Genomic DNA, 71,824 nt, shown 5'->3' on the forward strand with positions numbered 1-71,824 from the left:
GACAACACTTATACGGACAACATTTAATTGGGGCTGGCTTACAAGTTTGGAGATGCAGTCCATTATCATCAAGCCATGGCAGCATCCAGGCAGGCATGGTGCAGGAGGAGGGGAGAGCTCTACATGCTCATCTGCAAACTGCTAGGAAAAGACTGTCTTGCATGGAGCTAGGAGGAGGGTCTCAAAGTTCACCCCTACAGTGACACACATCTTCCAACAAAGCCACACTTCCCAATAGTGCCACTCCCTGGGTCAAGCATATACAAACCACCATAGAGTCCATGCCTACTTCCTCATAATCTTTCTCCAGGACAGCCACATCCTCTCCAGCCTCAGAGAGCTCCCTCTACTCCATGCCCTCACCCACATACAGGTATACAAAAGCCCTCTTAGCCTACATTAAGTTAAGTTTGTGGGCAAGAACAGGGTTCATCGATGTCAATTGTGTTGCTCAGCATGCTCACTGCAGGCTGCACCTTGGGGAGATCACCCACAGGCACCACAGTGGGTGTATAGTAATTGACACCAATCTTGAAGCCTCTGGCACAATGTATTGTGTGTTTCATCTTGATGGCAGCGATGGCAGCATTCACATCCTTGGGTACCACATCTCCATAGCACAGCAGGCTGCAGGCTATGTACCTGCCATTCTATGGATCACACATCACCATCAGGTTGGCAGGTTCAAACCAGGCATTGGTGAACTCTGCCATTGACTGCTGCTCATGGTAGGCTTTGTCTGCAGAGATGATGGAGCATAGGAGGCCAAGGAGATGAGGGGGGTAGGGCACCATGTTGCTATGGAACTCTGTCACATCCACGTGGAATGGCCCACCAGAACACAAGGAAACAGAGATGCAGAAGTTGATCTGGCTGATGAGGTTAGTATAGGTTGAGTCGTCAATATCTCCATTGTGGTGATAGATGTCACAGATGGACTCCTTCTCCACTATGAAGGCAGAGTTTGTCATACCAGAGTGGTATGTGTGGTCAGGATGGAGTTGTAGGGCTCCACTGCAGCTGTGAACACTTGCGGGGCTGGGTAGATAGGGAACTCTTTTTTTGGACTTCTGGTTATAGTCAGTAGAAAGCCACTCTCATCAGTTGACAGGTGAAGCAGGAGCTGGTGCCCCCTCCAAAACTGTGGGATACCAGGAAGCCCTGAAGTGTCCTGCACACTGACAAGGCAGCTTATGGGTCTGATCCTGTCCTGGGTCGATGATATCATAGCCAGTGATGGAGTAGCCATGGGCATTGTTGAGGGCTGCATCTTCTTTCCAAGTGATAAACTGCTCTGGGTGAAGGAGCCAGATTTCATGTGATTTCAGAACTCAGCAAATACACTAGCCTCCAGATCTACAAAGATGGCCCAAGGCACATGTTTCCAGCTGCAGTATCACAGAAGAAGGTGGTGAAGGAGTCGTTTCCCCACCCACCCCACACACACAAACACACCAGTGGTCTTGTCACTGTGCATGTGCCCATAAGGCTGAATCCCAGGTTCTGGACAATAGAGCTCCCAGCAGGCATTGGCCATCTGCACACAAGCCTGCCCCACATGGAATGGATCTCATTCACGCATGAGGAGTCTTTACTGTACATCTTACCTAGAGTTGTGGTCACAGGTCTCAAGGAAGACCTCACAACTAATTTTCTATTGCTATGTTAAAACACTTTGGCCAAGTGTATCTGTGTGGACTGCCAATCATTACCTAGCTGTGCAACTATGGCCTCTGTGGTGACAGCTTGTGTTTGATCTGAGCAGCAAAACATGGTAGTTTCCATGACCAACAGTGGAACAAGACTGCCTTGGGTTAAATCATATCCCAGATTCTGCACTCAGGCCAGTGGTTGGATCACAATGTTTGAAAGCCACCAAAATTAACAAAGTTTACCAAATGTAACATGGAGGTGTTCTTAACACCAATTCCACGTGCTGTTGCAAGCTAAATAGTTTGATGATCCTTTGTCTGCCTCCCCTTTGAGGGTCTGTATCTGCGGGAGACAGACACAGAGAGTGTATTTGTAGATTCAGAAATTGACTCCAAAGGGAATTCACATGTATCACACTTCCAGATGACCATGGGAGAAGAAAAAGGATGAGGTACAAAGTGCTCAGAGAACTCATCTCCTTTATGCCTTCTGGACAAACCAGGTATAGAGGACGTGGAAAGGTTCTTCCTCTTGACTTCATGAGACCTTACCACACTGTGTGGTTGAGTAAAGGTCCTGTCTGTGAGGCAGACAGGAATGAGAATTACACAAGGACTATTGTGTGCACACTTTAGTAAGCCAGGAATTGCTGCTTTATAACATTAAACTTTGGTAATATTGTCCCAGCAAGGACATGGCAGCATCAGAAGGCACCCAGTACATTTGCACAGCAGCAAAGCATCTCGGTTTGTGAAGTGTGTCCAGATGTGTCCCAGGAAGAGTCTGAAACTAGAGACAGAAAACACTCCTGACTCAGGCACAATTTTGTTGAGCAAGCTTCACACCTCTTGAGAGGGTAGAAGTGCAAGGCTTCCTATGCTAATTTGCAAATACCTTGAACCCCCAGGGGGGAAAAAAATCAATGGATCCTAATGTTGCTCTGATTGGGAGAAGGCCTACAAAGGGAGTAGGCCAAGTGGGTTAGGGGCAGAGAATCAGGCAGTAGCCTGGAGTGAAAAGTGGCCTTTACCAAGGACTGAAGCCAGGAGGTCAGACTCCCTCTGTTCTGACACTTTGATCTTAGTCAGAGGGAAACATCCAGGCAGCCTAGGGTACCAGAAAGAAAAGTTCATCTGGCTTCAAGAACCAGATGAACAAGCCAGCCTCAGGACAGAGGGAGATGGGATTAATAAGGAGTCTATTGTATAGGCATTGAATGCCTGCCAGGCACTGGTGGAAAACATTGGCCATTCGTGACCACTTTTGATGAATGTCCCCTTGTACAGCCCAGGACTCCAAAGGTAAGGAAGAGCAAGGAACATACGGTAATATGTCCAAGGTAAGCAGCACTCCTGAGCCTTGGCCTTGGCTGCATCCTAGGTACACTGTTATGTGATCACTCCTGGAAACTGCCTGCGATTCTGACACACAGGGGCAGGGAAACCTAGAACCACGTAATGGACGGTGAATTAATTGGTTAAGGGGAAAGAAGAAGATGAGCAAGCTGTGATGTAACCTCTCACTGTGATCACTCTGTGCTGTTGCTTTCAAGGAAGGATTAGGGCAAAGGGAGCATCCTGAAGGAACCTGCCAGGATCCTCCAGGAGAGGTTCAAACAGTCCAACTTCCAGCAGAAACAAAAGCATAGAGTGGTTACATGTTAGTCTCTAAGATTTGGCCTCTAAACCAGTTTTGTTCCAAGGTTCATCTTCTAAGAGCTCTGAGGTAGCAGATGGCCAGCAGTGCTTGAGAGCTATCAGAACGATGTGTGCATCTTTTCTTCTGCCCAACCTGAGGCCAGTACCATCTCTTTTGAGGGCTGTGGCTCCTCAGGCAGCCCCAAGGACTAAAATTCAAAGGGACTCCTAACTTCAGGGAGAGGGCAGAGCTAGGAACAAGGCAAGAGAGCATGGTGAGAGGAAGGGATAGAGTTAGGATAGACCAAGAACTTACTTCTTCTTGTCTTTAGACACACCCAGAAGAGACCTAGGGTTCTCTCTATGAAGAACAACACAGGGGACTGAATGACGATGGTGGTAGCACTTTCGTCATATGTCTTTTATATGTATTGAATCCATGCATCACACCACAGACTCATGTTTCATTCTGGAAAGATACTGTGGTCTCGTGGGGGGATGGCTATCATGTGACAGGGGCATTTGCCTTTGCAGAGGACCGAACACCTGGGACTTAAAAACACACAACGTGCTGTTCTTGTTCTGTGCTGATGACGGTGCATGAGCATGTGTTTTGAGAACAACTGTAACAATCTAAGTCAGAAATGTGGAGCATGTGATTTGCAAACAACTGTTAAAATGTATCGACTCCTTTGAAAAGATTCAGAAATTACAAGAAGGGGAAGCCCTCAGGAAGACTAGAACCCAGAGCAGAGAGGAGTGTCATGGAATTATCAGAGAGCTCCAGTTGGCCAGGGTCTATAGAGGACTGAAGGAGGTCATTTGGCAAGAGCTAATCATAGTACAGCCATGACAAAAAGTTTGCATTTGAGTCAGAGTGAAAGAGGCAGCCACTCTGACAATTTAAGGACAGGCCATGGGTGGAATGATTCGCCTTTCAGATGAGTCTGGCCACTGAGTGGAGCTGGGAGTGTGGAGGGATGAAGGGAGCAAGGGAGGAAGGGAGGGGGCAAGGGAGGAAGGGAGGGAGGGAGGGAGGGGGAGGGAGGCAGGCAGGCAGGCAGGCAGGCAGGGAGGGAGGGAGGGAGGGATTAGACTCTGGGAATGCAGGGGTAGGATGGCAGTAGAGTTGAAGAGCTTCTGCTGGCATTTGATAGTCAGTGGCCACAGAGACAGCCTGCAGGCAGAATGGTGTCTCCAGGTACACAGGGAGGACATGGGGATGTCCCTTTGACAGGGTTTGGCTATCATCCTTGGGTGGGTGCTACTTGTACTGGCTAGTTTTGTGTCAACTTGACACAGCTGGAGTTATCACAGAGAAAGGACCTTCAGTTGAGGAAATGCCTCCATGAGATACAACTGTAAGGCATTTTCTCAATTAGTGATCAAGGGGGAAAGGCCCCTTGTGGGTGGGACCATCTCTGGGCTACTAGTCTTGGTTCTATAAGAGAGCAGGCTGAGCAAGCCAGGGGAAGCAAGCAAGCCAGTAAAGAACATCCCTCCATGGCCTCTGCATCAGCTCCTGCTTTCTGACCTGCTTGATTTCCAGTCCTGACTTCCTTTAGGGAAGAACAGCAATGTGGAAGTATAAGCCAAATAAACCCTTTCCTCCCCAACTTGTTTCTTTGTCATGATGTTTGTGCAGGAATAGAAACCCTGACTAAGACACTACTTATCCATTATCATTTGGAGAAGACTGCTGGAGGAGGCATAGAGGCAAGGAACTGTTGCACCTCATATATATCACTCACTCATTCATAAACTGTATGGCGTTTCAGATGGTTGGTTGGTCAATGATTCCCTTAAAGGAACCCGTGAATGCCATCTTCTTATTTTACATTATTTTGAGAATCCATGCATGTGACCACAGACTCATGTTTCAGTCTGGAAAGTCACTGTGGTCTCATGCGGGAATGGCTATCATGTGACAGGGGCATAGCACCTTGTCTTTCTGCTTATGTCTGTACCCTTCTCACATCAGCAATACTTCCCATACAGAGAAGTGATCAGAGAGAGAAATGAGTGTATGTAGATCTGGGCCCTCCCTAGCCTTAGGGCTCTTCCTGATTTCCCACAAAATCTGAACGAGTCCACACCTTTATCTGGACAGCTGCCCTCCCACCCTTCCTCCTCCCAAGTTACTTCCTTCTTCCCTCTGTTAAAATAAGCTCCAGGCTCCAGTGATGTCAGGCAGCACCTAGGATCCACTAGCACCCGGGGCTCTTGCCCTAGTGACTCGATACACTGAAGCTCTGTCTTCTAGGCAGGTTTTCCAGAAAAGACTGGCAGTTCATCATCATCTCTAGCAAGGATTTCCCTAGGCTCCATGGTCCTCCTTTGCTGCCTCCTGGATTCTAGAAAAGTGTGCTCCCAATCATGTATTCATAAAGTACTTAGAGTACCAAGCTCTGAATACTTTGTTTTCTTTATGTCCCAGAGAGTGTTGTCTCAACCTCTACCTGCTTTCAGGTTTTCTGACAAGTCTGTCTTCAGATTCTCAGGGGAAAGTAAGCTCAGTACAGGGACAGTCTGGCTGTGTGAAGTCATGGTATCCTTCACGGCACTCAAGGAATCCTTCTGAATCATTAAATGAGGGTCATCACTGGCACTCCCTCCCATTTGACCGGGCCCCCTCCCTCCAGGGGTGCTGGACAGTCTTTTGACCTCTGTCATAGGGCTTAGTACTCTGAATACATTTGCTTACACATGGGATAAACTCACCACAAACTAACTGTAACAATGGATATAGCACCTTCATGGAGGCTGCAGAGAAAGGACTTGGGCAGTCTCCAGCTGGTGTCCAAGTCACTGTACTGGTCTCATTACTGTGACCAGTTACCAGGACAGATTTGTAGACATAGGACATGTTCCCCTGCACCTATGTCTCCAGCCATGCCGCTGATGTCCATGGAGTCAGTGGGCATATCTACTAAGGCAGAGTGGACTCTTGTTGAGCCCTGACCCTGGAGACACCCTCCAGTTGGTTTCCCCGATCATTTGTCTGCTGTTCCTGCCATAGAAACTCCTCTTTTGTAGTCACATGACATTTCTCCTATCTTCCAGCCCCACACAGATGTCATGTCTTCCTCCTTGCCCTCCACCTTGGATAGACACCTGACATGGTGAGGCACAGTTCACCTGTCCCCTCTATCTGCAGGCATCCCATCCTAGACCACTAGGGGATGACAGTTAGGCCCCAAGCCCTACTAGCTCCTTGCCCCCTGCCTCTGCTGGCACAAGCTCTTCCTAGGTCCAGAGAGCTGGGTTTTTGCAGATGCTGAGGTTCCTATCTGTGTACCAGCTACTCAGGGAGAGATGGAAAGTCATGCCTCCTCAAGGCACACAAGGGTCATGCTCTTGATTTCATGTTGTCCTATCCTGAGCAGCTTCTCATTAGAGAAGTCAGTGTCACTTATATAAACAGGATGGACTCGGGTGCCGTGACAGGTACACGTGCTGGCTTGTGAAATTCCATGGACCCCATAGTCTGGTCACACAGAGCTGATGAGACACTGTGTTCAAACGGCCAATAAACACTTGGGACAGTGCACAACCTCTCAGCTATGAGGAAATCACATACAAAACTCGCTGCAGTTCGTCCAACCCAAGTCAGACTTGTCACTGTGAAGGAAGCAGAGCCCAACACATCTCCAGGAGGTCACAGGGAGAGTGGGACTCTTCTGGGTTTAGTGTGAACTGGCCCAGCCATGATGGGAGTGAGTAGAGTGATTCTTCACCGGCTAGAAACAGAACCAGCCTATGGCCCAGTTTTGCCACCATTGGTCACAAGGGGCTATAAGCCCAGAGAACAAAAACCCAGTTGTGCATCCATGGGTTGGCTGTGCTGTGAACAATAGCCAGGAAAGTGAAAGAGCCCAGGTGAGCCTCTGGAGATGGGGACTTGAAGAAAACAGGGTGCACACCCAGATGGGATTTTAAAGAGTGTAGGGATTAACTGGAGGGGATATGTTGAGTAGAACTGGGCATGGTAGACAGCAGCGGTCATGATGAAAGAACAAACTAGAATGACACCTGTTATGAAAAAGTCAAGATGAAACACACACTTACTCTTTTCCATGAAATTTCACTGGAAAAAAAGAAAAAAAACCAAGACAACAACAACAACAACAACAACAACAAACTACACAACTCAGTCTTCTGGGGGCAGGGCAATTTGTTAAGTAAACAGGCAGCCTGGGCTATTATAGTGGAGTCAGTCAAGAAGTCTTGAGGTAAGGCACCACAATTTGGGTATTTTTATTTGGTTTCTTCATAAATCCTGTGCACCAAGTCCCTGGGTAAAGGTCAGACCCTATTCCTGCAATGGCCGTGCAGACAGAGGGAAAGTTTGGTCTGACTCCTTTGGAGCTAGTTCAGTCTGACAGTTTTCTTTATGTTCTGCCACAGATTTGTCTGTGTCTGTCTGTGTGTGTGTGGGGGGGGGGGGGCTTGGGGGGCTGCCACACTTGTACGCACGCTGATGTTCAAATCACTTTCTGCTACTTTGACCATATGGCCCCTGTCCTCACAGATGCGGAATTGTGACATGGCCATTGCTATAGAGCCCTAGCTCTCTTCCAACCTGTGGTCCTGGGGATTTTGTCTACACCACTGGGTGCTTGGGCATTTTCTCTTCAGCACAGCTGCCCTTGATTCCTAGCAGAATGCTCAGCATCTGGTCCTCCTTTCTGAAGGACAAGGGACAAGAGTCTGTTTTTGCTCTATACTCTGGAGGATATCAGCTCGACTGTCCCCTGACATTCAGTTCTGTTTGCCCTGCCCCCTGGTTGCTCTCTCCACACCAGCACTGAGTAGGTATATGCTGTCTCCTGACCACACTGGGGTTTTACACCCCTTCCCACAGAGCCAGAAGCACTAGCTTGTGACTGGGGACCCTGCATTTCATCCCAAAGTGCGATTTCAGCTCCTGTTCTCATTTGCTTTCTGGGCAGGGATGTGCACTTCTTGGTCCAGGTCAGGAACCTCAGAACCTCAAGGGCATCCAGCCAAGAGTTAACAAGCACCTGGCTCTGGACCTGGCCTTTCTGAGCCCTTGCCCAACCCACCCAGCCCAGGTTTGGCTGTCTTTAACTTACCATTGGGGGCTGCCCTGGAGGCTGGGGGCTCTTGATTTTCACTTCCCACCTGGCAGTGGGAGTTGAGGCTGTGTAGAACCCTAGGTTTACAGCAGCCCCTGTGCTGTGGCAGAGTCTTGGAGAGGCTGAGGATGGAGTGGGGTTCAGTTTGCAGTAGAGGTTCTCTGCTCCTCAGAGAAGCTCAAAGGCAGCCCACCTTCCTCTGTCTTCCAGACCTGTGCATCCACAGGGCCTAGCCCAGGCTGTATGTACAGTACTTGTGGGAGGGCCTTATGAATGAGCAAGCATTCTTTATTCTCTCCTCCAGAAGTGTTACTGGGGGGAGAGGAGGGGCAGGCGAGCAGGAAGGGGGAGCAGGCTCACAAAATGGCTCAGCAGGTTGCTTAGGGAGCTGGGAAGACTCCTGCTTTCCTGGGTGGCAGTGGTGGTGGTGGAGGCAGGGATGTGCTGTGTGTGTGTGTGTGTGTGTGTGTGTGTGTGTGTGTGTGTGTGTGTGTGTGTGTGACAGAGAGTGAGACAGAGACAGAGACACAGACATAGAGAATTAGATTGACAGCAATGCTCTAGTGCCTCTGCCAGTTTGAGAGACAGAGGCAGCGCAGTGGACACACAGAAACATACAGAATGAGAGAGTGTGGCAGGGGAGGGAGAGAGAGCATGCTCTTGTTCCACTGTGAGTGTGTGTGTGTGTCACAGAGAGAGCATGCTCATGCTGTTCTAGCTTCTGTGTGTGTGTGTGTGTGTGTGTGTGTGTGTGTGTGTGTGTGTGTGTGTCTGTGTGTCTGTGTGTGTCTTTCCCGCGGGAAGCCCCCCTTCCTCTGGATGCTGGAACACTGCTTCTAGGCTCCTTCAGGCAGGGCTAGCCTATCTTCAAGGCCACCCCACCCACTGTAGCTCACTTGCAAGGTTCCCACTGGAATCACGGCAAGCTTCCCTTATGGGGGAAGGGACAGAGCCCCCACCCCTCTCGCCGGCCCAAGACACAGAACCCGAAGCCCTCCCTCCGGTCCAGCGCACAGCCGGGTCCCTGGCACCGTCTTCCCCAGCGCGTGGGCGCCCCAGAGGCTGCGCACTGGTACCCCAACCCGGGCTCAGCCCGCCCCCGCGCTGCCTGCCCGCAGCCCCGCAGCCCCGCAGCCCCGCAGCAGCCACAGGGGGAACCAAAGAGACAGAAGCCTTCCCAGCTGCCCGGACCACAGACGCCAACACCCCCCGCCCCCCACCCCACGCCGCCCTCGCGCCCGCGCCCCGCACGCCAGCAGCCCACGACCGAGCGGCGGCGGCGGCAGGGGCAGGGGCAGGGGCAGGCTGCGGGCTGCGGAGACGGAGTCGGCTCTGCGCGCTAGCAGCCGGCGCTCGCCACCCCGGGTGACTCGCTCGCTCCGCCACAGCGGGGTCCCTGTCCGCGGCCGCCGCGCGAGCCCCCGGCCCGCGTTCCGGCACCCACCGGCCCTCGCCGCCTCTCCGCCCCCTCAGTTCCCGGGAAGGGAGGTCGCGGCAGCGGCCCGGCGGCAGCGGTGACCGTGGCGTCCGCGGCGGCAGTGGCGGCGGAGGTCGCCGCAGCGGCGGCGGCAGCGGCGGCGGCGGCAGCGGCGGAGGCGGCCGCGGCGACCGTGGCGGAGGCGGTGGCGGAGGCCTCCGTGGCGGAGGCGGAAGCAGAGGTGGAGGCTGAGGTGGAGGCCGAGGTCCCGGCGAAGGCCAGCCTGGGGGAGGCGGCGGCCCTGGCCGGGGAGAAGGCAGAGGCCGGCGGCGCGGCCGCGGCCGCGGCGGTGGCAGCCACGGAGGCCAGCCTGGCGGAGGCCAGCCTTGAGGAGGCCAGCCTGGCGGAGGCGGCTGCGTCGCCTTCCTATGGGAGGGTGGATATGGACGAAGAGCTGGCAGCAGCCTTGGCTGCAGAGGAGGAAGAGGCGGCGGCCGGGGGCTCGGACGATGGGAACCCAGACTTTCCCACGGCCTCGCTGTACGTGGGCGACCTGCACCCCGAGGTGACCGAGTCCATGCTGTATGAGAAGTTCAGCCCTGCCGGGCCCATCCTGTCCATCCGCATCTGCAGGGACAAGGTCACCCGGCGCTCTCTGGGCTACGCATATGTCAACTACCAGCAACCGGTGGACGCCAAGCGGGCCCTGGAGACCATGAACTTTGACGTTATCAATGGCCGGCCAGTGCGCATCATGTGGTCCCAGAGGGACCCGTCGCTCCGCAAGAGCGGGGTGGGCAACGTCTTCATCAAGAACCTGGGCAAGACCATCGACAACAAGGCGCTGTACAACATCTTCTCGGCCTTTGGCAACATCCTGTCCTGCAAGGTGGCCTGTGACGAAAAGGGGCCCAAGGGCTATGGGTTCGTGCACTTCCAGAAGCAGGAGTCGGCCGAGCGGGCCATAGATGCGCTGAATGGCATGTTCCTGAACTACCGCAAGATTTTCGTGGGGAGATTCAAGTCCCACAAGGAGAGAGAGGCCGAAAGGGGAGCCTGGGCGCGCCAGTCCACCAGCGCTGACTTCAAGGATTTCGACGACGACTCCGATGACGAGGCCACCTTTCGATGAAGACTTCCCAGGACCCAGCCAGTAGAGCCACATCTTGGCTCCCACCCCGTTTACAGCCCCCCACCCCCCAACCCACCAGCAGTGTATTGTATTGGGAGTGCAGGTTTCTCTCTCCCCCCTCTTCCCCCTCCCTCTCTTCCCCTCATCCTTCTCCTTCCTCTCCCCCTTCACCCCTCCCCGCTCCTCTTTTCCTCTTTCCTTCCCTCCCTCTCTTGCCCTCTCTCCCTCTCTCTTCCCTCCCCTCTCCTCTCCCCCACCCCCCCCAACCTCAGAGCTAGCTAGCTAGCTTCCCCATCCCCTCTCTGCTCTCAGCCCCTCTCTTCTAATGCCCTCTCCTTCCCTCCCTTTCTCCCCAACCCCAGCAAGGGCCCCTTGTAGAGGATAATCCCACTAATCTGTGCCATTGGAGAGGTTAAAGGCTGCCTCTTCTCCCGGTGGTGGTCGGTCTGATTCTTAAAAGCATTTTTTTCTGTCTCTTTGTTTACTGCACAGGTGATGCAATTCATGGTAGAAATGTCTGGAAGGAGAAGGAAGTCTGATGTGGGAGAAAGAAGCAAGAGTCTAATTGCTTCCCACCATCCTAATACCCAGAGAGAAGCCCTTTTATCTTCTTTGGTGTGCTGTTTTTCCAGGCTCTCTGCTCCCCTTCTCTCTGCCTCTCACCCCAGACCCACCTTCCCTATTAACATTCTTGTAGAGTGGTTCATGTATGTGGTGTTTCTTAACCTGCTTTTTTCAGCGACTAAAACCAAACAGAAATCAACGCGTTGAACTTCTTTCCATGCTATTCAACAGGCTTATGATAAGACCGTCATCTTCAGTGCCTGCAGAGTGCTCCTGTGTATCTATCCATGGACCTTAACATTTCTGTAATCATTCCTGCATTGTTGGACATTCAGGTGGTGCCTAGTTCTTTCCCTGTGTTTAAAACCAACACTGTGTGCCCTGAGGAGTGAATCCTTCCTTGTCAAGCCAAATCTAGGCTAGCATCCTGGATGCTCTCTCCTTAACTGTGGACTTGCAGGATCCACATATAGACACTTCAAAGACTTTCCCTGTGTGTTGCCAAAAGGCTCCCTTTCATAAGCATTGTACCAGTTTGTATTTGTGCCAGCCAGCCAGTGCAGCTAGTAAAAAGAAAAAAAATGGGTATGCTCATGTCTCCTGCACAGCCTCATGGTCCGCTCTAACTCTCTCTCTCTCTTTCTCCTCTCCTCTCCTCTCCTCTCCTCTCCTCTCCTCTCCTCTCCTCTCCTCTCCTCTCCTCTCCTCTCCTCTCCTCTCCTCTCCTCTTTCTCTCTCCCTCTCTGTCTCTGTCTCTCTCTCTCTCTCTGCTTGTGTGTATGTCTCTGTATGCGTGTGTGCGCAAGCGCGTGCAGTCAATCTCATGAGCTGCAAATGGCATCTTCACTGTTGTGGTTATTTCACTGGAATTGAATGCTGTTTACCACCCCTTTCCTGCATTCCTGCTTTCTGTCCTTTTCCCTCTTGCCATAAAAATAAATCAGCTATGTTGCAGGAAAAAACAAAATCACTAAGCAGATGATTTAACAGAAGAAATGGAATGCTAGAATGCTATCAGCAATCAATCCTAATGACTCCCATGCCTTCTCCAACTGTACTCATCTCTATGTGCCCAGTGTTTTTTCAGTAACCTCTGAGACATCTTCTTGTTTCTCTAGTATTGTTCTTATGCATTGTCATATATGTATATTATAATGTACATACTGTTTTTATATCTGCTTTTCACGTGTGTGTATGTGTGTATATGCGCATAGACTGCTGAGCTTCATTCCTGTCATTAAAGATACTTTTAAAATATTTCCTTTGGCTGTTGGTACTTGATTTTTGTGTTGGTTAATGTAAACAATATGTAAAATGAAGTAGATAGATTGATTCATAAATGTGTGTACATATTCATGTCTATATCCATCTGTTTTGTATTTGTGTACATTTTATTAACAATCCATTTTTATAATCAACCTTAGTAACATTCAAGTTTATTTCCTCAGTAAATGCTTAGAAGAAATTTCAGGTGTTAAAATATGTGTTCCCTGTCTTTTTGGGCAAGAAAAGTGCATTATTTAATTGCTATACTCAAAGATAGTGTATTTTTACCTCCTTGAGCTGGTCCAGGCTTATGAGCGTTCCAGATGTACTATTATATTTATCTTGTGTTTCTGTATATGGTTTATCTTTTAATAGATCTAAACACTTTGTAATTTTATATATTTTCACATTTGTTTTATATAAATTACACATAACTATGACTGGAAATATATATTTAAAATTTTCAATATAAAAAGGGCCAGTAAAAAAGACCCTACAACATTTCTGAATATCACTACTTGCAAAACATGAAATAGATCTCTGACAATTTATTTATAATATAATATACATTGTTTCATTGATGTACATTTTTACCATCACAGTTCTTTAAGAATCATCATCTTGTAAATCGCTCAATATATTCGTTCATTTCAGTTACAAATTCATCACTGTGAGATTCAGTCATATCTACAACAAAATCATCTGAAGACATGTTCAAAATATTTCTCCATAGAAGATCAATTCTAAGAACACTTCTTTTTTCTCCCTTTCAAGTGCATTTCAGACTAAGTGATATAGATATGTCAAATATTTTGGACTTATTAAGTTCTTTACTTAGAAATCCCCACCTGTAGTGCAGGAGAGTGTACATACCACTACTCAGCTCAGTTCTTTCAGTTGCTCATTGTGCTTTTCTTCGTAAAACTTCATTTAAAAAGTGAAGTTCTAGCACAGTGGTTCTCAACCTGTGGGTCAAGGCCCTTTGGGGAGGGGTCACATATTAGATATCCTGCTCATCAGATATTTACATTACAATTCAGAGAAGTAGCAACATTATAGTTATGAAATAGCAACAATATAATTCTGTAGTTTAGGGTCACTATACCAGACGGACTGTATCAAAGTGGTCACAGCATTAAGAAGGTTGAGTGCCACTGGTCTAGCACATTAAAAGACAGAAGAAAAACTTCATTTTAGTTTCTCTACTTTTTCCATATCTCTATAAGAATTTTCAAACAAACGTAGACATAACTGTGTAGAAGTTAGGTTTTAAAATACTTCCCCCTATTTGGTTTATTAAAGTAGCCCTTCATGCTTATTTCTCTTATTTCCACGATCCTGGTTAATTGTTTTGAAGTTGTATTGCCCCTCCTCCCTTATCCCAGGGAAAACTAACAGTTGTTTTCCTCATTCTAGCTGTTAAGTAACACTTAAAATTCAAGATAACTGTCAGAAATGTTTATTAGAAAGAAGAAAAAAGTATGTTTAATATATCACTTGAAATGTTTCTATAAACTCTGTAATGCAAATTAAAACTATGTCTGCCTCAGTAGGAGTGATTAATTTATGTCATCAAATACCCTTGTAGACCCTTCTTATAGGTCAAGACAACTTTTACAATTTGGCAAACTGGAAGTTTTGTTTTAACATTTTTGTAGGCTATATATTGCTGATATTGTTCTTATTATACCTTAAAAATATCTGTTGTATCATTTGTTTAGCCCATCCTATAAAAGATTCAGAAATAACCTCTCATTCACAAAGATGGATAGCTATCAGTATGACACAAAGATTCATGTTAAACCCGGTGTGATGGTGTACAACTGCAATCTAAGAACCCAGTAGTCTAAGGCAGGATACTCCTGAGTTTCAGACTTGCCTGCATATATAGCTAGACAGTGTCTCACAAAAATTCTGATTATCCATGTTCATTACCAGGATGGATGTTGCCTTAGCTTTGATTTACTAAAGATAAAATTCATTTCATATCTAGCAGCAAAATAATCTGAATGGACTGAGAATGAGATCAGTCTGTCAATTTCTACAAAAAAGGCCAGACAGGTTTTTGATCAGGTTGTGTGAAACATAGATTGACTATTATTTCTTATATCATAGTTTAAAATGTTCTAATCCATTAACCTTCCTTTTACATAGGTCTTTGAACAAAGTTTTGTTGCATTCAGAGTAGCAGTTTATATTTATTATATTAACTTTCTTAAATGAAACTCCTTATGAAGTATGATAAGTTGATTTTATTCCCTAGTTTTTCTTTGATTATTGAAACTGCACAGAAATTAAAAAAAATTTATATATTGGTCTTATGTTCTATTATTTTTTCTTTTATTGATTCTTGTACTTTATAAAGAGATTGTGTCATTTAAGGCTAGAATAATCAAAGCAGCAATGTAGCATAATTAAAAATAGGCACTTTAACCACCCAAACGTGAGCTGCAAGAATGAACGTGTCAAAAGCCCATGAGGACTCAACCTTATACAAAGAAGTATAGACAACTGAGAAAAGCTATGCACAAGAGAGGGGTCTTCCTTGAGAAAAAGGCACACCAGTTGGTTGCCCAGTGCTAAATGGTTGGTCCTGGAAGCATACATGTAAGTAAAATTATATGGACTCAACAGGTTATGTACATATATACGTATATACACACAATAACAATTAGTGAAAAAAGAGGCCATGAATTTATGGGAGAATTTATAGGAGTATATAGGTTTGGAGGGAGAGAAAGGAAGGGAAATGTAATTAAATTACAATCTCAAGAAAAAATTCTGCAGGCACTAACAGTGAGGAGGTGAGTTTGAACAAAGTATAATGATATGTGTGTGTGTGTGTGTGTGTGTGTGTGTGTGTGTGTGTGTGTGTATACAATGGCACAGTGAAACTAATTATTTTATGGTGAAATCACTTAAGATATATCAGTAAGACAAAATAGAAATACTAGAAATAAACTCAATATGCAGGCAAATGATCTACAGCAAAATAATGCACAATAAAGGATTATTTCTTCCAAAAATTATGTTGGGAATACCAGACATCCAAATACTGCCTCTCTCTCAGTTTATACTTGCATTACATTACATACAAAACTGATTAAATGACTAAAATTAATAACTGATCTAAACATATGACTTAAATTCCTAAAATGCCAGGAAAAACAGTCAGGAAAACAACTTCATTCCATTGATATTAGGAATATTTTAATGGATATGATACCAAAACAGGAACAATGAAAACAAAAATAAGCAGGATTATGAGAAAGGAAATATTTTTGCATAGGAAACAATAAAAATAAAAACAATAATCAGAATGGAAGAAAATATTTTCAAATTATATAATCCAACAATGGGCTCATATCCAAAATATATGAAGAAACAGTGCAACCAAAACCCCAGAAGAAAACTTACTTAAAATGAGTAAAAAATTTGAACAGGTATTTTCCAAAGAAAGCCATATAAATGTTAAACAAATACATGAAAAGATGTTCAGCATAACTGATCCACATCACTGAAATAAAAGTTGAAGCCACAAGAATAAAATGGCTATATTGAAAGTAAAACAAAAAAAATCAAGGTTATGAATAAAGGAGAACACTTATATGTTGTTGTTAGAAAAAAAACTAGTATAGGTATTTTGACAAACTGTACGGAGGGTCCTCAAAAACTAAAATGTGGGCCTGCATCCACCCACAGGACCCTTTGTGCAGTTTCCACCACCCTATTACATACCTAGACTATCCACCTCTTCTTCCTCCAAGGTCTATCCTGGTAAACAACCTCAATCACCCAAGACTTGTTTTTCTGAAATCTAACCTGGGTTCCACAACCAGTACTCAAGTCTAGTCTGGCCACCTGAACCTTGCCACAGCCAACTTGTAGGCTTCCACTAGCTCTCACAATCCATGCCTAGGCCTAGTCTCATCACTTATTCCTGTGCCATAGCCATCACCTAAACTGCTGCATCCTATCTGTATCTGCTCACAAGATCTTTTGTGCCACCTTCACCACTCAACTCCACTCCACACTCAGCCTTCCTATGCCATCCTTCAAGGTCTAGCCTGGTGAGTACCCTTGATATCCTCATCCACACCTTTTCCGAAATCTAGCAAGATAAGTTAAGGCTGAGTGTCAACCAGTGTACCAGCCTAGTCTGTCCTTTCCCACCTGTGCCACAGAGGAGCTTAAGACTTGGGTCAGAATCATCTCAGGATTTCTCCACATCATATCCAACTCAGATCTATTTACCCCCACACTTGTTGCTTGGGTGGGAAGCACATCCTTTATACCAGCTTAGGCCCTTCTGCCAACCTGACTTTATTCTACCTAAAACCTTTCCAACCTCTAGATCCAACCTGCCCTCATACCTTCTCTAATCTGCTCTACCCACAACAAACAATAACAAATGAAATCCACATGCCCTGATTTCTTCATGAGAATATCAACAATATGAAAGACCAGCCCAGTATCTTTACTTTAAAACTTACCAGTCTTGTAGAAGTGATAGCTAATGAGAATTATCTAGATGAACTCACAGCCCGCACAATTCTAAATAGGGAGAAGCTTGAAGCAATCCAACTGAATTCAGGGATGAGACAGGATGAGGACTGTGCCCACTCCTTTTCAACATTGTGCTCAAAGTACTTGCTGGAACAATAAGGCAAGAGAAAGAAACTGAAGGGGTATAAATAGGGAAAGAACTCAAACGATCTCTATTTGCAAATGATATGATACTATACATTAGAAACCCACCCCAAATTACCACAAAAAATTAAAAACAAATTCAGCAATGTGGCAGGATATAGAATCCACTTGAACAACTCAATCTTTTCTAATACTACCAACAAATATACAAAGAAAGAGATCATGGGAACACTCCCATTCCCAATAGCTGCTAACAAAATAAAATATCTAGGAATAAACTTAAACAAGAAAGTGAATTACATCTACAATGAAAACTTTAAACTTCTGAAAAAGAGATACAGAAAGACATTCGAAAATGAAAAGACACTCCATGTTCATGGATTAGTAGAGTAAACTTTGTAAATATGACAATTCAACCAAAAATGTTGATTCAATACAGTCCTGGTCAAAAGCCCTATCTCATTCTTCTCAAAAAGAGAAAAACTGTCCTAAAATTCCTATAAAAATACAGAAGTTCCCAGATAGCCAAGACAATCCTGAGGGAAAATGGACACACTGCTGGAGGGATTACAATTCTAGATCTTAAGATGTATTACACACCCATAGTAATAAACACAGTATGTCATTGAAAAAATGATATATTCATATCCATGGGACAAAATCAAAGACTCAAGCATGAGCATGCATAACTCCAGCCACTTAATATTTGACAAAGATGTAAAAAACATATGCTGGAGAAAAGAATCTCCAACAAATGTTGCTGGGAAAACTGGATGCCCATGTTCAAGAGAATGAAATTAGACCTGTACCTATCACCTTGCACAAAACTTAACTCAAAATGTAGCAAAGATCAAAACCTGAGACCTGAAAAAGAAAAAAACATAGGCAATACCCTACATGATATAGATGTAGAACTTCCTGACTAGGACTCCATTGGCCCAGGGATTAAGGTCAACCATTGTCAACTGAGACTTCATGAAACTAAAAAGCTTCTGAACAGCTAAAGGAATAATCAATAAGGTGACTTCCCACAGAATTGGGGGTGTGATGATTTGTATATGCTTGGCACAGGGAGTGACACTATTGGGTGTGGCACTTTTGGAGTAGGTGTGTCACTGTGGGTGTGGGTTTAAAGACCCTTATCCTAGCTGGCTGGAGGCTATTCTCATCAAGGCAGGAACATGACAACATCCAGGCAAACATGGTGTAGGAGGAACTGAGAGTTCTACATCTTCATCTGAAGGCTGCTAGCAGAATACAGGCTTCCAGGAAGCTACAATGAGGGTCTTAAAGCTCACACCCACAGTGACGCACCAACTACAACAGGGTCACACCCTGTAAAATAGTGCCACTGCCTAGGTTGAGCATATACAAACCACAGAAAGGAAGGTGAAGACTTAATCTGCAAACAGAGGTAAAGCCTTGTAAACCAGACAGTAGGATGAGTGCTTGAAAGAGGCAAGAGTGATAGCTCTACCCACAGAAGAAGCATTTTGCATCCTTTAAAGTGGGTGCTGGGAGTTCTAGGAATGGGGCTTGGGGTGCCTGAAGAAAGGGAATAGAGGATGTTTACTGATGAGGTGGACAATATATGGTCCTGGAAATAAGCAGAATTTGTAGTACCTGTGGAAGAAAAATTGAGTGGGTCCTACCAGCAAGCCCAGTAGCAAAAGGGCTCTGAGAAGAAAGGCAGGGATAGGTAAGCACAGGGGGATCAAAAAAAAAAAAAAAGACCTTGAAAAGTGTTTGACATGGGATTTTGGGGAAAAAAAATGAAAATGTGAGGTGATGGAGTGGGTGGGGGAACACCTTCTCAGAGGCAAAGGGAGGAAGTAGCGGGTGAAGAACTCTGGGAGGGGGAACTGGGAGGAGAGACATTTTGAAAGTAAAAAAAGAAAGAGAGAGAGAGAGAGAGAGAGAGAGAGAGAGAGAGAGAGAGAGAGAGGAAGGAAGGAAGGAAGGAAGGAAGAAAGAAAGAAAGAAAGAAAGAAAGAAAGAAAGAAAGAAAGAAAGAAAGAAAGAAAGAAAGAAAGTGATACAAACAGCAAAGAGGAAAGTTAAATAGACTGTAGATATATACTTTAGTGATTTTGCCAGATGATTCTTTGGATCTCTTAGGAGAAGGGGGACAATGGCAATAGGGATTTGTAGGGCTGGGAAGAAAGGAGGGAAGGGATTATGATTGGGATATAAAATTTATAAAAGAATAAATTATTGCAGAAAAAAGAAAAGAGCCATACTGTCAGAAGTACTAATATTATATACTGTAAAATCTCCATCAAAATTCCAATGAATCAGGATATAAAGTGGACAAAAAGAATATGATCAATAAATATCATATTAATTTCTTAAAAGAAAATTCTATTGAAAGTCTTCACAAAACCAATTGAAAAGTTGATATTAAATAATAAAAAATACCTGAATAGCCAAAGCAGTCCTGAACCAAAAGACAGATTCTGGAGGCATTAAAATACCCCAAAACAAAGTAAACTACAAAACCAAGGTAACTTAGTAACCAATATACTGGCACAAAATAAAGGCATAGACCAATGAAACAGAGCAACCAAAAATAAGCCTTCCCACCTAAATAACTGTGGTTCTTGACAAAGATGTCAAAAACATATTTTAGAGAAGGGATAGGCTTCTTAGTGTTGCTAAAATTGTATGTCCACATGCACAAGACTGAGACTGTAATGCTACTACTCAACCTGTAAAAATATCATCTAAAAATGGACAAAGTCCTTAGGTTTTATATTAAGTCTTGAACTTTTGCAATTACTAGAAGGGGATGTAAAAGATATGCTTCAAGATAGAAGTAGAGGCAGTGAATTTCTGAATATGATACCTACATCTGTGAAAATACTAGCAGTAGTCCACAATTGCGATTCTTATCAAGTTAGGCTTCTGCTGCTCAGGAAAGGAACCAATTACCAGTGCGAAGAGACAGCCTACAGAAGGAAAGAAAATTCTTGCCAGAAACTCATCTAAGAGGAATTAGTATCCAGACTATACAAAGAACTAAAATTATTACAAACCCAAAGAACAAATATTCCAATTTATAAATAGCCACATAAATTGGACGTGGGAGGAAACAACTTTTCAAGTGTGTACATAAAAATAGCAAATAAATACACGAAAATAATATTTGATATCTTTTTTATGATGTTGAAGACAAGAATTATTTTTATTTTATTTAAAATTTGTTCATTTGTTTTGTTTGGGCCTTTCTTTTTATTACTTTTATTTTTTACAGTACAGTGGTAACCCTCCTCCCACTCTGCCCTCCCACAGTTCCTCATCCAATTCCTCCTCCCCCTGTCTCCAAGGGTATGTCCCTACCCCTCTACCACCCCACCAGGCCTCCCCACTCCCTGAGGCCTTTTCACTGGGGGTGAACTCTACAAGTTCACTCCCCCCACTATTGGGCATTTCATCTAAGGTCCCTCACTTAGAGTCCTGAATTTTCTGTTTCTGTTATGTTTCCCTTTTCATTTCTGATTTTATTAATTTGGATACTGTCTCTGTGCCCTTTAGTTAGTTTTGCTAGGGGTTTATCTGTCTTGTTGATTTTCTCAAAGAACCAACTTTTGGTTTTGCAGATTCTTTGTATTGTTCTCTTTGTTTCTATTTTGTTGATTTCAACCCTGAATTTGACAATTTCCTGCCATCTACTCCTACTGGGTGTGCTTCTTTTTGTTCTAGGGCTTTCAGGTGTGTTGTTTAGTTGCTAGAGTAGGATTGTTTGGAACAAAATAAGGGGGGCGCCCTAGGGAGGCCCTGGGGAAGAAGGGGAAGGAAAAGGGGCCAAACGTCCAGCCAGAGCTCCTGTGCTCTGGGCAGGAGGACTCAGGCAGAGCTGCTGGACACTTTTCCACTGGGCCCCAGGTGAACATGCCTGACCTACACAGCGGGGGGGAGGGAGGGTGGAAAAGGGGCAGCCCCTGACTGGGGACCCTGGAGAGAAAGAGGGAGAGAGAAAGAGGGAGAGAGGAGAGGAAAGAAAAAGAAATAGAGAAAGGGAAGAGGTGAGAGAAGTGAGATGTAAAGGGACAAAGGAGTAAGAGAGCTATGTGGGGGCTGAACAGCCCTTTTTATGGACTTTACTGTTGCTAGGTAACTGGGGAGGAGTTTAGGCTGAAGGTCAGAAGCTTGGGCCATTGCTTACATGACTACTGACCATGCTTCTCTTGTGGGGGCTGTGGGAGGTGGTGCCTTAGGCAGGGGCCAGAATTCCAGGAGCATGAGGGAACACCTATTGTGTCATGTAGGTGAATTATGGCCATCGGGGTTCAGACCTCAGCTCAACTGGAGACCAGCCTGCAATTCCCCACATTTCCCCCTCTTTTTTATTAGAAAGAAAACTGGGGGGGGGGGAGTCACTGATGTGACTGTGTCATTAATTGTGAAAATTTATAATGGAATGGAATTATCAGAAAAAATATATAGCCTACAGAAGTAGCAGAACAAAGCCAGAGTAGTAAGGAAAGTTAAGGGTTAGAGTTAAGAAGGCAGGAGATTGAGTTGAAAAGGCAAGAGATTGAGTTGAGAAGGCAAAGACTGTACAATTAATTGTTTCATGGGTAGTACAATTTGAGGGTAATAACATCCATTTTTGAACAGCAGTTAATTAATCCAGATAGACATTATGCTTTTCTCACTATCATATAACTTTCCCCAAAGTTCAACAGCCATTTGGCTTTAGCAAAAGAGTACATCTGTAGCTGGAAGGTCCCAGGTCTGTCTTCTGTGGAGCATTTCTCTCGGGAGCTTCAGCCAGATGAGATTTTTGGAGGAAGGCAGCTTTGTTTGTAGGTCCCTGTAGATGGCGCTGTCTCAGGTGGAGCTGTGGCAGCAGGTCCCCTGTGGAGATAGACTTGTAGAGTAATTATAACAAAGGAGCAGAACACCAGCAGAGGATATCTGCATAGTGTGGATAGCAAAAGTTACGCCTGCAATGGTTTGCTTAGGAGCACATCACAGTCACTTGTGGATGGCTAAAGAAGAAAATATCATGTTAATTGTGTGACTGGGTAGGCAGTTAACAGTTCTTCTGTAAAAGAAAACCGGTTATTAATTAAGGATTGGATGATTTTTTGTACATTAAAGGAAATCTTAAACAAGTTGAAAGAATTTTTGGACATAAATCATGAATACTAGAGAGGAAAAAAAAAAGCACTTAGAAAAAGAAGCAAGAAATTTTTTGGGTTAAAAGCAAGATTCAGGTATTCCCGAAGGGGGCACAGCTTCAATGCAGTTTTCCCAGGCTTATCTGGATGGGTACGATGTATCCTGCAGTCTTTCCCCGGTTTTTTTTTTTTTTTTTAATTTTAACTGGAGAGTAAAGGGTTAAATGAAAGGTTTTTTTTTTTCTGCCCCCCCCCCCAGCTTTGCGTCAGCCCCGCCCACGCAGCATAATTACCGCCTAGCTGGCCGAAAAAAGCAAGGAAAGTAAAGGGTTAAGTGAAAGGCTTTTAGCCAAAGTGCTGTTTGCCCACCACCGCAGAGCGTTAGCCCCGCCCACACAGCACTAATTACTGCCTAGCTGGGCTTATCTGGAGCAAGGAAAGGCTACAGAAGTCAGAAGGCTAACTTTCTTGTAGTTAAACTTGTAACAAAGAATGGGAAGGGGACATCAAGCCAGCTGCCAGCCGGCTGAGGAGAACAGAGCTCAGAGCGAGAGAGCTAGAAGGGGAGGGGCTACAGAGCGGGCCAGGAACACTTTGGAAAGAGGGAGAGAAAAGTAAAAGGCCAAGTTTTTGAACTCCATCACTTACGGTCTCAGGAAACTTGGAGATCTCCTGTAGGTCTCTGTGCGAAGCATTCTTCAGCTGGTTCTGTCTCGCGTGGATGGAGTAACCATCGTTCTGCTACTAGTTGTTGGGAACAAAATAAGAGGGGCCCTGGGGAGCCCCTGGGGAAGAAGGGGAAGGAAAAGGGGCTAAACGTCCGGCCAGAGTTCCTGTGTTCTGGGCAGGCGGACTCAGGCAGAGCTGCTGGACACTTTTCCACTTGGCCCCAGGTGAGCATGCCTGACCTACACAGCGGGGGTGCGGGGGTGGGGGGGTGGGGTGGGGGGGGGTTGGAAAGGGGCAGCCCCTGACTGGGGACCCTGGAGCTACCTTGCTAAAGCTCCGGGTTTGTAGGTGAGAGGGATGAGGGAAGAAGTTCCCAATACTGACCAGAGTGCGCAGAGGGTCTTGATGGAGCAGAGACTCTCTATGGTTTAAGAGCTTTATTATAGAAATGCAGGGAGAAAGAGAGGGTAGAAAGAGAGGGGGGAAGGCTAGAGAGAAAGAGAGAGAAAGAGGGAGAGAGGAGAGAAAAGAAGAAGACAAAGAGAAGGGGAAGAGGAGAGAGAAGTGAGAGAAGTGAGATGTAAAGGGACAAAAGAGTAAGAGAGCCATGTGGGGGCTGAACAGCCCTTTTATGGACCTTACTGTTGCTAGGTAACTGGGGAGGAGTTTAGCCTGAAGGTCAGAAGCTTGGGCCATTGCTTACATGACTACTGACCATGCTTCTCTTGTGGGGGCTGTGGGAGGTGGTACCTTAGGCAGGGGCCAGAGTTCCAGGAGCATGAGGGAACACCTACCATGCCATGTAGGTGAATTATGACCATTGGGGTTCAGACCTCAGCTCGACTGGAGACCAGCTTGCAATTTCCCACATAGGATCTCTCCAATTTCTTTAGAAGGGCACTTAGTGTTATGAATTTTCCATTTTCCACTTAGCACTGCTTTCATTGTGTCCCATAAGTTTGGGTATGTTGTGTCATCATTTTCATTGAGTTTCAGGAAATAATTTCTTTATTTCTTCCCTGACCAAGTTGTCATTAAGTAAAGTGGTGTTCAGTTTCCATGGGTATGTGGGTTTTCTGTTGTTTTGTTGTTATTGAAGTCCAGCCTTAATCTGTGGTGATCTGATAAGATGCATGGGATTGTTTCAATCTTCTTTTACCTGTTGAGGCCTGTTTTGTGACTGATTATATGGTCAGTTTTGAAGAAGATACCATGAGGTGCTTAGAGAAAGGTACATTCTTTTGTTTTAGGGTGAAATGTTCTGTATATATCTATTAAATCCATTTGGTTCATAGCCTCTTTTAGTTTCACTGTGTTTCTGTTTAGTTTCTATTTCCATTGGTGAGAGTGGGCTGTTGAAGTCTTGGACTATTATTGTGTGAGGTTCAAAGTGTGTTTTGAGCTTTAGTAAAGTTTCTTTGATGAATGTTGGTGTCCTTGCATTTGGGGCATTGAGTTCAGAATTGAGGCTTTCTCTTGGTGGATTTTTCTTCTGATGAATATGAAGTGTTCTTCCTCATCTTGTTTGATGACTTTTGGTTGAAAGTCTATTTTATTAGATATTAGAATAGCAACTCCCATTTGTTTCTTGAGACCATTTGCTTGGAAGATTTTTTTTTCTATCCTTTTACTCTGAGGTAAATCCTGTCTTTGTTTTTAAGGTGTGTTTTGTGTATGGAGCAAACTGCTGAATTCTGCTTGCCTATCCAGACATTAGTTTATGGGGGTTTTTGTTGTTATTGTTGTTGTTGAGGAATTGAGTTTGTTGATACTGAGAGATATTAAAGACAGATGATTGTTAGTTCCTGTTATGTTTGTTGTTGTGTCATTATGTGTATGTGATTCTCTCCTTTTGGTTTTGTTGTGAGTTTATTAATTTCTTGTTTTTCCTTTGGTATAGATACCATTCATGTGTTGGAGTTTTCCTTCTAGAATTCTCTGTAGGGGTGGATTGGTAGATAGATATGCTTAAATTTGGATTTGCCATGGAAACGTTTGGATTTCTGCATCTATGGTGATTGAGAGCTTTACAAGGTATAGTAGCCTAGGCTGACATTTGTGTTCTCTTAGGGTCTGCATGACCTCTGTCTAGGCTCTTCTGGCTTTTAGGTTCTCTGTTGAGAAGTGTGGTATAATTCTGATAGATCTGCCTTTATATGTTACTTGGCTTTTTCTCTTACTGCTTTTAATATTCTTTCTTTGTTTTGTGCATTTGGTGTTTTGATTATTATGTGAGAAGAGGATTTTATTTTCTGGTCCTATTTATTTGGTGTTCTATAGGCTTCTTGTACATTTATGGCTATCTCTTTCTATGATTTTGTTGAAGATGTTTTCTGGTTCTTTGAGGTGGGAATCTTTGCTCTCTTCTATTCCTATTATTCTTAGGTTTGGTCTTTTCATTGTGTCCTGGATTTCCTGGATGTTTTGGGTTAGGAATTTTTTATGTTTTGAATATTCTTTGACCATTGTGTCAGTGTTTTCTAAAGTATCTTCTCTGCATGAGATTTTCTCTTTTATCTCTTATATTCTGTTGTTGAAGCTTGCATCTGGAGCTCCTTATCTTTCCTAGGTTTTACATTTCCAGGGTTGCCTCTATTTGTGTTTTCTTTATTATTTTTACTTAAATCTTTAGGTCTTGAAATGCTTTGTTCAATTCCTTCACCTGTTTGATTGTGTTTCCCTGTATTTCTTTAAGGGATTTATTTGTTTCCTCCTTAAGGGCTTCTATCTTTACCTATGTTTTCTTGTATTTCTTTCAGTGAGTTATTTATATTCTCCTTAAAGGACTCTTTTATCTTCACGAGATAGGATTTTTAAGTCAGCATCCTGGTTTTCAGGTGTGTTGGGGTATCCAGGGCTTGCTTAGGGGGGATGAACTGGGTTCTGCTGGTGCCAAAGTATACTGACTTCTGTTGCTTATGGTATTGTGCTTGCCTCTCGCCATCTGGTTATCTCTGGTGTAACTGGCCTGGCTGCTTCTTTCTGGAGCCTGCCTCCTGTGTCTCTGGGTTACTGCCAGTCTCCTGGGAGACCTGTTGTCTTGGGAACAGCAATCTCCTGGGAGACTTTCAGAATGTGGTGTCTCTGAGGGGTGTTGGGGAGGGGCAGGCAGTGCAGACAAGCTGATGATGTGCTCTGGCAGCAGAAGGCGCAGGTCAGAAAGATTTTGATATCTTTTTAAAATGAAGATTTATTTATTTATTTAATGTATGTGAGTACACTGTTGCTGTCTTCAGACACACCAGAAGAGAACATCTGATCTCATTACAGATGGTTGTGAGCCACCATGTGTTTGCTGGGAATTGAACTCAGAACTTCTGGAAGAGCAGTCAGTGCTTTTAACTGTTGAGTCATCTCTCCAGCTCTATGTTTGATATCTTTAATCCTAAAAAGTAAGTTGAAATTACACTGATATCCCATGCAACCCCAATAAGAATAGCAGTTATCAAGAAAACAAACAAGACTCATGTCACCTGATTTTAACCCTTGTTTACCACAATGAACATTTTTGTGAAAAAAGGTCCTGCACAGCTTACGTTAGGGTCCAGCTAGCTGAGTATTCTGATATTGGCCTCCATATATCATCTTCAATCTCCAGACCTAGTCCAGGTCCTACATTCAGTGCACTGGCCTGGTCTGGCTAGCCCTGTTCATGCCATCATCAAGCACCAATCATTGCCCAGAACATGATGTGTCTCTAATCTGCAGGGTTTGGCTAGTAACCTCATACTGTGCACACGGTCCCTCCTACCACCTGACTCATTCTATCTATGCCACATCTAAAAAGCAAAACTCTGTCCATCCACATACATCTTGTACCATACCTAGCCAAGAGGGTGTACCAGATGCTACCCTTTGTGTATTCTTTTCAATCCACAGAGCTAGCCTGGATCTAATGCCAGACTCTTGGCCTACTCTGGCCAGCCTCATACAAGCTTCTCCTAAACTCCAAACTTGTACTAAAGTGCACATTCTGTATGCTATCCCAGCCCCTGTGTCTATCTAACTTCATCCCACTCACCCCATACCAAACTTTCAGGCCCAATTCAACTTGCACAACCTGTTGTCATAGCCTGTTCTGTTTATCAGACACACAACTAATAAAAAAAATCTGTATGACCATATCTCATTTAAAAAATACAAAACAATGTGAAAGATCAAGGCAGTACCCTCTCCATTCCCACAAGTCCTATAGAAATATTTTCTAATAAAAATTATCTAGATGGATCAAAAGACACAGACTATAAAAGAGCAACAATAAACTTCAAAAAAGAATTCCAGTGTTTAAAGAAGATACAAAGAAACAATTCAATGAATTTAAAGAGAGTCAATATCAGAATAATGTCCAAGAAAACACAAATGTAAGGCTGAATGAAACAATGAACATAATACAACACTTGAAAACTTAATTTCTTAAGGGGATAGAAACAGTAAAGAGAACACAAACTTAAATGTAGATGATACATCCATCCGTAACCCAATTAAAAACAGAGTAACACAATTAAAATATCAAAGAAAAGCCTTACAAGTAGAAGAGAGAATACCAGGACTGTCTTTTTTTTTTCATGCTTTATTTTTATTTTTTTTATACTTTTTATTAGGTATTTTCCTCATTTACATTTCCAATGCTATCCCAAAAGCCCCCCATACCCGCCCTCCCACTCCCCTACCCACCCACTTCCACTTTTTGGCCCTGGCGTCCCCCTGTACTGGGGCATATAAAGTTTGCAAGTCCAATGGGCCTCTCTTTCCAGTGATGGCCAACTAGGCCATCTTTTGATACATATGCAGCTAGAGTCAAGAGCTCTGGGGTACTGGTTAGTTCATAATGTTGTTCTACCTATAAGGTTGCAGATCCCTTTAGCTCCTTGGGTACTTTCTCTAGCTCCTCCATTGGGGGCCCTGTGATCCATCCAATAGCTGACTGTGAGCATCCACTTCTGTGTTTGCTAGGCCCCGGCATAGTCTCACAAGAGACAGCTATATCTGGGTCCTTTCAACAAAATCTTGCTAGTATATGCAATGGTGTCAGCGATTGGAAGCTGATTATGGGATGGAACCCTGGATGTGGCAGGCTCTAGATGGTCCATCCTTTTGACACAGCTCCAAACTTTGTCTCTGCAACTCCTTCCATGGGTGTTTTGTTCCAATTCTAAGAAGGGGCAAAGTGTCCACATTTTGGACTTTGTTCTTCTTGAGTTTCATGAGTTTAGCAAATTGTATTTCATATCTTGGGTATCCTAAGTTTCTGGGCTAATGTCCACTTATCAGTGAGTACATATTGTGTGAGTTCCTTTGTGATTGGGTTATCTCAATCAGGATGATACCCTCCAGGTCCATCCATTTGCCTAGGAATTTCATAAATTCATTTTTTAATAGCTGAGTAGTACTCCATTGTGTAAATGTACCACATTTTCTGTATCTATTCCTCTGTTGAGGGGCATCTGGGTTCTTTCCAGCTTCTGGCTATTATAAATAATGGTGCTATGAACAAAGTGGAGCATGTGTCCTTCTTACCAGTTGGAACATCTTCTGGATATATGTCCAAGAGAGGTATTGCTGGATCCTCCGGTAGTACTATGTCCAATTTTCTGAGGAACCGCCAGACTGATTTCCAGAGTGGTTGTACAAGCTTGCAATCCCACCAAAAGTGGAGGAGAGTTTTTCTTTCTCCACATCCTCACCAGCATCTGCTGTCACCTGAATTTTTGATCTTAGCCATTCTGACTGGTGTGAGATGGAATCTCAGGGTTGTTTTGATTTGCATTTCTCTGATGAGTAAGGATGCTGAACATTTTTTCAGGTGCTTCTGAGCCATTCGGTATTCCTCAGGTGAGAATTCTTTGTTTAGCTCTGAGCCCCATTTTTTCATGGGGTTATTTGATTTTCTGGAGTCTACCTTCTTGAGCTCTATATATATAGTGGATATTAGACCCCTATCTGATTTAGGATAGGTAAAGATCCTTTCCCAATCTTTTGGTGGCCTTTTTGTCTTATTGACAGTGTCTTTTGCTTTGGAGAAGCTTTGCAGTTTCATGAGATCCCATTTGTCAATTCTCGATCTTACAGCAAAAGCCATTGCTGTTCTATTCAGGAATTTTTCCCCTGTGACCATATCTTCGAGGGTTTTCCCTACTTTCTCCTCAATAAGTTTCAGTGTCTCTGGTTTTATGTGGAGTTCCTTAATCCACTTAGATTTGATCTTAGTACAAGGAGATAGGAATGGATCAATTCACATTCTTCTACATGATAACTGCCAGTTGTGCCAGCACCATTTGTTGAAGATGCTGTCTTTTTTCCACTGGATGGTTTTTGCTCCCTTGTCAAAGATCAAGTGATCATAGGTGTGTGGGTTCATTTCTGGGTCTTCAATTCTATTCCATTGGTCTACTTGTATGTCACTATACCAGTACCATGCAGTTTTTATCACAATTGCTCTGTAGTACAGCTTTAGATCAGGCATGGTGATTCCACCAGAAGTTCTTTTATCCTTGAGAAGAGTTTTTGCTATCGTAGGTTTTTTTGTTATTGCAGATGAATTTGCAGATTGCCCTTTCTAATTCGTTGAAGAATTGAATTGGAATTTTGATGGGGATTGCATTGAATCTGTAGATTGCTTTTGGCAAGATAGACATTTTTACTATATTGATCCTGCCAATCCATGAGCATGGGAGATCTTCCCATCTTCTGAGATCTTCTTTAATTTCTTTCTTCAGAGACTTGAATTTCTTATCATACAGATCTTTCACTTCCTTAGTTAGAGTCACGCCAAGGTATTTTATATTATTTGTGACTATCGAGAAGGGTGTTGTTTCCCTAATTTCTTTCTCAGCCTGTTTATTCTTTGTGTAGAGAAAGGCCATTGACTTGTTTGAGTTAATTTTATATCCAGCTACTTCACCGAAGCTGTTTATCAGGTTTAGGGGTTCTCTGGAGGAATTTTTAGGGTCACTTATATATACTAACATATCATCTGCAAAAAGTGATATTTTGACTTCATCTTTTCCAATTTGTATCCCCTTGATCTCCTTTTGTTGTCGAATTGCTCTGGCTAGGACCTCAAGTACTATGTTGAATAGGTAGGGAGAAAGTGGGCAGCCTTGTCTAGTCCCTGATTTTAGTGGGATTGCTTCCAGCTTCTCACCATTTACTTTGATGTTGCCTACTGGTTTGCTGTAGATTGCTTTTATCATGTTTTGGTATGGGCCTTGAATTCCTGATCTTTCCAAGACTTTTATCATGAATGGGTGTTGGATTTTTGTCAATTGCTTTTTCTGCATCTAACGAGATGATCATGAGTTTTTTGTCTTTGAGTTTGTTTATATACTGGATTACGTTGATGGATTTCCGTATATTGAACCATCCCTGCATCCCTGGGATGAAGCCTACTTGGTCAGGATGGATGATTGTTTTGATGTGTTCTTGGATTCGATTAGCGAGAACTTTATTGAGGATTTTTGCATCGATATTCATAAGGGAAATTGTTCTGAAGTTCTCTATCTTTGTTGGGTCTTTCTGTGGTTTAGGTATCAGAGTAATTGTGGCTTCATAGAATGAGTTGGGTAGAGTACCTTCTACTTCTATTTTGTGGAATAGATTGTAAAGAACTGGATTTAGATCTTCTTTGAAGGTCTGATAGAACTCTGCACTAAACCCATCTGGTCCTGGGCTCATTTTGGTTGGGAGACTATTAATGACTGCTTCTATTTCTTTAGGGGATATACGACTGTTTAGATCATTAACCTGATCTTGATTTAACTTTGGTACCTGGTATCTGTCTAGAAACTTGTCCATTTCACTCAGGTTCTCCAGTTTTGTTGAGTATAGCCTTTTGTAGAAAGACCTGATGGTGTTTTGGATTTCTTCAGGATCTGTTGTTATGTCTCTCATTTCATTTCTGATCTTGTTAATTAGGATGCTTTCACTGTGCCCTCTAGTGAGTCCGGGTAATGGTTTGTCTATCTTGTTGATTTTCTCAAAGAACCAACTCCTCATTTGGTTGATTCTTTGAAGTTCTTCTTGTTTCCACTTGGTTGATTTTGCCCCTGAGTTTGATTATTTCCTGCCATCTACTCCTCTTGGGTGAATTTGCTTCCTTTTTTTCTAGAGCTTTTAGGTGTGTTGTCAAGCTGCTAATGTGTGCTCTCTCTAGTTTCTTTTTGGAGGCACTCAGAGCTATGAGTTTTCTTCTGAGAAATGCTTTCATTGTGTCCCATAAATTTGGGTATGTTGTGGCTTCATTTTCATTAAATTCCAAAAAGTCCTTAATTTCTTTCTTTATTCCTTCCTTGACCAAGGTATCATTGAGGAGAGTGTTGTTCAGTTTCCACATGAATGTTGGCTTTCTATTATTTATTTTGTTTTTGAAGATCAGCCTTAGTCCATGGCGATCTGTTAGGATGCAAGGGACGATTTCAACATTTTTGTATCTGTTGAGGCTTGTTTTGTGTCCAATTATGTGGTCAATTTTGGAGAAGGTACCATGAGGTGCTGAGAAGAAGGTATATCCTTTTGTTTTAGGATAAAATGTTCTGTAGGTATCTGTTAGATCCTTTTGTTTCATAACTTCTGTTAGTTTCACTGTGTCACTGTTTAGTTTCTGTTTCCATGATCTGTCCAAATTGGTGAAAGTGGTGTGTTGAAGTCCCCCACTATTATTGTGTGAGGTGCAATGTGTGCTTTAAGCTTTACTAAAGTTTCTTTAATGAATGTGACTGCCCTTGCATTTGGAACATATATATTCAGAATTGAGAGTTCTTCTTCGAAGATTTTACTTTGATGAGTATGAAGTGCCCCTCCTTGTCTTTTTGGGGGACCTTGGGTTGGAAGTCGATTTTATTAGATATTAGAATGGCTACTCCAGCTTGTTTCTTCAGACCATTTGCTTGGAAAATTGTTTTTCAGCCTTTCATTCTGATATAGTGACTATCTTTTTCCCTGAGATGGGTTTCCTGTAAGCAGCAAAATGTTGGGTCCTGTTTGTGTAGCCAGTCTATTAGTCTATGTCTATTTATTGAGGAGTCGAGTCCATTGATATTGAGATAGTAAGGAAAAGTAATTGTTGCTTCCTATTATTTTTGTTGTTAAAGTTGGCATTCTGTTCTTGTGGCTGTCTTGTTGGTTTGTTGAGGGATTACCTTCTTGCTTTTTCTAGGATGTGGTTTCCATCCTTGTATTGTTTTTTTTTCTGTTATTATCCTTTGAAGGGCTGGATTCATGGAAAGATAATGTGTGAATTTGGTTCTATCATGGAATACTTTTGTTTCTCCATCTAAGGTTATTGAATGTTTAGCTGGGTTATAGTATCCTGGGTTGTCATTTGTGTTCTCTTAGTGTCTGTATAACATCTGTCCACGCTCTTCTTGCTTTCATAGTCTCTGGTGAAAAATATGGTGTAATTCTGATAGGCTTGCCTTTATATGGTACTTGACCCTTTTCCCTTACTGCTTTTAATATTCTGTCTTTATTTAGTGCATTTGTTGTTCTGATTATTATGTGTCAGGAGGAATTTCTTTTCTGGTCCAGTCTATTTGGGGTTCTGTAGGCTTCTTGTATGTTCATGGGCATCTCTTTCTTTAGATTTGGGAAGTTTTCTTCTATAATTTTGTTGAAGATATTTGCCGGTCCTTTGAGTTGAAAATCTTCATTCTCATCTACTCCTATTATCCGTAGGTTTGGTCTTCTCATTGTGTCCTGGATTTCCTGGATGTTTTGAGTTACGATCTTTTTGCGTTTTGTATTTTCTTTGATTGTTGTGCTGATGTTCTCTATGGAATCTTCTGCACCAGAGATTCTCTCTTCCATCTCTTGTATTCTGTTGCTGATGCTTGCATCTATGGTTCCAGATTTCTTTCCCAGGTTTTCTATCTCCAGCGTTGCCTCACTTTGGGTTTTTTTTATTGTGTCTACTTCCCTTTTTAGGTTTGGATGGTTTTATTCAATTCTATCACCTGTTTGGACGTGTTTTCCTGTAATTCTTTAAGGAATTTTGTGCTTCCTCTTTAAGGTCTTCTACCAGTTTAGCAGTGTTCTCCTGTATTTCTTTGAGTGAGTTATTAAGGTCCTTCTTGATGTCCTCTACCATCATCATGAGATATTCTTTTAGATCCAGGTCTAGCTTCTCGGGTGTGTTGGGGGTGCCCTGGACTGGGTGATGTGGGAGTGCTGGCTTCTGGTGATGGTGAGTGGTCTTGGTTTCTGTTAGTAAGATTCTTACGTTTACCTTTTGCCATCTGATAATCTCTGGAGTTAGTTGATTTAGTTGTCTCTTGTTAGAGCTTGTTCCTCAGGTGATTCTGTTAGCCTCTATCAGCAGACCTGGGAGACTAGATCTCTCCTCTGAGTTTCAGTGGTCAGAGCACTCTCTGCAGGCAAGCTCTCCTCTTACAGGGAAGGTGTACAGATAGTTGGCGTTAGGACCTCCCTCCTGGCCAAAAACGAAGGCCCAAAACAGGACCTGTCCTGCGGCTGAGTTGCTTTGGCCTGTCCCAGAAGCTGTTAGCTTCTGTATTCTACACTCTCACCTGTGCAGAATACTCTCAGAGGAGTCCTGGAACCAAGATGTCTGCAGCCGATGCTCAGGCCAAGCGCTCCCGGACCGGGCGGACCCCTATTTTCTGGCCGGGAAAGTGACCAGATGTCTGGGGCCCGAAAAGGGGGCTGCTTTAGAAGCTCTGTGGCTCTTGCCTATCCCAGAAGCTCTTAGCTTCTGTATTCTGCACATTCACCTGTGCAGAATACTCTCGGCAGGGTCCCGGAACCAAGATGTCTGCTGCTGATGCTCAGGCAATGTGCTCCCGGGCCAGGCGAACCCCTATCCTCTGGCCGGGCAAGTGGCCGGATGTCTGGGGCCTGTGCAGAATCACCAGGACTGTCTTAGTCAGTGTTCTGTTGCTGTGGAGAGACACCATAACCAAAACAACTCTTAAAAAGAAAGCATTTAAGGAGCTGGGTGTGTCAAGATGAAGCTGAACATCTCCTTCCTCACCATCAGCTGTCAGAAACTCATGGAGGTGGATGATGAGCGCAAGCTCCGCACCTTCTATAAGAAGCGCATGGCCACGGAAGTAGCCGCTGATGCTCTTGGTGAAGAGTGGAAGGGTTATGTGGTCCGGATCAGCAGTGGGAATGACAAGCAAGGTTTTCCCATGAAGCAAGGTGTTCTGACCCATGGCATAGTGTGCCTGCTGTTGAGTAAGGGGCATTCCTGTTACAAGGAGAACTGGAGAGAGGAAGTGCAAGTCTGTTCGTGGATGCAATGTGGACGCTAATCTCAGTGTTCTCAACTTGGTTATTGTAAAGAAAGGAGAGAAGGATATTCCTGGACTGACAGATACTACTGTGCCTCGTCGGTTGGGACCTAAAAGATCTAGTAGAATCCGAAAGCTTTTTAATCTCTCCAAAGAAGATGATGTCCGCTAGTATGTTGTCAGGAAGCCCTTAAACAAAGAAGGTAAGAAGCCCAGGACCAAAGCACCTAAGATTCAGCGTCTTGTTACTCCATGTGTCCTGCAACACAAACGCCGACGTATTGCTCTGAAGAAACAATGCACTAAGAAGAACAAGGAGGAGGCTGCAGAATATGCTAAACTGTTGGCCAAGAGAATGAAGGAAGCCAAAGAAAAGCTCCAGGAACATATTGCCAAGAGACATAGACTGTCCTCGCTGAGAGCTTCTACTTCTAAGTCTGAGTCCAGTCAAAAATGAGTCTTTAAGTGCAACAAATAAATAATGACCTTGAATCTCCAAAAAAAGAAAAAGGGGAAAAAAAAAAAGCATTTAATTGGGGGCTTCTCATGGCCCACTGATAGTAGCCTCTAGACCTATAACCAGAATAAGCAGGCTCCTTGAGGGCAAATAGAATGTGTAGTGAATGAGAAGGTAAGCTATACTACTACAGAGCTTAATTAATATGCTAATTCATTCAAGTAGAACATGTGTGGGAATGGATATGGGATAATGGTTGATGGAACATAAAACTGGATCAGACTGAGTTTATTGAAGCATTTGTTAAATGGTGGCCTAATAAAATTAGAACATTTAGTTGGGGGCTTCTTACCATTTCAGAGGTTTTATTTAGTCCATTAACCACCATGGTGGGGAACATGGTAGCATGCAAATAGCTAAGAGCGACATTCAGCTATAAGCAGGGGGGCGGGGAGGGGCAGGGAACCAGGTCTGGCATAGGCTTTTGAAATTTCAAAGCTCATCCCCAGTGACACACTTCTCCAACAATCCCACATCTCTTAATTCATCTAATCCTTTCAAAGGGCTCTATTCTCTGGTATGTAAGTGTTCAAATACATAAGCCTGTAGGAGCCATTCTTACTCAAACTACCACAAAGACTCAAAGTAAAGAAAGTAGATCAAACAAAATAAGAATCTGAAAGAAACTTACACACAGGAAAGGAATACACAGGAAATGTGAGACACCATAATAGATCAAATTCTCAGATAATAGGGATAGACAATGGAGAAGAATTCCAGTATATATTTCTGACTTATTTGTCAAAATTTAGGTGTCCATAGATATGTGAACTTTTATCTGGGGGATTTATGTCTGGGTTTTCAATTTGATTCCATTAATCAGTCTATCTGTTTTTGTGTGTGTCAATAACATGCAGTTTTGTTTTTGTTTTTGTTTTTGTGTTTTACTACAGCTCTATGTTACAACTTGAAACCAGGGATGGTAATACCTCCAGCAATTCTTTTGTTATTCAAGATTGCTATATCTGTCCTGGGTTTTATGTATTTTTATGTGAAGCTGAACACTGTACTGTCAAGATCTGTGAACAATTATGTTGGAAGTTTGATGGGAATTGCATTGAATCTGTAGATTTCTTTTGGTAGGATGGCCATTTTTGCTGTATTAATCCTATCAATCCATGAACCTGAAAGATCTTTTCATGTTCTGATATCTTTTGAAATTTCTTTCTTTAATGTTTTAACATTTTTATCATCCAAGTCTTTCACTTGTATGAATATTATTTGCGTTTATATAATATTGTTTCCATGATTTCTTAGGCCATTTGTAATGGACTAAGAAGGGAAACTACACCCTAGAAAAAGCAAGAAAGTAATCTTCTTTCAACAAACCCAAAAGAAGATAGCCACACAAACATAATTCCATCTCTAACAACAAAATAACAGGAAGCAACAATCACTTTTCCTTAATATTTCTTAACATCAATGGACTCAATTCCCCAATAAAAAGACATAGACTAACAGATTGGATAAGAAAACAGGATCCAGCTTTTTTTCTTCATACAGAAAATGTGCCTCAGTGAAAAAGACAAATACCACCTCAGAGTAAAAGGTTAGAAATCAATTTCCAAGCAGATGGTCCCCCCCCCCTCAAAAAAAACCCAAGCTGGAATAGCCATTCTAATATCAAATAAAATCAACTTTCAACCAAAAATTATCAAAAAAAATATAATGAAGGACACTTAATACTCATCAAAGGAAAAAAAATCTACCAAGATGAGCTCACAATTCTGAGAATCTATGCTCCAAATGCAAGGGCACCCACATTCATAAAAGAAATTTTACTAAAGCTCAAAGCACACATTTCACCTCACAAAATAATAGTGGCAGACTTCAACACCCCACTCTCAGCAATGGACAGATCAAGGAAACAGAGACTAAACAAAGACACAGTGAGAGAAACTAACAGAAGTTATGAACCAAACGGATTTAATGGATATCTATAGAACATGTCATCCTAAAACAAAAGAATATATCGAATTCTCAGCACCTCATGGTACCTTCTCCAAAATTGACCATAGAATTGGTCACAAAACAGGCCTCAACAGATACAAGAAGGTTGAACTTATCCAATGCATCCTATCAGATCATCATAGACTAAGGCTGGTCTTCAATAACAAAAACAAAAGAAAGCACAAATACACATGGAAGCTGAACAATGCTCTATGCAATAACTTGGTCAAGGAATAAATGAAGAAACTAAAGACTTTTTAGAATTCAATAAAAATGAAGTCACAACATATCTAAACTTATGGGACACAATGAACGCAGCGCTAAGAGGAAAACTCATAGCTCTGAGTGCCCCCCAAAAGAAATTGGAGAAAGCATACACTAGAAGCTTGACAGCACACCTGAAAGCTCTAGAACAAAAAGAAGCAAATACTTCCAAGGGGAATAGACTGCAGGAAATAAACTCAGGGCTGGAATCAACCAAGTAGAAACAAAAAGAACTATACAAAGAATCAACAAAACCAGGAGCAGGCTCTTTGAGAAAATCAATGAAATACATAAACCCCTAGCCAGAATAATCAGAAGGCTCAGAGAGAGTTTTCAAATTAACAAAATCAGAAATGAAAAGGGAGATATAACAACAGAAAACTAGGAAATTCAAAAAATCATCATATCCTACTACAAAAGCCCATACTCAACAAAACTGGAAAATCTGGATGAAATGGACAATTTTCTAGACAGATACCAGGTACTGTGCCCTGAGTCGATGGGAAAGCCAGACGAGCCCAAGAATTGTGAAGTCAGCTGCAACTCGCAAGAGTCTTTTATTGTTTCAAGTTCAAACTTGGATCGCCTGCCTTGTACTTGCTGCGTGAATGCTGGCAAGAGACCCTGAGTCCAGAAAACACTAGGTTTATATACAGTATAGTTAGGAATCCTGTGAATGTTCACAGAAAAGGGGAGTAGAGGGCTGTAATCATTTAGTGGAATAGTACTGAAGCAGGGGGCGGGGGTTGTTAATGGGTGTCTATTCAGGGACTAATTTTATGGCCAGTCGTAACTGTCTATGACATGACCTCTGATCTCCCTTAAGTGTGTTATTTCTCTAACATCTCAAGGAGAGGTACCTGGAGAATTCTGCTGCTTATCAGGAGAAGGATTGGATTTTGGAGACACAAAGGTGGGGAGAATGTCTTGCACTGTCTCTTTAGACTGTCCTTATTAAGGGGGAGTTTTATGGGTAGTGACATTCTAATGCTAGGGGAGGGGGTGGGAGCCCAGGGCTTCTGCTGCAGGAGGACGAAGCACAGAAACCAGCTGTCTGTGTATTGTGCTTGCTGAGAGCTGGAGGGAGGATAGGAGCTTCTGGCGGTGGTGGGGGTGCAGAACACAGAGGCAAACTGTCTATACACAACACTGAAATCTCTCTATTATCAGTAATTCGGGGGTTACAACACTACCAAAGTGGAATCAGGATCAGATAAACCATCTAAACAGTCCCATATCCCCTAAAGAAATAGCAACAGTCACTAAAAGTCCCCTAACCAAAAAAAAAGCGTGGACATGATGGATTTAGTGCAGAATTATATCAGACCTTCAAAGAAGACCTAATACCAATACTCTTCAAACTATTCCACAAAATAGAAACAGAAGGTACTCTACCCAATTCATCCTAGGAAGCCACAGTTGCACTGATACCAAAACCACACAAACACCCAAAAAAGAAAGAGAACTTTAAACCAATTTCCCTTATGAATATTGATGCAAAAAAAAACCAACTCAATAAAATTCTCACAAACCGAATCCACGAAGAACACATTTGTTTTTTTTAAATATTTTTATTACATATTTTCCTCAATTACATTTCCAATGCTATCCCAAAAGTCCCCTATACCCTCCCCTCCACTTCCCTACCCACCCATTCCCATTTTTTTGGCCCTGGCGTTCCCCTGTACTGGGGCATATACAGTTTGCTTGTCCAATGGGCCTCTCTTTCCAGTGATGGCCGACTAGGCCATCTTTTGATACATATGCAGCTAGAGTCAAGAACTCCGGGGTACTGGTTAGTTCATAATGTTGTTCCACCTATAGGGTTGCAGATCCCTTTAGCTCCTTGGGTACTTTCTCTAGCTCCTCCATTGGGAGCCCTGTGATCCATCCAATAGCTGACTGTGAGCATCCACTTCTGTGTTTGCTAGGCCCCGGCATAGTCTCACAAGAGACAGCTACATCTGGGTCCTTTCGATAAAATCTTGCTAGTGTATGCAATGGTGTCAGCGTTTGGGAGCTGATTATGGGGTGGATCCCTGGATATGGCAGTCTCTAGATGGTCCATCCTTTAGTCTCAGCTCCAAACTTTGTCTCTGTAACTCCTTCCATGGGTGTTTTGTTCCCACTTCTAAGGAGGGGCATAGTGTCCACACTTCAGTCTTCATTCTTCTTGAGTTTCATGTGTTTAGCAAATTATATCTTATATCTTGGGTATCCTAGGTTTTGGGCTAATATCCACTTATCAGTGAGTACATATTGTGTGAGTTCCTTTGTGAATGTGTTACCTCACTCAGGATGATGCCCTCCAGGTCCATCCATTTGGCTAGGAATTTCATAAATTCATTCTTTTTAATAGCTGAGTATTACTCCATTGTGTAAATGTACCACATTTTCTGTATCCATTCCTCTGTTGAGGGGCATCTGGGTTCTTTCCAGCTTCTGGCTATTATAAATAAGGCTGCTATGAACATAGTGGAGCATGTGTCCTTCTTACTGGTTGGGACATCTTCTGGATATATGCCCAGGAGAGGTATTGCTGGATCCCCCGGTAGTACTATGTCCAATTTTCTGAGACTGATTGAAGAACACATTTGTATTGGCTGGTTTTGTGTCAACTTGACACAAGCTAGAGTTATCACAGAGAAAGTAGCTTCATGTGAGGAAGTGCCTCTGTGAGATTCAGCTGTAAGGCATTTTCTCAATTAGTGATCAAGGTGGGGGAGGGGGGTTGCATTGTGGGTGGTGCCAACCCTGGGCCAGTAGTCTTGGGTACTATAAGAAAGCAAGCTGAGCAAGTCAGGGGAAGCAAGCCAGTAAGTAACATTCCTCCATGGCCTCTGCACAGGTTCCTGTTTCCTGACCTGCTTCAGTTCCAGTTCTGACTTCCTTTGGTGATGAACAGCAACATGGAAGTGTAAGCTGAATAAACCCTTTCCTTCCCAACTTGCTTCTTGGTCACGATGCTTGTGCAGGAATAGAAACCCTGACTAAGAAGACAACATTAAAATGATCATTCACCACGATTAAGTAGGCTTCAACCCAGGGATGCAGGGATGGTTCAATATATGGAAATCCATCAACAAAATACACTACATAAACAAACTCAAAGAAAAAACCCCACATGATCATTTCATTAAATGCTGAGAAAGCATTTGACAAAATCCAACACCCATTCATGATAAAAGTCTTGGAAAGATCAGGAATTCAAGGCCCATACCTGAACATAGTAAAAGCAATATACAGCAAACTAGCCAACATCAAACTAAATGAAGAGAAACTTGAAACAATCCCACTAAAATTGGGGACTAGACAAGGCTGCCCACTCACTCCCTATCTAGTCAATACAGTACTTGAAATTCTAGCTAGAGCAATTAGACAACAAAAAGGAGGTCAAAGGATACAATTTGCTAAGGAAGAGCCCAAAATATCACTATTTGCAGATGATATGATAGTATATTTAAATCACCCCAAAAATTCCACCAGAGAATTCCTACACCTGATAAACAACTTCAGTAAAGTGGCTGGATATGAAATTAACTCAAACAAATCAGTAGCCTTCCTTTGTACAAATGATAAACAGGCTGAGAAAGAAATTAGGGAAACGACACACTTCACAATAGTCACACATAATATTACATACCTTGGTGTGACTCTGACCAAGCAATTAAAAGATCTGTATGATAAGAACTTCAAGTCTCTGAAAAAAGAAATGGAAGAAGATCTCAGAAGATGAAAAGATCTCCCATGATCATGGACTGGCAGGATTAATATAGTAAAAATGTCCATCTTGCCAAAAGCAATCTACACAATCGATGCAATCCCCATCAAAATTTCAATTCAATTCTTCATAGAGTTGAAAGAGCAATTCTCAAATTCATTTGGAATAACAAAAAACCCAGGAGCGAAAAATATTCTCAGCAATAAAAGAACTTCTGGTGGAATCAGCATCCCGGACCTCAAGCTGTACTACAGAGCAATAGTGATAAACACTTCATAGTATTTGTATAGAGACAGGCAGGAAGATCAATGGAATAGAATTGAAGACCCAGAAATGAACCCACACAACTAAGATCACTTGATCTTTTACAAAGGAGCTAAAACCATCCAGCAGAAAAAAGACAGCATTTTCAACAAGTGATACTGGTTCAACTGCTGGTTAGCATGCAGAAGAATGCAAATTGATCCATTTTTTTAAATTTAAGGTTTATTGAAGATATATAATTTCAATTTATTTGAATTTGTTAACATTTAAAAACATATTTTAAGTAAATAGACTTACATCACATTTTTCTTTCCCTTTTGTACTCCAACCCCTCCCGGAGAATCCCCCACCCCTCACCCCGCTTCAAAACCTGCAATACCTTTCGTTTTTGTCATAATCTTTAAAATTTATAAAATATTGTAACAATAAATATGAATATTATAAAAGTTGTTTGATATAAAACAATCATTTGAAAAGTCTTATGTAGATACTTGTCTATAGCAATACTGAAAATGCATACATTTTTCTAAATATAATTTTAAATAACTCCAAATAAATTAACAGTGTGATATTTTAAAATAAGATATCACTACTAGATTTTTAATGAACATAAATAGATAAATTCTTTTTGTTTGTTTGTTTTGTTTTTAGTAGAGCTTAAATCTTGGCTCTTACCGTGGTACAAAAACAAAATAAGAATTTTGGGGGGGATCTTGTATCCCAGATCCCTCAGAGACCAGTCTGCACAGAAGAGCGCATGGACTGCAGAAGCAACATAGCTTCTTGGAAAGGGGTCCCTTTGGCCTTCATCTTCACCCAGGAGACAGAGCTGAGCTCCAGACCTCTGAGCACCTTCCCCATCAGAGGAGAGCTTGCCTGCAGAGAGTGCTCTGACCACTGAGACTCAGGGGAGAGTTGGAACTCCAGGAGTGCTGACAGAGGCTAAGAGAATCACAGGAGGAATAAGCTCCAGCCAGAGACAGCTATAACAACTAACACCAGAGATTACCAGATGGTGAGGGGCAAATGTAAGACTCTCATTAACAGAAACAAAGACCACTCAGCATCATCAGAACCCAGCCCTCCTACCACAGCGAGTCCTGGATACTCCAACACACCCGAAAAGCAAGATTCAGATTTAAAGTCATCTCATGATGCTGATAGAGGATTTTAAGAAGGACATTAATAACTCAATTAAAGAAATACAGGAGAACACTGCTAAACAGGTAGAAGTTCTTAAAGAGGAAGCACAAAAATCCCTCAAAGAATTACAGGAAAACACTGCTAAACAGGTAGAAGCCCTTAAAGAGGAAACACAAGATTCCCTTAAAGAATTACAGGAAAACACAACCAAACAGGTGATGCAATTGAACAAAACCATCTAAGATCTAAAAATGGAAGTAGAAACAATAAAGAAAACCCAAAGGGAAACAACTCTGGAGATAGAAATCCTAGGGAAGAAATCAGGAACCATATATGTGAGCATCAGCAACAGATTACAAGAGATGGAAAAGAGAATCCCAGGTGCAGAAGATTCCATACAGAACATAGACACAACAATCAAAGAAAATGCAAAAGATCCTAACTCAAAACATCCTGAAAATCCAGGACACAATGAGAAGACGAAATCTAAGGATACTATGTAAAGATGAAAATGAAGATTTTCAACTTAAAGGGCCAGTAAATATCTTCAACAAAATTATAGAAGAAAACTTTCCTAACCTAAAGAAATAGATGCCCATGAACATACAAGAAGCCTATAGAACTCCAAATAGACTGGACCAGAAAAGAAATTCCTCCTGACACATAATAATCAAAACAACAAATGCACTAAATAAAATAGAATATTAAAAGCAGTAAGGGAAAAAGGTCAAGTAACATTTAAAGTCAGGCCTGTTAGAATTACACAAGACTTCTCACCAAAGACTATGAAACCAGAAGATCCTGGACAGATGTTATACATACCCTAAGAGAACACAAATACCAGCCCAGGCTACTATACCCAGCAAAACTCTCAATTACCATAGATGGAGAAACCAAAGTATTCCATGACAAAACCAAATTTACACAGTATCTTTCCATGAGTCCAGCCCTTCAAAGGATAATAAAGAGAAACTCCAACAAAAGTAAGGAAATGACGTCCTAGAAAAAGCAAGAAAGTAATCCTTCAACAAACCTAAAAGAAGACAGCCACAAGAACAGAATCCCAACTTTAACAACAAAAATGACAGGAAGCAACAATTACTTTTTTTAAATTTCTCTTAACATCAATGGACTCAATTCCCCAATAAAAAGACATAGACAAACAGACTGACTACACAAACAGGATTCAACATTTTGCTGCTTACAGGTAAACCACCTCAGGAAAAAGACAGACACAACCTCAGAGTAAAAGGCTGGAAAACAATTTTCCAAGCAAATGGTCCAAAGAAACAAGCTGGCATTTTTGTTCTCTTAGGGTCTGTATGACATCTGCCCATGATCTGGCTTTTATAGTCTCTTTTGAGAAGCCTGGTTTTAATTCTGATAGGTCTACCTTTATGTGTTAATTGACCTTTCTTCCTTACTACTTTTAAAATTCTTTCCTCATTTAGTGCATTTGGTGTTTTGACTATTATGTAATAGGAAGATTTTCTTTTGGAGTTCCATGGGCATCTCTTCCTTTAGATTAGGGAAATTTTCTTCTATAATTTTGTTGAAACTATTTACTGACCCTTCAAGTTGGAAATCTTCACTCTCTTCTATACTTATTATCCTTAGGTTTGGTCTTCTTATTGTGTCCTGGATTTCCTGGATGTTTAGGGTTAGGAGCTTTTTGCATTTTGCGTTTTCTTTGACTGTTGTGTCAGTGTTTTCTATGGTATCTTCTGCACCTGAGATTTTTTTCTTCTATCTCTTGTATACATTCCCTTGGTGATGCTTGCATCTATGACTCCTGATCTCTTTCCTAGGTTTTCCATCTCCAGGGTTGTCTCCCTTGGTGATTTCTTTATTGTTTCTATTTCCATTTTTAGATCCTGGATGGTTTTGTTCTATTCCTTCACCTGTTTGGTTGTGTTTTCCTGCAATTTTTAAAGGGATTTTTGTGTTTCCTCTTTAAGGTCTTCTACCTGTGTTCTCCCGTATTTCTTTAAGTGTGTATTTATGTCCTTCTTAAAGTCCTGTATCATCATCATGAGATGTGATTTTAAATCAGAGCCTTGTTTTACTGGTGTGTTGGAGTATCCAGGGCTTGCTATGGTAGAAGAACTGGGTTCTGATAATGCCATGTTGCCTTGGTTTCTGTTGTGTAGGTTCTTAAGCTTTCCTTTCACCATCTGGTGATCTCTGGTGTTAACTGCTCTTGCTGTCTCTGACTGTGGCTTGTCCCTCCTGAAAGCCAGTGTGTCAGCACTCCTGGGAAACCAGCTCTCTCTCAGCAGAATTTGGGTATGGAGAGCTGTGGCACAGGGTCAGCTCTGGGGCACATATGGAATACTGGAAGGATCCTGTCCCTGGCTGTTCCTTGGTTCCTGTGTCCTGATGACTCTGGGCAGGTCCCTCTTGGGCCAGGAATTTGAGCAGAAGTGGTGGTCTCAACTATGGGCTCAGGTGTGTCAGCACGCCTGGGAGACCAGCTCTCTCCCAGTGGGATTTGGGTATAGACAGCTGTGGCACTGGGTGAGCTCCAGGTGCAGATGGAAACTGGAAGTAGATAATTTCTTTTAAGTATATCATGAACTTTGACTACATTCATCTTCCCATACCCTCATGCCCCTTTCCTTTTCCCTTCCCCTACTTCCATTATACTACTCCCTTCCCTTATTCTCCTCTTCTATTTTCATGTAACATCTAATATCTATATTTTCTCCTTATCTACCACTTTGCATATCTATGTATAATATAGAATCCACAAATGAAAGAACATGAAAATTTTTTCATTCTGAATTTAGTTTATTTTGCTTAATATAAAATCTACAGTTGCATGTTTTCCAACAAGCAGCATGATTTCATTCTTATGATTGAATAAAATACTATTCTGTATTCATTGTACATTTCTTTATTAATTTACTGATTGACAGATATCTAAGCTGATCCTGTAACTTGATTATTGTAGGTAGTAGTACAGTAAACATGGATATGAAAGTATCTCTATGGTATGCTTATTAGAGACCTTCCTTCTTATGCGCGTTCGCAACCGGCCAGGAAAGATGCAACAAACCAGAATCTTCTGCGGCAAAGCTTTATTGCTTACTCAGGAGCAAGAGAGGAAGAGCACGGCAGAGAGGGGCAGAGAGGAAGAGAGAGAGAGAGAGGCAGAGAGAGAGGCAGAGAGAGAGAGAGAGAGAGAGGCAGAGAGCAGAGGAAGAGAGCAGAGGAAAATACGAAGAGAAAGAGACGAAGAGAGGGAGTGCCAGAACCCCGTCCCTTTTAAGGAGAATTATCCTCCGCCTAGGACATGTCATTCCCTGATTGGCTGCAGCCCATCGGCCCAGTTGTCATCACGAGAAAGGCAGAGCACATGGCGGGGAAAACTGCCCCTGCACATGTGCAGATTATTTACTACTTAGAACACAGCTGTCAGCGCCATCTTGTAATGGCAAATGTGAGTGCGGCTCCCCACATCTCCCCCTTTCCTTTAATAAGAGCAATAGGCCACCCATATTAATGAGAGTGGAGATAGAGGTCAAATCCCCAGTGTGCAGGTAAAGGAGCCGTACACATAACCTTCTTCCAGGCTCATCACCCAGAGGGGTCCTGGTCTGGTCCCGTGTCGTTTTTCCTGGGGAGAAGGACACTTGGACACTCAACCTTCTTGAAAGATGACATGTCTCCCTAGAATAGGCTCATATATGCCACAGAGCCCTTCTACTGCAGTGCTTAGCCGTGCAACTCTCTCGGGCTGCTGAAGCACACTCACTCTATCCCATGCAATGAGACTAGCCTCGTAGGGTGCAAGAGCTGAGTGGCCAGCGACCTATTGCTTAAGCATAGATAACTATATATCAGGGGAAGCACCATGTTCTAGTGCTGCAAGTGCCTGGGCAATAACCACCTTGTCTCTCCTAGTTTGGGCCTTAAGCTTACAGACCAACCAGAGAAGCAACACTAATCCACAGCAAAGTATATCTCCAAATAATCCCACCCCCACCCATTCTTTAAAGAAGGAAAATGCTGAGGAGATCCAATTGGGTAATCCTTTGGTCAGGGACAGGTCCAAGCGCGTGGAGTTGACCTGAATGATGGCAATTCCCGAAGGGTCTGTTCAAATTCAGCCGTCCAATTCTGTAACATATACTGAGAAAGACTTTTTAACAAATTAGCTGCCCTAGTAAATTTCTCATACTGAATGGAAGTAACGCACAATCCCGGAAACTTTTGTTCACATCCCAGCTGAGCTATTTGCCATAATACATCTAGTTGTTCCTGGACAAGATCTATGCGTTGATTCATTTCTGCCCATGGAGCATTTTTGTGATTGGAGGATGGCGGCCGCTAAGCCTGCATTGGTGAGAGGTCCCCCAAGCTCCCGACAAACCCTGAGCCAGTCTTGTAAACCTTTGTTCTTTCTTGGGGCTATGGCCACTCAGCATTCCTGCGTGGCTTGCTCATAAATGAGCTGTTCTACCAGAGGTGCGGCTTGCTCCGAATCTGCAAAAATACGCTCTGCTACCTCTGTCATTCTGGCCACAAAATCTGAGAAGGACTCCTGGGGTTTCTGGACGATCTTTGTTAGTTGTCCAGTGGCTTCACCTGCTCGGGAGAGCGCCTTCCAGGCCCTAATAGCCTTTTCATCTGATTCAGAACTACTAAGAACTGGCTCCTTGAGCTCATCTAGTGATGAGTATAGGCTCCTTCTCCTAGAGACCTCCGCTGATTGATCTTTTTTCTTTTCTTTTTCCTTCTCCTTCCTCCCAATCTCTCCCCTGGTATTTTTCCCTGACCCAAACTTTTCCTCGGGTTCAAGACCCTTGGAAAGGCCTGTATACTTATTTTCTGCACCATATTTCCTCTTTGCTCCTACTCTCTCTCCCCGCTTTACTTCTGATAGATTGCCCTGAATTTCATCCAGAATTATCAGCCCTGCCTTAACCGCTTGATAACATGTGAAAAGGAACAAAAAGGCTCCTAACACTGGAGAAAGTTCAAGGCCAAACATACCTTGTAAAGCTATTTCCCACTTTACTTCTGATAGACTGTCTTGAATTTCGTTAGAAAGTTCAAGGCCAGACATACCTTGTAAAGCTATTTCCCACTTTACTTCTGATAGACTGTCTTGAATTCCGTTAGAAAGTTCAAGACCAGACCTACCTTGTAAAGCTATTTCCCACTTTACTTCTGATAGACTGTCTTGAATTTCGTTAGAAAGTTCAAGGCCAGACCTACCTTGTAAAGCTATTTCCCACTTTACTTCTGATAGACTGTCTTGAATTTCATTAGAAAGTTCAAGACCAGACCTACCTTGTAAAGCTATTTCCCACTTTACTTCTGATAGACTGTCTTGAATTTCATTAGAAAGTTCAAGGCCAGACCTACCTTGTAAAACTATACTTACGGGTACCCCTGTTCCCCAGCTGAAGAGTTCTGAATCCACGCCGGATCCTTCTCAACAGTCTGTGTTGCGGGAACACTTCATTACCACCGTTCCCCAGCTGAAGAGTTCTGAATCCATGCCGGATCCTTCTCAACAGTCTGTGTTGCGGGAACACTTATGACCGTGACCCGCAGTTCTGGTTCCGGAATGAGGGATCTTCCTTGTGCCGGTGATGGTAACTCCCGGTTTTCTTGTCCCGGGTTTTCTCGTCCCAGGTTTCGGCACCAACTCTTACACGCGTTCGCAACCGGCCAGGAAAGATGCAACAAACCAGAATCTTCTGCGGCAAAGCTTTATTGCTTACTCAGGAGCAAGAGAGGAAGAGCACGGCAGAGAGAGGCAGAGAGGAAGAGAGAGAGAGACGCAGAGAGAGAGGCAGAGAGAGAGAGAGAGAGAGGCAGAGAGCAGAGGAAGAGAGCAGAGGAAAAGACGAAGAGAAAGAGATGAAGAGAGGAAGAGACGAAGAGACGAAGAGAGGGAGTGCCAGAACCCCGTCCCTTTTAAGGAGAATTATCCTCCGCCTAGGATGTGTCATTCCCTGATTGGCTGCAGCCCATCGGCCCAGTTGTCATCACGAGAAAGGCAGAGCACATGGCGGGGAAAACTGCCCCTGCATATGTGCAGATTATTTACTACTTAGAACACAGCTGTCAGCGCCATCTTGTAATGGCAAATGTGAATGCGGCTCCCCACACTTCCTTAGTTATTGTAAGTGGTTGATTATTCATTGAAGATAATTTATGTATCTCTATTTCCAGTGTGTTCATCTACTTTCTTGTTTCAATGATAAGACTGATAACTTTCAAGCTGTTTACATGCCAGCCTCCTGTAGAAGTTATCTTGAATTTATTAATACTTGTTATATTTAATACATGTGTTTTACTTAGAAAAAAATATATTTACTGAAATGTCACATTAGCACAGCATTCCCATATCCCCATCATTCATTTTCTGGTTTTCCTAATGTCATTATCTTATCTTACTTTGTTTGTTGTCTTGCTGAGACAAAATGACCTGACAAAAACAACTTCAGGGAACTTAGTTTAAAGGTACATCCAACTATATGGTGCAAAAGTGAAATTAACAGGAGCTACAAGAAGGTGGTCACATTCACACCCTCAATCAGCAAGAAGGTAGCAATGTTGCATGATGCTATTCAGCTCCCTATCTCCATATATATAGGCCAGGATCCAAGATAGATATGGGTGCTACCTACTATATGCAGGTCCTCCCACTTCAATTAATGTAATCAAAGAAACCCTTACAGATATTCCCAGATGGATTCTTAAATCCATCTCAGAGGTTATTCTACATTCTGTCAAGTTGACAATTAACACTGATCATCACAACGTGTTATATTTATCAAAACTGGGAGCCCAACATTAATAATGCATTACTATCAAATAAACAAACTCAATCTTTTTCAATGGTTAACAGTTTTTTTGTTTCAGAACTCAACCAAGAGTTCAACTCAGCCAAGAACTCAACTCAGCCAGATTTGGGTATGGAGAGCTGTGCTCTCAGGTGTGTCAGCACGCCTGGGAGAACAGCTCTCTCCCAGTGGGATTTGGGTATAGACAGATGTGACACTGGGTGAGCTCCAGGTGCAGATGGAAACTGGAAGTAGATAACTATGTTTAATTGCCGTATCTACTCACTTTCTTTGATCTCTCACAATTTCTAAGTCTTTCCTCATTTCTTATGATCTTGAAACTCTGAAGGAATATAGTTCTCATATCATGTGGAATAATCCTTTGGATTTGTCATTATTCCTGATTATCCTGAGATTGTGACTGGCTTCTCTGCTTAATAAAATACCACAAAGTTTACATGCCTCCATTAAATCATATCAACAGTGAAGTTATTCATTACCACTCAGAGGAATACATACCATATTATTCTATTAAAAAGTTACAATGTTTTGTCCTCCATACTCCATTATTCAAAAGAAAGTTGCTAAGAACAGCCCAGCCCAAACTCAAAGAAAGGACTGATCATCACCAGAAAGAGAGGTGTTACTCATACTAACAAATTTTTCAATAAAATTCTTTCTTTCTTCTTTTCTTACATTTTATTTTTTATTAGATATTTTCTTCATTTACATTTCAAATGCTATCCAGAAAGTCCCCTATACCTTCCTCCCCCACCCTGCTCCCCAACCTACCCAGTCCCACTTCCTTGCCCTGGCATTCCCCTGTACTGGGGCATATGATCTTCACAAGACCAAGGACATCTTCTCTCATTGATGGCCAACTAGGCCATCCTCTGTTAAATATGCAACTAGAGACACAAGCTTCGGGGTGGGGCGGGGGTACTGGTTAGTTCATATTGTTAATTCTCCTATAGGGTTGCCGACCCCTTTAGTTCCTTGGGTATTTTCTGTAGCTCCTTCTTTAGGGGCCCTGTGTTCCATCCAATAGATGACTATGAGCATCCACTTGTGTATTTGCCAGGCACTGGCATAAACTCACAAGAGACAGCTATATCAGGGTGCTTTCAGCAAAATTTTGCTGGCATATGCAATAGTGTCTGGGTTTGGTGGTTGTATATGTGATGGATCCCCGGGTGGGGCAGTCTGTGGATGGTCCTTCCTTCAGGCTCTGCTCCAAACTTTGTCTATGTAACTCCTTCCATGGATATTTTGCTCCCCATTCTAAGAAGGAACAAAGGATCCACAGTTTGGTCTTCCTTCTTCTTGAATTTCATGTGTTTTGCAAATTGTATCTTAGGTAGTCTAAGGTTCTGGGTTACTGTCCACTTATCAGTGAGTGCATATATTGTGTGTTCTTTTGTGATTGGGTTACCTCACTCAGGATGATATCCTCCAGATCCATACATTTGCCTAAGAATTTCATAAATTCATTGTATTTAATTGCTAAGTAGTACTCCATTGTGTAAATGTACCACATTTTCTGTATCCATTCCTCTGTTGAGGGGCATCTGGGTTCTTTCCAGCTTCTGGCTATTATAAATAAGGCTGCTATGAACATAGTGAAACATGTGTCCTTATTACAAGTTGGAAAATCTTCTGGGTATATGCCCAGGAAAGGTATTGCTGGATCTTCCAGTAGTACTATGTCCAATTTTCTGAGGAACTGCCAGACTGATTTCCAGAGTGGTTGTACAAGTTTGCAATCCCACCAGCATGGGGGAGTGTTCCTCTTTCTCCACATCCTCACCAGCATCTGCTGTCACCTGAATTTTTGATTTTAGCCATTCTGACTGGTGTGAAGTGGAATCTCAGAGTTGTTTTGATTTGCATCTCCCTGATGATTAAGGATGTTGAACATTTTTTCAGGTGCTTCTCAGCCATTCGGTATTCCTTGGCTGAGAATTCTTTGTTTAGCTTTGTACCCCATTTTTTTATAGGTTTATTTGATTTTCTTGAGTCCAGCTTCTTGAGTTCATCATGTATATTGGATATTAGTCCCCTATCAGATTTAGGATTCTTAAAGATCCTCTCCCAATCTGTTAGTTACCTTTTTGTCTTATTGACAGTGTCTTTTGCTTTACGGAAGCTTTGCAGTTTTATGAGGTCCCATTTGTAGATTATCGATCTTACAGCACAAGCTATTGTTGTTCTGTTCAGCATTTTTTCCCCCTGTGCCCATATCTTTGAGTCTTTTCCCCACTTTCTCCTCTATAAGTTTCAGTGTCTCTGGTTTTATGTGGAGTTCCCTGATCCACTTAGACTTGAGCTTTGTACAAGGAGATAAGAATGGATCAATTTGCATTCTTCTACATGATAACCGCCTGTTGTGTCAGCACCATTTGTTGAAATGGCTGTCTTTTTTCCACTGGATGGATTTAGCTCCCTTGTCAAAGATCAAGTGACCATAGGTATGTGGGTTCATTTCTGGGTCTTCAATTCTATTCCATTGATTTACCTGTCTGTTGCTGTACCAGTACCATGCAGTATTCTATCATAATTGCTCTGTAATACATCTTGAGGTCAGGCATGGTGATTCCCCCAGATGTTCTTTTATTGTTGAGAATAGTTTTTGCTCTCCTAGGTTTTTCTTTTTCCAGATGTATCTGCAAATTGCCTTTTCTAACTGGGTGAAGAATTGAGTTGGAATTTTGATGGGGATTGTATTGAATCTGTAGATTGCTTTCAGCAAGATAGCCATTTTGACAATGTTAATCCTGTCAATCAATGAGCATGGGAGTTCTTTCCATCTCCTGAGGTCTTCTTCAAAAAGCAGACTTATTAGAATTACACCAGACTTCTCACCAGAGACTATGAAAGCCAGAAGATCCTGAACAGATGTTATACAGACCCTAAGAGAACACAAATGCCAGCCCAGGCTACTATACCCAGCAAAACTCTCAAATTACCATAGATGGAGAAACCAAAGTATTCCATGACAAAACCAAATTCACACAATATCTTTCTACAAATCCAGCCTGTCGAAGGATAATAAAGGGAAAACACCAACACAAGGACAGAAATTATACTTCTTTATAATAAAGTTAACTTTGCCTTCTTTTTTATTCACTTACAATTTCTCTCTGACTAAGATTACATCTTTTATTATTCATATATTTATGTGTCCAGTCTTGGCAGACATGCAACTAGTAACCCAATAAGAGATGTTAGCTAGATGGTGGAAGAGAACATATTTGTGGACTAGTTAAATAAAACATGAAATTGGTACTTATTATGTAAATCAGTATTCAGTGGAGTCATAAAAGTTTCATTAAGCTATGAAATTTAACCTTGGTTATATAGATTTTGATCATTTCCTATCAAAACACATTCTGGAAGAAAAAGTTACCAGTATTATTTGATTTTGTAATAGTCACGGGCAATAAAAATAGGACATAAATACTTTATGCTTGTCAAAATTTATCTATGTAGTATCTAAATATTTTTATTAGATTAATTGTTATGTGTCTCTTTTTAAAATATTCTTTACTATGTTAAAATATATTACATCCTTATCAGAAAAGTATGGTAGATTTTGTTAAAGGCCTTTTTTGTGTCTATTGAGATGATCATATAATTTCTATGCTTGAGATCATTGATTTGATGAATTACATTTATTGATTTACATATGTTTAACCATCCTTGCATGTCTGCAGTAATGCCATCTTGATCACTCTCAAGTACTTTTGAATTTCATCTGCCAGCGTTTTATTTCTTTTTGAATTATTTCATTGGTTATGTGTGTCTATGCATGGGGGGAGGTACATGTCTTGTGGAACTCAAAGGACAATTTGCAAGAGTTGTTTCTCTCCTTCCACCATGCTGATCAAAGAGATTGAACTAAGGTCTTTGGGCTTGGAGACACATGCCTTTGCCTTCTGAGCAATCTCACCTGTACTGATTTTCAAATATTTTATCAATAAATGTTTCATCTGTGTTCATTAGGGAGATTGGGTTTATAATCTTGATGTTGTGTCTTTATGTAGTTTTGGAGTCAGGGTAATACTGGATTCATTAAAAGAGTTTGGAAGTGTTTCTTCCTTTTCTGTTTTGCAGAAAAATTTGAGACGTATTGGTGTTAGTTCTTCTTTGAAGGTAAGGTAGAATTCTGTGCTGTATCAGTCTGTACACGTGCAGGTTTTGGTTCAGGGGCTTTGTTATTAATTTTATTATTTGGTAATTTCATACATATATACAATGTATTTAGATCCTACTCATCCTGAATCTTCCTCCAACTCCTCACAAGTCCTTCCACATGTACCTCCTAACTTCATGTCCTCTTCTTTTCGGGATAGCTTTTGAAATGTAAATAAAGAAAATATCTAATAAAAAATAAAAAACAAATAAAGAGCTCAAAAAAAGAAAAAATAATAAGCCATCAACTCTAATTAGTGACACCAATATGATCATGGTTATAGAGCTATCAACTAGGACAAAGGCACATACTATGGTCCATGACCCAGAAAAATAATTATTCATGAAATTTTAATCTTTTTGTTGTTCAAATCTGTTTAAATTATTTGTTTCATCTTGATTTACCTTTGATAGCTCATACATATCTAGAAATTCATTTATTTTAAAAATTTCAAGTACAAAAAATACTTTAATTAAAATATTTTTGTATCATTTTCATTTTCTGTTTCCTCCCTCCAACATCTCCTTCTTGAATCCTTCTTCTCTAACCACTACCATGCCTTCTTGTAGCATGTAGTTTCTACTACCCCTCTTTAAGTTCCAGGCAGACTGAGCTACCAGCCACTGCCCTGGTACTCTTGGATCTGTGGATGAAACACACACACACACACACACACACACACACACACACACACACACACATACACACACACACACACACACAGAGAGAGAGAGAGAGAGAGAGAGAGAGAGAGAGAGACATGCATGCACACACACAGACACACACACAGAGACACATGGATGCACACACACACACACACACAAAACTTATTTTTAATATGATTCTTTTAGCTCAATGGTGGGGCACTTCTAAACCTCCCACAGCATATTTCTGTAATTAACTAAGCTAGTATCTAACATTCCTTATTTTGTTTTTTTTCTTTCCTTTCTTTCCTCTATCCTTCTTTCTCTCCTATCTAGTGTTAGGGGAGAAAGAGGGGAGAAGGTATGAAAAGAAAAAGGGGGAATATAGAAATAATAGGATAAAAGGGTAGATTATTGAACCTACTTTTAGACCAAAGAACATCAAGACAAATATTTTTTTTTTACATTTGCTATGGACTTTGTATATTGATACAAATTAGGATTATATTTTGCTACAACATAATATGTATATATGTTCCAACTCTTATTTAAGGTATTATACCTATGCAATTCTTTAAAATTCAGTGTTACTTTTATAGGCTGCTATTATAAACTGTTTAGGATAATTTTAAAGTGCAAGATAGTAGTTAATCAAACTTATGGTCTTGTTAGATACTAGATTAGTTAAATACAGAATTGGGTGCTAATGATGCCAAGTAACCTTGGTTTCTGTTGCTTATGTTCTTACACTTGTCTCTCACCTTCTGAATATATCTGGTGCTACCTGCCCTCATTATCTGACAGGAGCCTGTTCTTCCTGTGATCCTGGTTGTGTCATAATTCCTCATAGTCCAGCTGTCTCTGTGATCCTGTGATTCCAGGATCTTGTGCTGCTGAGATTCTGGTTGTGTCAGAGTTCCTGGGAGTCAAGCTGCCTCTGAGACCCTGAGATCCTGGTGTGATCAATTCCTGGGATCCTGGGCACCTGAGAGTTGAGTCTCCTCTGGGTGCTGTAGGACTGGCTGTAGAATTTGCTGATTTGGTCTTTTCCTGGTGTCCCACATTTCCTGTATGTTCCCTTCTTGTATTTGTTTTTATAATTTTCATGTTTCTTATTGAGTCTAGAGTCTCTATTTTTGAATTCTCATAGTCTATCTTTTGCTTGATTTATCATAGTCATAAGATTTCTTTTTAGGTTTCTAGTTGAGTTATTGGACTTTCCATTTCTATCTTCATTTCACTAGTTTCTTCTTTAATGTTTCTATCTTCTTATTGAATTCCATAGTCAAATTCTCTTAGGGTTTTAATTGCTGAAATGAAACGTCATGACCAAAACAACTTGAGTAGGAAAGGGTTTATTTAGCTTACACTTCCACATTACTGATCATCACTGAAGGAACTCAGGACAGGAACTCAAGCAGGACAGGTTCCTGGAGGCAGGAGCTGATGCAGAGGCCATGGAGGGGTAATGCTTACTGACTTGCTCATCAGGAGTTGCTCAGTCTCCTTTCTTTTAGAACACAGGACCCCAAGCCCAGGGGTGTCAGCACACGCAATGGGCTGGCTCCCTTCACCATCAATCACTAATTAAGAAAATGCCAGATAGATAAACTTGCCTGTCTACTTTCCAATCTTGTGGAAACATGTTCTCGGTTGAGGTTCTCTCCCCTTAGATGACTTTAGCTTATGTCAAGGTAACATAGAACTAAACATGACATAAGTCTTAGATTATCTTAGTCATTTCCATCACCCTTATGTTTGTGTTTTCTTGGGCATTTCTCAGGCATTTATTCTTACGTTCTTTCTCCTTAATTTCATTCAGCTTTTTCTTTGCTTCTTCTTTAAATTCCATGAGCTCTTTGATGAAGTCTATGATTGTTCTTTTAAATTCTGTTTCCTGCAGTTCATTTAGGTAATTCTTACTGTCAAGCATTTCTACCAGACTGGTAAGTTTTGGAGAGGAGGTACAAGTTGTATATATCATATTGCATTCTGTGGTTAGGTTTTGGCATGTAGGCTTCTTTTGTTAATTCTGACTGGTATGGACAAAGCAGATTGGGATACAAGAGAAGATATGTGGGCAGTCCTGTGTTGTACTGTGTCCTGCCTTTCTGTTGGGGGTGTCTGGGTGCTGCCAATATGCCACTGGGAGGAGGCAGGATAAAGTCCAAAATGGGGAGTCTGGTCCTGGTCTCCACTCTGGGTACTCAGGTGCCACCTATATAATAACAGGAAAGGGAGGTCCAGAGGGGAAGCCAGGAACAAGCCTGCACTCCAGAAGGAGAGGGGAAGGCAGGTACTAAGCAAACAGAATGGGATATGATTGGGAGCAATGGCCAAGTGTACCAGAGGGGCTGGAGGGGAGAAAGCCTTTTGGGGGAAGGAATACACAGGAAGAGAAACTCATTAGCTGAAGGCTCAGGTAGAGAGCTGTTCCACTCCTGACAGTCTCAGATCTCTGAGATCCCTGGTGTCTAAGCTCACTCAACCTTGGCAGTTCTTATCCCTGTCTGGTAGGTAGCACAGTCCCACATGCCCTGTAGCTTGAGCCTAGAAGTTAGAAATGGCTTATGTGGAATAAAGTCAGGTTATCAAAGACTGAAGTGGTGTATATGATGCACATTCTTGCTTGAGTATGGGAGTAGATCTGCCTGGTTGAAAGGATTGGATTGGGCATGAGAGGATATGGTGGGTCATAGCCAGGTAGGGTGGATTCTATAGGAAGCCTAGAGATTGGTGGCAATGTAGGCAGGGGTGGTCAGTCTAAGCAATAGCACTGGATGTCGGACCAGGGCTAGATCTGGAGATTTAGGGGAGGGTTCATGGAGGCAGACCCCCTGGAGTAAGATGTTCAGCAGATGGCTGAGTGGAGCAGTTGGATCAAGAGAATTTACCTTAATGGAATCTTGATCTCTTTTCTCTTTAAGATACTACACTCAGTGGGGCAGTGGTGGCACATGCCTTTAACCCCAGCACTTGGCTGAGGCAGGCAGATTTCTGAGTTTGAGGCCAGCTTGGTCTACAGAGTGAGTTCCAGGACAGCCAGGGCTACACAGAGAAACCCTATCTCAAAAAAAAAAAAAAGACACTATACTCATTCATTACATTGATGGAATTATATTGATGGAAATTGCTACATCTGGCTCCTCCCATAACTAAGAAAGAGGTACAACAGCCAGTAGGACAATTTAAATATTCAAGGAAAAATATTCTTTGCTTGAATGTGTTACTCTTGCCAATTCATTAATTGACCTAAAAGTGCTAGTTTTCAGTAGAGCTCAGAATAGGAGTATGCTATGGCACATGGCCAGGATGTTGTGGATGCTGCTTTGCAACTTGGGCCATATGATACAATGGGTCAAATGGTGTTTGCAGAGTCAGTGTTAGCCATTCCTTTTGGAGTCTTGAGAGGTTCCTAAATTGTACAATATTTTAGGATTTTGCAGCAAGGTCATGCCATCATCTAAACTAACCTTGAGAAATAGTTGTTGACCGACTAGTGAACCTTAAATAATCACAAACTACCAAGTAACATGAAGTGAGTTATATCTGACCCACTGATTCATAAAGTTAAGCTTGATAGAAATGCTCTACTATCAAATAGAGCTGGCCCCGAAGGCACAAGAAGAAAAACACCAAAAACACCTGAGTGACCATGGTTCTCTCTCTTGTTAGGCTGCCCTATTGCTCCAACATTCTTATTTTCCAATTTACAGGCAGCAGGCTGTTGAACCCCCCATAACAACAGGAATCAACTCGCAAAGTAACTCTCATATACCATGAGCCCCTGCTGGTTTCTTTGTAAAACACTAATATATAGGTCTCTTTCTTTTTGTATTATAAGCATTTTTACGTATAAAAGTGTGGAAAACAGCCAGGTGGTAGTGGCACAAGCCTTTAATCCCAGCACTTGGGAGGCAGAGACAGGCAGATTTCTGAGTTCAAGGCCAGCCTAGTCTACAAAGTGAGTTCCAGGACAGCCAGGGCTATACAGAGAAACCCTGTCTCGAAAAAACTAAAAAAAAAAAAAAAAAGTGTGGAAACATACAATTATTTTAAGTATGCATATGCATTTTTCTCAGTGCTAAGATTATATTTATGTTTTATGGTCTTCCCTCTAACAATACACAATTAATTATCTGAGATTTGCTTACCAAATAAAAGAAAAGGGATTATTCTAAATAAATTTTCAAAGTATGACTTATGTTTTATCCACTGGTATTACAGCAAAACCAAAATTAATTTTAGTAGTTGAAAGCCTTGTGCAGAAAATGCATACATTTTTTAGATAGGAATAACACAGGATATAAGTCAATACAATTTTAAAAGTGGAAATTAGACTGCAAAATAAATGTTATTTAAAATGCATTGTAATGTTTTTCTGTTTGTTATACAAGCATTTTTGTGTAAATGATTAGGGAACAACTAAGTAATAAAACAAAAATTAAGCATTGGAATTTGAAATTAATGACAAATTAAGAATAATAAAATCTCTGAAAATGTAGAAGTGAAACATGAGTCAATCTATATATACAACAAAATTTGAAAGACCATTTGAGTGATGTGAAAAAATACAGACATGTCAGATATATATTACTGACATTTCCATATACTGATAATGTCTTCATTGAATCGATAATGTGAACCAGACAGGTGGTGGTGGCGGCCCATAGCTTTAATCCCAGCACTTGGCAGAGACAGAGGCAGAGGCAGAGGCAGAGGCAGAGAGGCAGAGAGGCAGAGGCAGAGAGGCAGAGAGGCAGAGGCAGAGGCAGAGGCAGAGGCAGAGGCAGAGGCAGAGGCAGAGGCAGAGAGGCAGAGAGGCAGAGGCAGAGAGGCAGAGGCAGAGAGGCAGAGAGGCAGAGAGAGACAGAGGGGCAGAGGCAGAGGGGCAGAGGCAGAGAGGCAGAGAGGCAGAGAGGCAGAGAGGCAGAGAGGCAGAGAGGCAGAGAGGCAGAGAGGCAGAGAGGCAGAGAGGCAGAGAGGCAGAGAGGCAGAGAGGCAGAGAGGCAGAGGCAGAGGCAGAGAGGCAGAGAGGCAGAGAGGCAGAGAGGCAGAGGCAGAGGCAGAGGTAGAGGCAGAGAGGCAGAGAGGCAGAGAGGCAGAGGCAGAGAGGCAGAGAGGCAGAGAGGCAGAGAGAGAGACAGAGGGACAGAGGCACAGGGGCAGAGGCACAGGGGCAAAGGCAGAGAGGCAGAGGCAGAGAGGCAGAGGAAGAGAGAATGGATCTCTGTTGGAGGCCAGCCTAGACTACAGAGTAAGTTCCAGGACAGCTAGAGCTACACAGAGAAACCCAGTCTCAAAAAACAAACAAGTAAAAAACAAACAAAAACAAAAGATTGTGGATCAATGTAAAGATGTAAAGCATGGTTTGATAGTTTACATACAAAGAATATACTTATTATAGTAAGCAAGAAAATATGTATATATTTTTGGAAATACATTGCCTAGTGCTAAGGATCAAGTTAAAAGAAATTGCCAATATTTATCATCTATTAATAGAAGCATATGAAATTATAGTCACTATACAACAGCAACACAAAACTCTAAATTTGTCTATAAGAATGGTAAGGGAATAATACTAAATGAGAGAAATGAATATCTTAGCATGTTTTGTTTGAATAAAGGAAATAGAAACAATGGGCAACATTAAAATTCATCAAAAAATGAGGCCAGATGGAAAAATCAAGGCAATCAAAATAGGTTCTTCGAAAAGATAAAGAGGTAAATCATTATACAGGGATATAAAAATCATTGATTTTTACTTTTGAAACTTTTTCTATATATTTAAATAAATTTATTTGAATCACAAGGAAATGTATTTTTTACAAAATGAAAGTAAACAAAAATGAGTTATAGTTTTCAGAGAATGATACTAGTAAGGACAGTTTCTAATAACTGAGGGAGAATTTGGTCAGAAAACCAGACATTTATCTAACATGTTAATATAAACTGATACAGCTAGGATAGCACAGTTAAAGAAAGTTAAAAGATTTTACTTTTCAATACATCTTTTAGGTATTTATCTTAAGCAAACAACACAAGGGTATTGCTGGAAATTTTCATATATATTCAGGTGTTCTGGGGAAATGTTAGAAACTACCTTTAAGTCTAAGGTAATGTAATACTTTAAAAAAATATGATATCCCTATAGAATTAGTAAGTTTTTGAAAGATTAAATGGCTAAATGTGTATTATGTGTTTATATAGAAGAAACTTCATATAATGTGTTCAAACTATATAGAAAATTCATTAATAGAATGTATTAAGGATGATTTAGAATTTGCTTTAAAATGTACATAAATGCTTACTTTAAAGCAGTTGGTTGTATTTAATATTCATGGCACTTTTTGAGAAAGCAATCTACTAGAAAATAAAAGTATCCACAAGCCTAATCACTTTGCCATGACTTGAAAATACATGAGAAAAGAAATAGGAACTATTTTATATGTTCACATAAAATAAGTTCACATGTTTATAGGCATATATTTTATGGCAAGAGCATTGGACAAAAGACATTAATGTATATAAGGCAATTAAATATCCCTATAAGTACTACAAATACATACAAGTACTTTCCTCATAATATTGACCATACTGGGACACCCAAAACTATAAACATATAAAAATATAACAAGAGTAAAGTTACTAAAATTATACCTCATCCATAAAATGGAAAATTAAAAATATATGTGTATACTTGATATTTGGAAATATAAAATACTCAGATAGTAAAAATACCTCAAAATGAGACATATATTTAATCTTATGCTTTTGGAGATAACTGCTTGTTTTATATACATGTTCCACATGTTTCAAATACGATTTTTGTTTTTTAATGAGGATGCTTTAGATACTTCTATTAATTTAATAAAGATACATAATTTAAATGGATAAAAACAAAATGTCTGACTGATCTGAAATATTCTGCAAGTGTGCACAAATGAATCTCATACACACTCCAGAAATCATACTACATTTCGAAGGCTTCTGGCTCTCACATGATCCTGAGAGGAGAATGCAACTATCTTAATAAATGGGCCCTCACTATGAAAAAAAAAGACCTCCTATTACATTTCAATTTTATGTTGGACAATATTTGATATGGAAAAATATCATAAGCATAAGGAAAGTTCCTTAAGGTTTCAATCTGAAGAGAACTAATGTAGATGGGGGTAGGAGGAAATCAAACAAATCCAGAAAAGTGGACTGAGTAAAAACATCCTAAATATTCCTGATTCCATGTGAACTAGTACCGCAGAAGCATGCATTCACCCAGAGCACCAGAAGTTAGCTCACTCAGACACTGGAACAGCAAAAATTCACAATCAATATTTTAAAAGAATATTTAATGACAATGAAAGGAAGTTCAAGAATATCTATACATCTATGTCTCTATAATCTATATTATATTTTATGCATGAAAAAGCAGATATTGAAATTTTATATATATTAAATACACACATATATCACATGAAAAACACTGGGCACATAGAGATGAGTACAGTTGGAGAAGGCATGGGAGTCATTAGGATTGATTGCTGATAGCATTCTAGCATTCCATTTCTTCTGTTAAATCATCTGCTTAGTGATTTTGTTTTTTCCTGCAACATAGCTGATTTATTTTTATGGCAAGAGGGAAAAGGACAGAAAGCAGGAATGCAGGAAAGGGGTGGTAAACAGCATTCAATTCCAGTGAAATAACCACAACAGTGAAGATGCCATTTGCAGCTCATGAGATTGACTGCACGCGCTTGCGCACACACGCATACAGAGACATACACACAAGCAGAGAGAGAGAGAGAGACAGAGACAGAGAGGGAGAGAGAAAGAGGAGAGGAGAGGAGAGGAGAGGAGAGGAGAGGAGAGGAGAGGAGAGGAGAGGAGAGGAGAGGAGAGGAGAGGAGAGGAGAGGAGAGGAGAGGAGAGGAGAAAGAGAGAGAGAGAGTTAGAGCGGACCATGAGGCTGTGCAGGAGACATGAGCATACCCATTTTTTTTCTTTTTACTAGCTGCACTGGCTGGCTGGCACAAATACAAACTGGTACAATGCTTATGAAAGGGAGCCTTTTGGAAACACACAGGGAAAGTCTTTGAAGTGTCTATATGTGGATCCTGCAAGTCCACAGTTAAGGAGAGAGCATCCAGGATGCTAGCCTAGATTTGGCTTGACAAGGAAGGATTCACTCCTCAGGGCACACAGTGTTGGTTTTAAACACAGGGAAAGAACTAGGCACCACCTGAATGTCCAACAATGCAGGAATGATTACAGAAATGTTAAGGTCCATGGATAGATACACAGGAGCACTCTGCAGGCACTGAAGATGACGGTCTTATCATAAGCCTGTTGAATAGCATGGAAAGAAGTTCAACGCGTTGATTTCTGTTTGGTTTTAGTCGCTGAAAAAAGCAGGTTAAGAAACACCACATACATGAACCACTCTACAAGAATGTTAATAGGGAAGGTGGGTCTGGGGTGAGAGGCAGAGAGAAGGGGAGCAGAGAGCCTGGAAAAACAGCACACCAAAGAAGATAAAAGGGCTTCTCTCTGGGTATTAGGATGGTGGGAAGCAATTAGACTCTTGCTTCTTTCTCCCACATCAGACTTCCTTCTCCTTCCAGACATTTCTACCATGAATTGCATCACCTGTGCAGTAAACAAAGAGACAGAAAAAAATGCTTTTAAGAATCAGACCGACCACCACCGGGAGAAGAGGCAGCCTTTAACCTCTCCAATGGCACAGATTAGTGGGATTATCCTCTACAAGGGGCCCTTGCTGGGGTTGGGGAGAAAGGGAGGGAAGGAGAGGGCATTAGAAGAGAGGGGCTGAGAGCAGAGAGGGGATGGGGAAGCTAGCTAGCTAGCTCTGAGGTTGGGGGGGGTGGGGGAGAGGAGAGGGGAGGGAAGAGAGAGGGAGAGAGGGCAAGAGAGGGAGGGAAGGAAAGAGGAAAAGAGGAGCGGGGAGGGGTGAAGGGGGAGAGGAAGGAGAAGGATGAGGGGAAGAGAGGGAGGGGGAAGAGGGGGGAGAGAGAAACCTGCACTCCCAATACAATACACTGCTGGTGGGTTGGGGGGTGGGGGGCTGTAAACGGGGTGGGAGCCAAGATGTGGCTCTACTGGCTGGGTCCTGGGAAGTCTTCATCGAAAGGTGGCCTCGTCATCGGAGTCGTCGTCGAAATCCTTGAAGTCAGCGCTGGTGGACTGGCGCGCCCAGGCTCCCCTTTCGGCCTCTCTCTCCTTGTGGGACTTGAATCTCCCCACGAAAATCTTGCGGTAGTTCAGGAACATGCCATTCAGCGCATCTATGGCCCGCTCGGCCGACTCCTGCTTCTGGAAGTGCACGAACCCATAGCCCTTGGGCCCCTTTTCGTCACAGGCCACCTTGCAGGACAGGATGTTGCCAAAGGCCGAGAAGATGTTGTACAGCGCCTTGTTGTCGATGGTCTTGCCCAGGTTCTTGATGAAGACGTTGCCCACCCCGCTCTTGCGGAGCGACGGGTCCCTCTGGGACCACATGATGCGCACTGGCCGGCCATTGATAACGTCAAAGTTCATGGTCTCCAGGGCCCGCTTGGCGTCCACCGGTTGCTGGTAGTTGACATATGCGTAGCCCAGAGAGCGCCGGGTGACCTTGTCCCTGCAGATGCGGATGGACAGGATGGGCCCGGCAGGGCTGAACTTCTCATACAGCATGGACTCGGTCACCTCGGGGTGCAGGTCGCCCACGTACAGCGAGGCCGTGGGAAAGTCTGGGTTCCCATCGTCCGAGCCCCCGGCCGCCGCCTCTTCCTCCTCTGCAGCCAAGGCTGCTGCCAGCTCTTCGTCCATATCCACCCTCCCATAGGAAGGCGACGCAGCCGCCTCCGCCAGGCTGGCCTCCTCAAGGCTGGCCTCCGCCAGGCTGGCCTCCGTGGCTGCCACCGCCGCGGCCGCGGCCGCGCCGCCGGCCTCTGCCTTCTCCCCGGCCAGGGCCGCCGCCTCCCCCAGGCTGGCCTTCGCCGGGACCTCGGCCTCCACCTCAGCCTCCACCTCTGCTTCCGCCTCCGCCACGGAGGCCTCCGCCACCGCCTCCGCCACGGTCGCCGCGGCCGCCTCCGCCGCTGCCGCCGCCGCCGCTGCCGCCGCCGCTGCGGCGACCTCCGCCGCCACTGCCGCCGCGGACGCCACGGTCACCGCTGCCGCCGGGCCGCTGCCGCGACCTCCCTTCCCGGGAACTGAGGGGGCGGAGAGGCGGCGAGGGCCGGTGGGTGCCGGAACGCGGGCCGGGGGCTCGCGCGGCGGCCGCGGACAGGGACCCCGCTGTGGCGGAGCGAGCGAGTCACCCGGGGTGGCGAGCGCCGGCTGCTAGCGCGCAGAGCCGACTCCGTCTCCGCAGCCCGCAGCCTGCCCCTGCCCCTGCCCCTGCCGCCGCCGCCGCTCGGTCGTGGGCTGCTGGCGTGCGGGGCGCGGGCGCGAGGGCGGCGTGGGGTGGGGGGCGGGGGGTGTTGGCGTCTGTGGTCCGGGCAGCTGGGAAGGCTTCTGTCTCTTTGGTTCCCCCTGTGGCTGCTGCGGGGCTGCGGGGCTGCGGGGCTGCGGGCAGGCAGCGCGGGGGCGGGCTGAGCCCGGGTTGGGGTACCAGTGCGCAGCCTCTGGGGCGCCCACGCGCTGGGGAAGACGGTGCCAGGGACCCGGCTGTGCGCTGGACCGGAGGGAGGGCTTCGGGTTCTGTGTCTTGGGCCGGCGAGAGGGGTGGGGGCTCTGTCCCTTCCCCCATAAGGGAAGCTTGCCGTGATTCCAGTGGGAACCTTGCAAGTGAGCTACAGTGGGTGGGGTGGCCTTGAAGATAGGCTAGCCCTGCCTGAAGGAGCCTAGAAGCAGTGTTCCAGCATCCAGAGGAAGGGGGGCTTCCCGCGGGAAAGACACACACAGACACACAGACACAGACACACACACACACACACACACACACACACACACACACACACAGAAGCTAGAACAGCATGAGCATGCTCTCTCTGTGACACACACACACACTCACAGTGGAACAAGAGCATGCTCTCTCTCCCTCCCCTGCCACACTCTCTCATTCTGTATGTTTCTGTGTGTCCACTGCGCTGCCTCTGTCTCTCAAACTGGCAGAGGCACTAGAGCATTGCTGTCAATCTAATTCTCTATGTCTGTGTCTCTGTCTCTGTCTCACTCTCTGTCACACACACACACACACACACACACACACACACACACACACACACACACAGCACATCCCTGCCTCCACCACCACCACTGCCACCCAGGAAAGCAGGAGTCTTCCCAGCTCCCTAAGCAACCTGCTGAGCCATTTTGTGAGCCTGCTCCCCCTTCCTGCTCGCCTGCCCCTCCTCTCCCCCCAGTAACACTTCTGGAGGAGAGAATAAAGAATGCTTGCTCATTCATAAGGCCCTCCCACAAGTACTGTACATACAGCCTGGGCTAGGCCCTGTGGATGCACAGGTCTGGAAGACAGAGGAAGGTGGGCTGCCTTTGAGCTTCTCTGAGGAGCAGAGAACCTCTACTGCAAACTGAACCCCACTCCATCCTCAGCCTCTCCAAGACTCTGCCACAGCACAGGGGCTGCTGTAAACCTAGGGTTCTACACAGCCTCAACTCCCACTGCCAGGTGGGAAGTGAAAATCAAGAGCCCCCAGCCTCCAGGGCAGCCCCCAATGGTAAGTTAAAGACAGCCAAACCTGGGCTGGGTGGGTTGGGCAAGGGCTCAGAAAGGCCAGGTCCAGAGCCAGGTGCTTGTTAACTCTTGGCTGGATGCCCTTGAGGTTCTGAGGTTCCTGACCTGGACCAAGAAGTGCACATCCCTGCCCAGAAAGCAAATGAGAACAGGAGCTGAAATCGCACTTTGGGATGAAATGCAGGGTCCCCAGTCACAAGCTAGTGCTTCTGGCTCTGTGGGAAGGGGTGTAAAACCCCAGTGTGGTCAGGAGACAGCATATACCTACTCAGTGCTGGTGTGGAGAGAGCAACCAGGGGGCAGGGCAAACAGAACTGAATGTCAGGGGACAGTCGAGCTGATATCCTCCAGAGTATAGAGCAAAAACAGACTCTTGTCCCTTGTCCTTCAGAAAGGAGGACCAGATGCTGAGCATTCTGCTAGGAATCAAGGGCAGCTGTGCTGAAGAGAAAATGCCCAAGCACCCAGTGGTGTAGACAAAATCCCCAGGACCACAGGTTGGAAGAGAGCTAGGGCTCTATAGCAATGGCCATGTCACAATTCCGCATCTGTGAGGACAGGGGCCATATGGTCAAAGTAGCAGAAAGTGATTTGAACATCAGCGTGCGTACAAGTGTGGCAGCCCCCCAAGCCCCCACACACACACACACACAGACAGACACAGACAAATCTGTGGCAGAACATAAAGAAAACTGTCAGACTGAACTAGCTCCAAAGGAGTCAGACCAAACTTTCCCTCTGTCTGCACGGCCATTGCAGGAATAGGGTCTGACCTTTACCCAGGGACTTGGTGCACAGGATTTATGAAGAAACCAAATAAAAATACCCAAATTGTGGTGCCTTACCTCAAGACTTCTTGACTGACTCCACTATAATAGCCCAGGCTGCCTGTTTACTTAACAAATTGCCCTGCCCCCAGAAGACTGAGTTGTGTAGTTTGTTGTTGTTGTTGTTGTTGTTGTCTTGGTTTTTTTTCTTTTTTTCCAGTGAAATTTCATGGAAAAGAGTAAGTGTGTGTTTCATCTTGACTTTTTCATAACAGGTGTCATTCTAGTTTGTTCTTTCATCATGACCGCTGCTGTCTACCATGCCCAGTTCTACTCAACATATCCCCTCCAGTTAATCCCTACACTCTTTAAAATCCCATCTGGGTGTGCACCCTGTTTTCTTCAAGTCCCCATCTCCAGAGGCTCACCTGGGCTCTTTCACTTTCCTGGCTATTGTTCACAGCACAGCCAACCCATGGATGCACAACTGGGTTTTTGTTCTCTGGGCTTATAGCCCCTTGTGACCAATGGTGGCAAAACTGGGCCATAGGCTGGTTCTGTTTCTAGCCGGTGAAGAATCACTCTACTCACTCCCATCATGGCTGGGCCAGTTCACACTAAACCCAGAAGAGTCCCACTCTCCCTGTGACCTCCTGGAGATGTGTTGGGCTCTGCTTCCTTCACAGTGACAAGTCTGACTTGGGTTGGACGAACTGCAGCGAGTTTTGTATGTGATTTCCTCATAGCTGAGAGGTTGTGCACTGTCCCAAGTGTTTATTGGCCGTTTGAACACAGTGTCTCATCAGCTCTGTGTGACCAGACTATGGGGTCCATGGAATTTCACAAGCCAGCACGTGTACCTGTCACGGCACCCGAGTCCATCCTGTTTATATAAGTGACACTGACTTCTCTAATGAGAAGCTGCTCAGGATAGGACAACATGAAATCAAGAGCATGACCCTTGTGTGCCTTGAGGAGGCATGACTTTCCATCTCTCCCTGAGTAGCTGGTACACAGATAGGAACCTCAGCATCTGCAAAAACCCAGCTCTCTGGACCTAGGAAGAGCTTGTGCCAGCAGAGGCAGGGGGCAAGGAGCTAGTAGGGCTTGGGGCCTAACTGTCATCCCCTAGTGGTCTAGGATGGGATGCCTGCAGATAGAGGGGACAGGTGAACTGTGCCTCACCATGTCAGGTGTCTATCCAAGGTGGAGGGCAAGGAGGAAGACATGACATCTGTGTGGGGCTGGAAGATAGGAGAAATGTCATGTGACTACAAAAGAGGAGTTTCTATGGCAGGAACAGCAGACAAATGATCGGGGAAACCAACTGGAGGGTGTCTCCAGGGTCAGGGCTCAACAAGAGTCCACTCTGCCTTAGTAGATATGCCCACTGACTCCATGGACATCAGCGGCATGGCTGGAGACATAGGTGCAGGGGAACATGTCCTATGTCTACAAATCTGTCCTGGTAACTGGTCACAGTAATGAGACCAGTACAGTGACTTGGACACCAGCTGGAGACTGCCCAAGTCCTTTCTCTGCAGCCTCCATGAAGGTGCTATATCCATTGTTACAGTTAGTTTGTGGTGAGTTTATCCCATGTGTAAGCAAATGTATTCAGAGTACTAAGCCCTATGACAGAGGTCAAAAGACTGTCCAGCACCCCTGGAGGGAGGGGGCCCGGTCAAATGGGAGGGAGTGCCAGTGATGACCCTCATTTAATGATTCAGAAGGATTCCTTGAGTGCCGTGAAGGATACCATGACTTCACACAGCCAGACTGTCCCTGTACTGAGCTTACTTTCCCCTGAGAATCTGAAGACAGACTTGTCAGAAAACCTGAAAGCAGGTAGAGGTTGAGACAACACTCTCTGGGACATAAAGAAAACAAAGTATTCAGAGCTTGGTACTCTAAGTACTTTATGAATACATGATTGGGAGCACACTTTTCTAGAATCCAGGAGGCAGCAAAGGAGGACCATGGAGCCTAGGGAAATCCTTGCTAGAGATGATGATGAACTGCCAGTCTTTTCTGGAAAACCTGCCTAGAAGACAGAGCTTCAGTGTATCGAGTCACTAGGGCAAGAGCCCCGGGTGCTAGTGGATCCTAGGTGCTGCCTGACATCACTGGAGCCTGGAGCTTATTTTAACAGAGGGAAGAAGGAAGTAACTTGGGAGGAGGAAGGGTGGGAGGGCAGCTGTCCAGATAAAGGTGTGGACTCGTTCAGATTTTGTGGGAAATCAGGAAGAGCCCTAAGGCTAGGGAGGGCCCAGATCTACATACACTCATTTCTCTCTCTGATCACTTCTCTGTATGGGAAGTATTGCTGATGTGAGAAGGGTACAGACATAAGCAGAAAGACAAGGTGCTATGCCCCTGTCACATGATAGCCATTCCCGCATGAGACCACAGTGACTTTCCAGACTGAAACATGAGTCTGTGGTCACATGCATGGATTCTCAAAATAATGTAAAATAAGAAGATGGCATTCACGGGTTCCTTTAAGGGAATCATTGACCAACCAACCATCTGAAACGCCATACAGTTTATGAATGAGTGAGTGATATATATGAGGTGCAACAGTTCCTTGCCTCTATGCCTCCTCCAGCAGTCTTCTCCAAATGATAATGGATAAGTAGTGTCTTAGTCAGGGTTTCTATTCCTGCACAAACATCATGACAAAGAAACAAGTTGGGGAGGAAAGGGTTTATTTGGCTTATACTTCCACATTGCTGTTCTTCCCTAAAGGAAGTCAGGACTGGAAATCAAGCAGGTCAGAAAGCAGGAGCTGATGCAGAGGCCATGGAGGGATGTTCTTTACTGGCTTGCTTGCTTCCCCTGGCTTGCTCAGCCTGCTCTCTTATAGAACCAAGACTAGTAGCCCAGAGATGGTCCCACCCACAAGGGGCCTTTCCCCCTTGATCACTAATTGAGAAAATGCCTTACAGTTGTATCTCATGGAGGCATTTCCTCAACTGAAGGTCCTTTCTCTGTGATAACTCCAGCTGTGTCAAGTTGACACAAAACTAGCCAGTACAAGTAGCACCCACCCAAGGATGATAGCCAAACCCTGTCAAAGGGACATCCCCATGTCCTCCCTGTGTACCTGGAGACACCATTCTGCCTGCAGGCTGTCTCTGTGGCCACTGACTATCAAATGCCAGCAGAAGCTCTTCAACTCTACTGCCATCCTACCCCTGCATTCCCAGAGTCTAATCCCTCCCTCCCTCCCTCCCTGCCTGCCTGCCTGCCTGCCTGCCTCCCTCCCTCCCTCCCTTCCTCCCTCCCTCCCTCCCTCCCACCCTCCCTCCCTTCCTCCCTTGCCCCCTCCCTTCCTCCCTTGCTCCCTTCATCCCTCCACACTCCCAGCTCCACTCAGTGGCCAGACTCATCTGAAAGGCGAATCATTCCACCCATGGCCTGTCCTTAAATTGTCAGAGTGGCTGCCTCTTTCACTCTGACTCAAATGCAAACTTTTTGTCATGGCTGTACTATGATTAGCTCTTGCCAAATGACCTCCTTCAGTCCTCTATAGACCCTGGCCAACTGGAGCTCTCTGATAATTCCATGACACTCCTCTCTACTCTGGGTTCTAGTCTTCCTGAGGGCTTCCCCTTCTTGTAATTTCTGAATCTTTTCAAAGGAGTCGATACATTTTAACAGTTGTTTGCAAATCACATGCTCCACATTTCTGACTTAGATTGTTACAGTTGTTCTCAAAACACATGCTCATGCACCGTCATCAGCACAGAACAAGAACAGCACGTTGTGTGTTTTTAAGTCCCAGGTGTTCGGTCCTCTGCAAAGGCAAATGCCCCTGTCACATGATAGCCATCCCCCCACGAGACCACAGTATCTTTCCAGAATGAAACATGAGTCTGTGGTGTGATGCATGGATTCAATACATATAAAAGACATATGACGAAAGTGCTACCACCATCGTCATTCAGTCCCCTGTGTTGTTCTTCATAGAGAGAACCCTAGGTCTCTTCTGGGTGTGTCTAAAGACAAGAAGAAGTAAGTTCTTGGTCTATCCTAACTCTATCCCTTCCTCTCACCATGCTCTCTTGCCTTGTTCCTAGCTCTGCCCTCTCCCTGAAGTTAGGAGTCCCTTTGAATTTTAGTCCTTGGGGCTGCCTGAGGAGCCACAGCCCTCAAAAGAGATGGTACTGGCCTCAGGTTGGGCAGAAGAAAAGATGCACACATCGTTCTGATAGCTCTCAAGCACTGCTGGCCATCTGCTACCTCAGAGCTCTTAGAAGATGAGCCTTGGAACAAAACTGGTTTAGAGGCCAAATCTTAGAGACTAACATGTAACCACTCTATGCTTTTGTTCCTGCTGGAAGTTGGACTGTTTGAACCTCTCCTGGAGGATCCTGGCAGGTTCCTTCAGGATGCTCCCTTTGCCCTAATCCTTCCTTGAAAGCAACAGCACAGAGTGATCACAGTGAGAGGTTACATCACAGCTTGCTCATCTTCTTCTTTCCCCTTAACCAATTAATTCACCGTCCATTACGTGGTTCTAGGTTTCCCTGCCCCTGTGTGTCAGAATCGCAGGCAGTTTCCAGGAGTGATCACATAACAGTGTACCTAGGATGCAGCCAAGGCCAAGGCTCAGGAGTGCTGCTTACCTTGGACATATTACCGTATGTTCCTTGCTCTTCCTTACCTTTGGAGTCCTGGGCTGTACAAGGGGACATTCATCAAAAGTGGTCACGAATGGCCAATGTTTTCCACCAGTGCCTGGCAGGCATTCAATGCCTATACAATAGACTCCTTATTAATCCCATCTCCCTCTGTCCTGAGGCTGGCTTGTTCATCTGGTTCTTGAAGCCAGATGAACTTTTCTTTCTGGTACCCTAGGCTGCCTGGATGTTTCCCTCTGACTAAGATCAAAGTGTCAGAACAGAGGGAGTCTGACCTCCTGGCTTCAGTCCTTGGTAAAGGCCACTTTTCACTCCAGGCTACTGCCTGATTCTCTGCCCCTAACCCACTTGGCCTACTCCCTTTGTAGGCCTTCTCCCAATCAGAGCAACATTAGGATCCATTGATTTTTTTCCCCCCTGGGGGTTCAAGGTATTTGCAAATTAGCATAGGAAGCCTTGCACTTCTACCCTCTCAAGAGGTGTGAAGCTTGCTCAACAAAATTGTGCCTGAGTCAGGAGTGTTTTCTGTCTCTAGTTTCAGACTCTTCCTGGGACACATCTGGACACACTTCACAAACCGAGATGCTTTGCTGCTGTGCAAATGTACTGGGTGCCTTCTGATGCTGCCATGTCCTCGCTGGGACAATATTACCAAAGTTTAATGTTATAAAGCAGCAATTCCTGGCTTACTAAAGTGTGCACACAATAGTCCTTGTGTAATTCTCATTCCTGTCTGCCTCACAGACAGAA

General features: G+C 43.4%; 2 protein-coding genes, 2 long non-coding RNA genes and 2 pseudogenes across 5 annotated transcripts; 3 read left to right on the plus strand and 3 right to left on the minus strand.

Annotated features, from left to right (window-relative positions):
• Nucleotides 272–1,630, minus strand: Gm21998 (predicted gene 21998; annotated as a pseudogene).
• Nucleotides 10,114–12,759, plus strand: Pabpc1l2b (poly(A) binding protein, cytoplasmic 1-like 2B). Its single transcript, NM_001384267.1, has one exon. The coding sequence runs from the start codon at nt 10,249–10,251 to the stop codon at nt 10,936–10,938; it is 690 nt and encodes a 229-aa protein (NP_001371196.1). The 5' UTR covers nt 10,114–10,248; the 3' UTR covers nt 10,939–12,759.
• A 7,887-nt stretch (nt 12,760–20,646) lies between these two features.
• Nucleotides 20,647–23,816, minus strand: Gm39529 (predicted gene, 39529). 2 transcript variants are annotated; one of them, NR_166893.1, is made up of 3 exons: nt 23,598–23,816; nt 23,193–23,285; nt 20,647–22,278 (listed from the first exon to the last, which is right to left on the minus strand). It is a non-coding gene; the product is annotated as a predicted gene, 39529 (long non-coding RNA). The 2 variants fall into 2 exon arrangements; NR_166892.1 differs by having other exon boundaries at nt 23,193–23,329.
• Nucleotides 22,890–53,131, plus strand: Gm52428. Its single transcript, XR_003953082.1, has 2 exons — nt 22,890–23,437; nt 47,733–53,131. It is a non-coding gene; the product is annotated as a predicted gene, 52428 (long non-coding RNA).
• On the plus strand, nt 34,111–36,303 carry Gm9143 (annotated as a pseudogene).
• An 8,161-nt stretch (nt 53,132–61,292) lies between the features above and the next one.
• On the minus strand, nt 61,293–64,025 carry Pabpc1l2a (poly(A) binding protein, cytoplasmic 1-like 2A). Its single transcript, NM_001384266.1, has one exon. The coding sequence runs from the start codon at nt 63,786–63,788 to the stop codon at nt 63,099–63,101; it is 690 nt and encodes a 229-aa protein (NP_001371195.1). The 5' UTR covers nt 63,789–64,025; the 3' UTR covers nt 61,293–63,098.
• Nucleotides 64,026–71,824: the final 7,799 nt, after the last annotated feature.

This window comes from Mus musculus, chromosome X, assembly GCF_000001635.26.
Source record: "Mus musculus strain C57BL/6J chromosome X, GRCm38.p6 C57BL/6J".
Taxonomy (NCBI): Eukaryota; Metazoa; Chordata; class Mammalia; order Rodentia; family Muridae; genus Mus; species Mus musculus.

Coding starts and splice junctions, on each gene's coding strand:
- Pabpc1l2a (NM_001384266.1), bottom strand. CDS start 63,788: ATGGACGAAGAGCTGGCAGCAGCCTTGGCTGCAGAGGAGGAAGAGGCG.
- Pabpc1l2b (NM_001384267.1), top strand. CDS start 10,249: ATGGACGAAGAGCTGGCAGCAGCCTTGGCTGCAGAGGAGGAAGAGGCG.